The sequence below is a fragment of the Pinus tabuliformis genome, chromosome Q (assembly GCF_031772625.1).
Source record: "Pinus tabuliformis cultivar Carrire ecotype Pingquan chromosome Q, CPIR1, whole genome shotgun sequence".
In the NCBI taxonomy this organism is placed as follows: domain Eukaryota; kingdom Viridiplantae; phylum Streptophyta; class Pinopsida; order Pinales; family Pinaceae; genus Pinus; species Pinus tabuliformis.
Window position 1 is genome coordinate 747,673,738 of NC_142296.1, and position 72,089 is coordinate 747,745,826.

General features: G+C 40.1%; 2 protein-coding genes across 2 annotated transcripts; both read left to right on the forward strand.

The window, feature by feature from the left end:
* Positions 1-28,002: 28,002 nt before the first annotated feature.
* Positions 28,003-28,542, forward strand: LOC149221695 (uncharacterized). The gene has a single exon (XM_089387451.1). It carries the CDS (start codon positions 28,003-28,005, stop codon positions 28,540-28,542), a length of 540 nt encoding a protein of 179 aa, XP_089243577.1.
* Positions 28,543-30,027: 1,485 nt separating this feature from the next.
* On the forward strand, positions 30,028-30,743 carry LOC149221696 (uncharacterized). Its single transcript, XM_089387452.1, has 3 exons — positions 30,028-30,166; positions 30,341-30,474; positions 30,564-30,743. Exons 1-3 carry the CDS (start codon positions 30,028-30,030, stop codon positions 30,741-30,743), a joined length of 453 nt encoding a protein of 150 aa, XP_089243578.1.
* The last annotated feature ends 41,346 nt before the right edge of the window (positions 30,744-72,089 follow it).

The following is a 72,089-nucleotide window of genomic DNA, read 5'->3' on the forward strand; positions in this document are numbered from 1 at the left end:
CATGCATTCATTGATGAAACTACACCCATACAAGTTATAGATCCATCCCAGCAGCTGGCATATAGCAAACAAGGTAAGCAGTGTTGTTGATTACATGCAAGGGAATGCAACAACATGCATGTCATTATGCGCACGCATGCGATCCCACCCATTCGACACACTCACTGAGGCGAAGACAAGAAGAAATTCCGACTGGAGCTGAACATGTACCTCGACAAGTTGATGCGCTCGACCACTAGCACATGCTTGGAGAGTAGCGTAGACACTATACATCAGCATGTTGCCGGTCCAGTCGCACCAGGACGACCATGCGCATGCTATGAGACGAGTTAGACAGAGGAGGTTATCAATGCACCCGATGCAACAAAGGCAAGAGTTCGCTTCAGCAAGATGTCACCAATGAGCGCACAGACACCATCATGGATGACCAAGCTTGCCATCAGATCACCACCTTCACCATCACAAGCATGTCAAAGAGTTGGTCTCACTGCAATAGACCGAGTGTCAGTGATGTCTTGCATGGATTTCTCAAGCCATTTTGTCTCACATGGGCACATGTGCATTGTAATGTAATGTCTTGTCGAGTGGAAGTTCAAGTGTCGATAGTTGGATGTAACAGTCATAGAGTAGATGAAGAGTCATGAGGGTAAATGAACTGTCACAAAGGGGAATGTCAAGGGTCACCCCACCCTTTGCTATAAATAGAACCTCATAACTCATTGTAAAGGCTTTTGGTAAGCCAAGCTTCCGATAAGACTATCTTGGAGAGAGCTTGGACAATACTGTAATGAGCTGGCTTCTCCACTATGCAGAGCTAGTATATCTCTTTGGAGGAGTAGGCGGTTGTGGTTGTAACGTTCCGCTATCAGAATTAGTGGTTAAACATGGATGTATTGTATGATTGGAAATTACACTTCTTAACATAACAAAGCCAACACGTTTCATGCATATGTTGTATTATATTCCATGCTATTTGGTTTAATATAAATGATATATGTATTTGTTTGCTTATGCATGCATGTATGGACTATTCTGTATAAGTATGCATGAATCTTTCTGAAACGTGTTGTTGGTTCAACCATCACTTTGGATTGCTATCTAACTTTCCTTCCATGTTGTGGTGCATCTTTGCTCGTGTGTTCCCTTCTTAACTCCGTGGTATCACAGGTTTCCAAGGGGCGCACTCATCTCAACCCCTGTGTGTTAAAACCTCTCATGCACCTTCCTTGGCTTGCTGCAATTGTCACACCCTTGCTACCAACACAGAAATATTACTTGCCTCTGTGCGAAATCATGGTCAAGGCATTACCATACGACCCACTGTTGGGGCTCCTACACCAAACGGCCCGAGGTCTAATTGGGACTTCTTACTGGGGTGATCACCTTACATGTTGGCGGGTCCAGTACCGTCAACATTTTGGCACTAGAAGGAGGGCTAGATGACAAGCTGAGTCCTCACATCTGTTTTGAATCTCTACATATCTATCATGACTAACTACAGAGTTGCTCTTCCAGAGTGTATGTCTTATGGAAACGACTTCATAATCTCGGAAGAGCTCTCAGATAACTTGTCACATAAAACATACAATGGTGGAGGCCACATAGCCTTGGTTAGGCATGTGGTTGACATTGTAGGCTCATGCGATAGACATGGAATCTTTGAAGAATACATGACTTGTGTGCTGTTCATCTACCTTTTCAAAGGAATGGCACTATGAATTAAAAAACCCCCAAATCTGAAATGTGATATTACATTTGATAAGCCAGATATAAGCCTCATGTTAACCCTAAAACTCGTTATTTAGTCCTAGATATTGAGTAATTACATTTCTATTGTTATATTGTTATGTAAGCTAGAACCCCTCATGGCCTCATTTTATTATAATTGTACCCTTTGTCTCATAGATCATAAGGTTATCAAAATAGAAGGAGGATATTCATAATAATCATTTTTTATTGGGATTTTCCAAAACAATTTAATTTATTTTCAACAGGATGGTTATAAATAGTTGTTGAATTTTCATATTTAATATCATAAAATGAATAAAAAACATAATTATTCAAATATAGATGACCATAAAAAGATGACATATCCATAATATAGATGTTGAAGTAAAACATATACATATCATTTCCATTGCTATCACCTTGTGATCCGTAAACTGCAATAGATATTCCACTAGATAGTTCAATACAACATATTTGATAAATTATACTTAAAAAATTTGAAATCTAGACTATGAGGGTTTACTTCTATTTAGATTTAGGGATATGTAGTTTATTGTTTATTGTGTGTGCATGCAAACTAAAATTATGCAAAAAATATAGAACAACAAAATAAAAACTCACAAGCCATGATTTTACACAAGATATAATTTGGGAAGTCCTTTAAGGAGAAAACCCATATGGAAGGTGAGGCCTCTCCGCTCTCTTAGTTTGAATAAAAAATGGCCATGAGTACAAAGAAGTAAGACATGTAGATCGTGGGCTACTATAGTGCAAAAATCCTCTCTGTGTGGTATCTCCCTATGCCTCTCGACTAGCCTTCTTGTCTATGGAACAAATGCACTTGAAAAGAATGGAACACATTTTCCTCTTAGTGGCCAATTATAACATAGGACGATAACCTACTAGTGGTTAGGTTTGACTCCCTCAACTCTTAACCATAGTTACAATATGGACTATTCTAGATTCTTCTTCATCATGATGACATGGCTAGCTCCTTTTCAACAAACAATGGAGGTTGACGTGGCATCCTCTCGAATTATGGTGGTGAAAACAAGAAGGTCAACTTCTGAGTGGAATAACTTTTGCATGTTGACTCCGGTTGAGGTGATTCTTGCATTTTTGCAAATGTATTTCTGTGTAAACTACCAAAAAAAAGGTTATGTGTGGTGCTGTCCCAAAGTGGAAAAGTTTTACCCCCAGAAAATGTTGTCTGATGCCTCAAAATTCTCCCAGAAGGTTTCAGACCCCAATTAGCAAAGCTAGATCTTGTCGATAAAAATGGTCCTATGAGCTAATTCCTCCATTTATTCCACTCTAAAAGCATCGAGATGGATGAAAAAAAATATAATGATCCATTCCAAATCACACCTCCCCATTTTGGGAGGATTTTGGTCCCCAAAATATTCTACTGAATGAGGTGAGGAAAAATTTCCTCCACCTTCTCTCGGGTGTACAATTTAGGCTTGCTTGGAAGTTGTCCTTTCAACCCAATCTTCCAAAGGTCATACTGCCCCTGTCTTATAGTTATGGACCTGTTCTACAAAACTGTATCTTCTGTCAACTATGCCCACACATCTGTTCCCGAATCCTCCATAGGAGGTGGGCCTTGTTCCTCTTCTTGATCTAGAATGGAAGGCTCATAGAGTTTCATATTCTCTACATTCACAATTAAGTAAATGCAGATGTATGGGGGTAGATTGAGTTTGTGGTCACTAGCTCCCACCTCTTCCAATATCTTAAAGGGATATATCATAGAGCCTTTATTTTTTTACGAGGACCCTGTAGTGATTTGAAATGGGTACTAAATCAAGAAGAAAAGGTATTACATAATCATGTGCAGGAAAATGCCTATATTACTTAATGCAATGGATTGAAAAGATTGCAAATAATATAGACAATTTACAGTCAGAAAACACAACAATCACACATTAACACAACCAAAATAATAAAGGAGTTCACCAGACTTTCTGGCTACGTATCTTGGTCCAGCTATCAGTGTCGACCTCTATATTAAGTCTTCAGGAACAAATTATTACAAGAGTGAGCTAAAAAATAGAGTCTCAAACAACAGTGACATCAAAGAGGGATCTGCTCAAAAACCTCGAGTCTAAAAGAGTGCATAGACTCTCCCTCTGTCCTGTTCCTCTATCCAATTCGCCTCAATCTGACTGATTGACTGTATTCAACTGACTTCTCTGACCATCTCCCTCAACTGTCATGGGATGGCTCTTTTTAAACCTATTGACGTTGTCTGTTCATCTCCATTCTCGGGCTTTCTGGATCCCGGCTGCTGTCTGTTCAAATCCCTGTTGAGCATTAAACAATCATTGCAAAATGCTCTAAGGTATGGTGGCCACCTGTTTTCAAACGGAAAGGACCAGCGCGGTTGAAAATCCCAAAGAATCGCTTCTCTATTTACATAGAGAAATACACATGAAATACTCTAAAAATAGTGGAAAATCTGACCAACCTAGACTTCAAAAGATATAAAGTCCACCCTATAATCCTCTTAGGTCCGTCTTTTATCGCTGTCGCAAGTCGCATATCGCTTAGTCCCTTTGCATTGTGATTCTCCGATCTCCGATCCCCGTTTTCTTTGATCGGCCACATCCGCTATCGATGCATCAGCGATATCGCTGCTTCAATGGTCCCTTGCTCTATTGCGCTCTCGATCCCCGATCTCTGATCACCTTGATCGCCGATTTCAATCGCAACTGTCCATTCCTTTCCGGATCCAATGGTTGTCAATGAAGCGCTCATCGCACAATTTTAAGTCTACGGGTTTCGTCCTTGTCCCTTGGATCTTTACGATGTGATAATGCGGCCATCGCATATCGCTTAAGCCTGCAACCTATGTTAAGTCCTCCTCTTAGAGAATTGCGATGCAATATGTTTCCATTCATGTCCACCATTGATCTGCGCACTTGATAAATGGCTCATGTTGTATTGCTGATCGTAGTCGCATTTCCCTTAGGGCTGTCTCCAATATACTTCGCTGGCCTCTCCTGATGCAATATCCCGATTTAATCTGGGCCATTGATCTGTCCGATCTGACGGCTCTTGTGCAACGAGACTATACATTCCGCTTAGCTCTGTTTTCTGCCATTCTTAGTGTTTTTCTCTATGATAATGTTTTCTGATAGTTAATACATATGAAGACTTAGAATTAGAGGTTTTATACAAGATCCATTTTGGATCACGCCTTCCCACTAGAAAGCTTTTGGACCACCAAAAGTTGGTTTTAGGCATTGATCAAGTGAGGATACAGTTCCCTCACTTGTCCAATTTCTATCCATCGTGCCTTGCTTGGATTTGAACCTTTGAGTCCTACTCTGAGGTACTCAACATCCCCTTGACGCGTAGTTCTTACCTTCCTGTCCAGAACTGTGTCCTGCTGTAACTCATTGAGATACTTAGGCAACAAATCCCCAATAGAAGGCAATTGACCTTGCTCTTTAGGATCTTCAATCAATGAAGGTTCATACAATATCAAGTTTTCTACATTAACGATTGAATAGATTTGCATATAAGCTTCGTAATTTTATCAAGTATCTTGAAAGGTCCATACCTTATTGGTTTTAGCTTCTTACCTTCACCCTGCATTCTATCTTTGCTGATGTATAGCTAGACTTGATCACCAACTTGGAAACTATGCTCAACTCGATGCTTATCATGTCTTGCCTTGTACTTGGCTTGACTTCTTTCCAGCTGTTCCTATACTGCCTGGTGAATTTCCTGCATTTTTCAATGAACTTGGTTGCTTTTTCCACATCACTGTGTCCATCAACTGCTATGTCTTTAACAAAGACAAAATCCAAGGGAGACTTTGGTATAAAACCTGTTATCTCAAAATCAGGCCCTGGAAGGCTACAGACCAGGAAGACTTCAAGCAACTATTTTCAAACCTACTTTAGGCTAAGGCTTAGCCTCCTCAACCTGAGAGGGCTCTCTCACAAGATTAGAGATTTGGATAATGAATAAGATGGCTAACTCTATGGATTTAAATCAAATGAAAATGTATAAATGGTTGAAATTCCAATCAACAAGCATCTATTGGGCTATGGAGTCAGAGCATGTTTTAGTACAACAACTGATCAACTTACATGGAAGTCAGGGCATAAAGAGTTTTAATCTACTAGCAAAACAGAGACATCATATAGGAAACACAGTTTATGAACACATGAAGGAAGTTAGAGCATTATCAATGAATTCTAAGTAAAATGTGTTCATACCACTGCAAGTGAGCAAATGAAGAAATCCATGAGGAAATAAAACACATAAAACCCTCTCTGAATCCTGAGTAGTAAAGCCAAAGTTCTGCATTAACATAAAACATACAGTGTTCTGCAATAACATAATATGCACTGTTTCTCTTGAAATTTCCAACCCTTTGTACATCAGATGTTCTGCTATATATAGAGCTCTTTACATGCTTGGATTCCTTCCTCCATCATGAGGGGAATTCGAATTTTCCATCCTTGACACCTATTCTAACCATAAAACAAAACTTTAAATGCATTTGACAACTAACTAGTAGTCCTAGAGACCTAATACAACTAGGAGTGTAACTCCTTATTATGACTAAAACAACCTTATCTAAACATTTAAAGCATTCTTTGACACCTAACACTCCATAAAGTCGAATTTTATGAAGCCCATAACCTTCCATCTGGCCCTTGATGACTCATCCTTTTGCTGTTCCTAGAAACTAGGAGGTTGTCCCTTGCTCTGTTCTGGCTGAAAAATAGGTCTTGGGACAAAGCTCATAACTTCTCGTAAAAAATTTATTTGGAAAAACTGAAGGAGGTTTTTGTGAACCAATCCATTCTGAAAAAAAACCTCTTTTTGTTTTTTGAAATACTACTCCATATGCTCAGAGTGTGTCTTTGCAAAACAGGTGTAAAACAAAGATGAAAAATTGCACCTACAGCAATTTCGTAGCGCAACTTTAGTCACCCATTTCTCCCAGCTCATAATCAATTTGAAGAAAATGAAGGAGGTTTTTCTATTTTAGTATGTTAGGAATAAAAACCTCTTTCAATTTCCAAAAATATGCTTTCCGTTGCTCTAGATACCTCCTGGAAGTTAACTACCTAAAACAGTTTTTCTCCTGAAACAGGCTGCTACAGGGGTTTCGCAGCGCGCTGCGAAACTGCTGTGTAATTTCAAAAGCACAGATTAATGCAAAAATTTGACTATGTTGAGCTTCATTATCTTGAAATGTCTCTTTTCATGTGCCCTCTCTTCAATTGATCCCTCCTCATGTTTGTATATCAATAAAGAGATGTCTTTCATCAAATCACCAACTACAATAAAATCTCCACGAGATTGAACATATAGTGCAAGAATATGACCATAATGGCCACATTCAGACTGTAACTCTCTTTAACCATCATCACGGAGCCCCCCATTTGTATAACTGAATCTTTTGATTGATACCAGCAAGCAACTTTTCATTAAATGCATTCAGATTGTAAACAGAAACCTTTGTCTCCTTCTCAATCACAAGTTGCAGTTTACCATCTTCAACTGAGAATACTAAAATTCGGCCTTTGTTAGGTTTGTTCTCCTCGGGCAATACATATGCTGTCCCAACACAATAATAAGCATGGATATGAAGTTTCTGAATGTCATCAATTTACCCAATAGTAAGCAGGTTCTCTTTTGCAATTGCAAGGCTGTCTGGAAAGGAAAGTGAATTGAAAAGGCACGTGTGATTGACTTCCTTAAGATTCACATTGCTATACAGCAACTTCTGATTGCTACTGTAAATAACTGTCGGCCTGTCTGATGCTGTAAACACATGTGTTGTGTTCTTAGAGTGAAAAGTCCTCAAGGTGATAGCTTTTGTACCCAACAAAATCTTCTTCCATTCAGACAACTCTCCAATGCTCATATTCAATATGAAGTTGAATAGATGCCCATCCCCAAGACCACATAATAAGTATGCAATCCCTTCAAATCTTGTTTGGACCTTCAAAGAACTCTGATGTATGCTGACCCTGAGTTTGCCAAGTGCTTCTTATGCATGAAAGGAGCATGAGAATGACCTAGATCAATTCTTCTTTACCTTACCCTTTTCTTTTGAAATCTTTTTAGTGATAACAGTGGCTCCACTTGGGATAGTGTGCCCTTGTGGTTCACTAAGAACCTGCAGTTTCAGTGCCTTATCCACTTATGATAAACAAAAATTTATTTGACAAGCATCTCCTTTAAGTTTCTTGGGCCTTCACCTTGGGCTTAAACTTGATGATCATTGTGAGAGAAAGAAATCTACCACTATTGAAAAAAAATGCTCAGTCAACCTTGAGCTTATTTGCATTTTCCTACCTACCTACCCTATCAATTTCAAACTTCACTTGTAGCTCAAGCAACATGATATTTCCAATAAAGCCAATCAATTGTCTTCTCTGATATTGGAGGCTCTTGACTGCATTCAACCTCAAAATAACCATGGTAGTGAGATGACCAAATCAACTCATAATATACTTGATCTTCATAATGCAAATGAAAATGAAAGACCGGAGTGCAAAGCTTGTCCATATATTCACTTATAGGGTCAAAGAATACATGGTTATGTTGATGATCATCATAACATTCTACATCTTTAGACAACTGATTCTCAACCACACAAGATTCTTTCGATATGCTATCGAACTGCTTTTCTGAATGCTGCCTACAAACAATGTAATTTTTCTCTTTCTTATGATCATTTATTGTTGTAAGCTGCTGAGAAGTTTGACATAAAAAACCAACCTTTTCCTCTGCCTGAGGGTCGTAAAAGCTATCTTCCAGTACTTCTTCTTGCTGTTTGCAATCATTTTTATCTTCATTATGATTCATATCAAAGGATGAAACATGGTTTTCACAAGTAAACCCCTGCTGATTTTCATGCTGCATTTCATGAGATGTTATACTTTCTTCTTGGTGCTGAAATGCATTGTTATGAAGAGCCTCTAAAATTTCTTCATCCATAAATTCATTATCATCATAACAATCCTCCAAGTACTGAATAAGACTTAAAGAATTCCTACAGCAGTCTTTGACCAGCAATAAGGAGGGATGACACTCTTTATACATGTCATAGAACACATCATGGAAATCAGCAAGAGAATATAATGAACCATTTTCCAAACTTTTATACCAAGACCATGCTTTTCCTTCTAAAGTGGTCATAAACATACTCATGAGACAATCCTCAGGAAAGTGAACCTTAAGATTGCGTACATGCATATGAAACCTAACCAAATGAAGAGCAGCATTGTCTTTCTTTTCATCTTTGAATATCGGAAGATCCTCTAACCAATCAACCTTTGGCATAGGATTTGGAAAACCAGGGATATGAGACCGATTCATAGGAGCATACCTGGCATTCATTCTTGCAGTGGAATTCATCTTGAAACTTCATCAAGCTACTGATCTTCTAGTAGTGGAGTCACCTTCCAATTTCTTATTTGATGTGTGGAGTCGCCAAGGTAGTTTTGCAGCCTCAAAAACCTTCTGAGCTCCTGCTACCTTCAGAAGTTCAGCTTCATGATTTCGGGAATGAATAATCCTCAGGCTCCTGGCAGACGCACCAAAATGTTATCTCAAAATCAGGCCCTGGAAGGCTACAGACCAGGAAGACTTCAAGCAACTATTTCAAACCTACTTTAGGCTGAGGCTTAGCCTCCTCAACCTGAGAGGGCTCTCTCACAAGATTAGAGATTTGGATAATGAATAAGATGGCTAACTCTATGGATTGAAATCAAATGAAAATGTATAAATGGTTGAAATTCCAATCAACAAGCATCTATTGGGCTATGGAGTCAGAGCATGTTTTAGTACAACAACTGATCAGCTTACATGGAAGTCAGGGCATAAAGAGTTTTAATCTACTAGCAAAACAGAGACATCATATAGGAAACACAGTTTATGAACACATGAAGGAAGTTAGAGCATTATCAATGAATTCTAAGTAACATGTGTTCATACCACTGCAAGTGAGCAAATGAAGAAATCCATGAGGAAATAAAACACATAAAACCCTCTCTGAATCCTGAGTAGTAAAGCCAAAGTTCTGCATTAACATAAAACATACAGTGTTCTGCAATAACATAATATGCACTGTTTCTCTTGAAATTTCCAACCCTTTGTACATCAGATGTTCTGCTATATATAGAGCTCTTTACATGCTTGGATTCCTTCCTCCATCATGAGGGGAATTCGAATTTTCCATCCTTGACACCTATTCTAACCATAAAACAAAACTTTAAATGCATTTGACAACTAACTAGTAGTCCTAGAGACCTAATACAACTAGGAGTGTAACTCCTTATTATGACTAAAACAACCTTATCTAAACATTTAAAGCATTCTTTGACACCTAACACTCCATAAAGTCGAATTTGATGATCCCATAACCTTCCATCTGGCCCTTGATGACTCATCCTTTTGCTGTTCCTAGAAACTAGGAGGCTGTCCCTTGCTCTGTTTTGGCTGAAAAATAGGTCTTGGGACAGAGCTCATAACTTCTCGTACAAAATTTATTTGGAAAAACTGAAGGAGGTTTTTGTGAACCAATCCATGCTGAAAAAAAACTTCTTTTTTTTTTTGAAATACTACTCCAGCTGCTCAGAGTGTGTCTTTGAAAAACAGGTGTAAAACAGAAGATGAAAAATTGCACCTACAGCAGTTTCGTAGCGCAACTTTAGTCACCCATTTCTCCCAGCTCATAATCAATTTGAAGAAAATGAAGGAGGTTTTTCTATTTTAGTATGTTAGGAATAAAACCCTCTTTCAATTTCCAAAAATATGCTTTCCGTTGCTCTAGATACCTCCTGGAAGTTAACTACCTAAAACAGTTTTTCTCCTGAAACAGGCTGCTACAAGGGTTTCGCAGCGCGCTGCGAAACTGCTGTGTAATTTCAAAAGCACAACTTAATGCCAAAATTTGACTATATTGAGCTTCATTATCTTGAAATGTCTCTTTTCATGTGCCCTCTCTTCAATTGATCCCTCCTCATGTTTGTATATCAATAAAGAGATGTCTTTCATCAAATCACCAACTACAATAAAATCTCCACGAGATTGAACATATAGTGCAAGAATATGACCATAATGGCCACATTCAGACTGTAACTCTCTTGAACCATCATCACAGAGCCCCCATTTGTATAACTGAATCTTTTGATTGATACCAGCAAGCAACTTTTCATTAAATGCATTCAGATTGTAAACAGAAACCTTTGTCTCCTTCTCAATCACAAGTTGCAGTTTACCATCTTCAACTGAGAATACTAAAATTCGGCCTTTGTTAGGTTTGTTCTCCTCGGGCAATACATATGCTGTCCCAACACAATAATAAGCATGGATATGAAGTTTCTGAATGTCATCAATTTACCCAATAGTAAGCAGGTTCTCTTTTGCAATTGCAAGGCTGTCTGGAAAGGAAATTGAATTGAAAAGGCATGTGTGATTGACTTCCTTAAGATTCACATTGCTATACAGCAACTTTTGATTGCTACTGTAAATAACTGTCGGCCTGTCTGATGCTGTAAACACATGTGTTGTGTTCTTAGAGTGAAAAGTCCTCAAGGTGATAGCTTTTGTACCCAACAAAATCTTCTTCCATTCAGACAACTCTCCAATGCTCATATTCAATATGAAGTTGAATAGATGCCCATCCCCAAGACCACATAATAAGTATGCAATCCCTTCAAATCTTGTTTGGACCTTCAAAGAACTCTGATGTATGCTGACCCTGAGTTTGCCAAATTCTTCTTATGCATGAAAGGAGCATGAGAATGACCTAGATCAATTCTTCTTTACCTTACCCTTTTCTTTTGAAATCTTTTTAGTGATAACAAAACCAAAACAAGTCTCAAAAGGATATCTCTGAGTAGAAGAGTGCTTGGCACGGTTGTAAGCATGCTGCACATAACACAAATGCTCATCCCAAAGCTTGGTATGCTTGCTGCAATAACCTCTGAGCAACTGGATCACTGTCCTATTGACCACTTCTGTATGACCATCTGTTTGTGATGAAATGCCGTGCTTTTCTTCAACCTAGTGTCCATCAACTCCCATAAACTTGACCGAAACTTCCTAACAAATCGAGAATCTCAATCAGATACAATAGAAGTGGGTAAACCAAATTGAACCCATACATTATGAAAGAAAAACTTTGCTGTTTGTTCAGTTGTAACTTGCTTGTTACATGGTATTAGATACACATTTTACTGAACCTATCCACAACAAAATACAAATAATCATGACCTTTTCTAGAATTTGGTAATCCCCCAACAAAATCCATGGAAACACTTTCCCAAGGACGAGAAGGAATTGGAAGTGGAGTGTACAAGACTAATTTCCTATTATTGGGCTTGCTTGTAGCACACATAGTACACCCTCTGATATATCTAGAAACTGTCTCATGCATTCTTGGCCAATAACAGAACCTTTGCAATTGTGCAACTGTTTTACTTACACCAAAATGACCTGATATGTGAGAAGTATGTGCTTCTCAAATTATGTTAACTCTTTCAATTTGTGGAATGCATAACCTTCCCAAATGATATAAGAGTTGGTCCTTTACATAATAATCCAATTCTTCTACTTGATTGCCATGACTTAAAGTTGCATATACATCTTTAAAATCTACATCTTGAGCATATTATTCAATGTAACTTTCATGCATTACTGATTTATGCTTAAGTATAGTAGATGCATTTATGATTGGTCTTGACAACATGTCTGCAACCTTATTGTGTATGCCCTTCTTATATCTGATGACAAGATGAAATTGCTGTAGAAAACCCATCCATCTATAATGTCTTGATTGCTGCAATTTAGTTTGTGAGTGCAAATATTGAAGTGGTTGATGATCTGTATGTATGATTGTTTCTTTACCCATTAGGTAATGTTTCCACTTTTTCACACTTTGTACTAATGCATACAATTCTTTATCATATGTGGGATAATTAACTATTGCAGAAGAAAATGTCTTAGAATGATAACATATGGGTTTTCCGTGTTGCATCAACACTGCTCCCATGGCATAGTCACTGGCATCTGTCTCAATCTCAAATGGATGTTGAAGATCTGGTAGTGCTAGTACTAGTGCTGTACTGATTTTCTCTTTTAAGGTGTCGAAGGCTTTCTGTTGTTTGCCTCCCCACTTAAACACCTGTTTCAATCCTGTTAAAGCATGTAATGGAGCTGCAATCAAAGAAAAGTTAGCAATAAACTTTCTCCAGTATTGTGCTACCCCTAGGAAACTCCTAACCTCTGTAGCAGATTTGGGTTTAGGACAATTCACAATGACTTCAACCTTAGAGGGATCTATCTTCAATTCACCACCCCCTACAATATAACTCAAATAATTTAAAGATGTTCTGCCAAATTCACATTTTGACAGTTTAACATAGAGATTTTCCCTTTTTAAAACATCTAAAGTCTGCTTTACATGCTTTACATGGTCTTCCCATGTCTTACTAAAAACAAGAATGTCATCTAAATAAACAATTACAAAATCATCAATAAATGGTCTGAGTACATCATTCATGACTCTCATAATGTAGCAGGATCATTAGTTAAGCCAAAAGGCATAACCAACCATTCATAAAGTCCTTGCTTTGTCTTGAAAGCATTCTTCCATGCATCCTGTTCTGCAATTCTGACCTGATGATAACCACTTTGCAAGTCTAACTTATAAAAATAAACTACTTTCAATTGATCTAATAAATCATCAATACGAGGAAGAGGATAACGATTCTTGATTGTTATTTTATTTAGTGCTCTATAATCAATGCACATTCTCCACGAACCATCTTTCTTTCTCACCAGCACGACTGGAGATCCACATGGTGATGTGCTTGGTGTATAAACCCTTTATCTAGTAACTCCTGTACCTGCTTCTTTATCTCTGTATTCTCTAAAGCTCACAACCTGTACATTCCAATGTTAGGTAATGGAGCATCTTGCTACAAATAAATATCATGTACTATTTCTCGCTTGGGTGGCAGACCTTTTGGTTCTCGAAATAGAACATCATACTCTGAAACAAATTTAACTAAATCACCTTTCTGTTTAGAATCATAGCCTTCAAATGCATTGGATTTTTTAGGATCCTTTGCCTTTACAACCATTAGTAAAAACTTCTTACTTGAATTCACAATTCTTTTCATCTGTCTTGAGTTTATGAGAGAATAGTTACATTGAGTTTATGAGCTCTTACCATGTAGTCTATTCCATTTTTAGTGAGTTGATACTTATTCTCAGCTCTATAGAAAATAGCTTTCCTATCATACAAGTATGGACTTCCCAAAACAATACCACATATATCCAATGGAACTATATCTAACTCAACCTCATCTACAAATGTTGATCCAATAGAAAACCTAAGTTTACATTGTCTCGTTACTTGTAGCTTTGTTTTATCACACACCCAACCTAATGGATATGGCTTCTCATGAGGTTTTTTTTGTAACCCCAACTTCTTTACAATTGTTTTAGAAATCAAATTTACTTGTGACCCGCTATCAAATAAATTAGCAATCGTATTATGCTTGGAAATTACTCTAATACGAAAAAGCTCATTTCTTTCCCTCTCATTATCCTCATTATCAACAAATTGTGAAAAATTACTTGTGGATGCTTCAGAATATTTACCTTTAATACCTGTGGCTGTAACTATTGTTTCATCGCCCAAATATGATCCCAAGTCCTGCTAAATAGTAGAAACATTCTTTTTCTTCTTTCCACCAAACTTCTTAGGTTTCCGTTCTGGATGCAAAGACTAGCAGTGTGCCTCATCGTGTCCTTCTTTCTTGCAATGAGTGCATGAAGGTTTATCCTTCTTTACAGTGTTTGCTTTCCTCTCCTTCCATTTCAGTTTCTTCTTTTCCTTGCTCTTGCTTACAAAATATTTAGATGATCCCCCAACCTCTGGGTTTACATTCTTACCTCTAGCTTCTAGATGTGTAGCTTGAACTGATACATCATCTAAGCTAGTGGGATTAAACATGAGAATAGTATGCTTTAAATAGCTATGAAGACCACCTATATACTTCAATAAAGTCTCAGGTGAATCTAATGATATAGATAGAGTTAAAGCTCTCTTTTTGAATTCCTAAGTATAACTTTGTACACTTTGACCCTTCAACTGACGAAGAGTTTGCCAACTCATCATTGCCTACTGCATGTAAGCTAAAGGATATAATTTCTTTTGATAACAGAAACAAATTCATTCTAGGTAGAAATGATTTTACCATGTTTTTGCAAATGAACTTGTGTCTTGCCTTCCCACCATACTAGTGCAGTTCCTCCAAGTCGAAGGCTAGCCAGCTAAATCTTCTTCCTTTCTGAATCAATATTTTGTACCATGCAATATACATCAATTTGTCTTATCCCATTTTCTATCTTTTCTGCATTGAGTTCTCCATCATAAATTTGCAAATCAAACTTCACATCTGATTTGATTAAGGAAGTTTTCTTCTTCTTCTTAGAAGAGCTAGAAGATGATGAGGATGATGAAGGTGATGATGGAGGAGATGGTGGAGGAGCATTTCCCCTTTCCCTTTGCCTTCTAGAGGGGCAAATAGAAAAGGTTCCTCTGCTCCTTTTTCTGGTTTAGGTGTTGAAGTGCTTTCACCTCGACTCTTCTTAAATTCCAGATACATCTCTTCCACCATGGCTTGGAGTGTCTTAAAACTTTCTATAAATTGAGATTCTGATCCCAATGGAGCTTCTTTTGCCATTCTCCTATGAGAATAGACTCTTCCAATCTTTGGATTAGCCTCAACAAGTTCTCCTTCTCCTAGTCTGAGCTTTAATATAGTTAGCATTCAAAATCCAGCAAAAGCTTGTCTAACCTTAACAAAACCAAATGCTCTGATACCACTTGATCCAAAATGGATACTAAATCAAGAAGAAAAGGTGTTACCGACTCATGTGTAGGAAAATGCCTATATTACTTAGTTCAACGAATCGAAAATATTGCAAATAATATAGACAATTAACAATTAGAAAACACAACAATCACACATTAACACAACCAAAATAATAAAGGAGTTCACCAAACTTCCTGGCTACGTCTCCTGGTCCAGTTATCAATGTCAACTTCTATATTAAGTCTTCAGGAACAGATTATTACAAGAGTGAGCTAAAAAACAGAGTCTCAACCAACAGTGACATCAAAGAGGGATCTGCTCAGAAACCTCGAGTCTAAAAGAGTGCACAGACTCTCCCTCTGTCCTGTTCCTCTATCCAATCTACCTCAATCTGACTGACTGACTGTCTTTCTGTGACTGTCTTCAATTGACTTCTCTGACCATCTCCCTCAACTGTCATGGGATGGCTCTTTTTAAACCTATCGGCGTTGTCTGTTCAACTCCATTCTCAGGCTTTCTGGCTCCCGGCCGCTATCCATTCAAATCCCTATTGAGCGTTAAACAATCATTGCAAAACGCTCTAAGGTATGGTGGCCACCTGTTTTCAAACAGAAAGGACCAGCGCGGGTGAAAATCCCAAAGAATCGCTTCTCTGTTTACATAGAGAAATACACAGGAAATACTCTAAAAACAGTGGAAAATCCGACCAAGCCGGACTTCAAAAGATATAAAGTCCGCCCTATAATCCTCTCGGGTCTGTCTTTTATCGTTGTTGCAAGTCGCATATTGCTTAGTCCCTTTGCATTGCGATTCTCTGATCTCCGATCCCCGATTGCTCCGATCGGCCTCATCGGCTATCGACGCATTGGCGGTATCACTGCTTCAATGGTCCTTTGCTCTGTTGCGCTCTCGATCCCCGATCTCCAATCACCCCGATCATTCCGATCACCGATTTCAATCGCAACTGTCCATTCCTTTCCAGATCCAACGACTGTCAATGAAGCGCTCATCACATAGTCTTAAGTCTACGGGTTCCGTCCTTGTCCCTTGGTTCTTTGCGATGTGATAATGCGGCCATCGCATATCGCTTAAGCCTACAACCTGTGTTAAGTCCTCCTCTTAGAGAATTGCGATGCGATATGTTTCCGTTCATGTCCACCGTTGATCTGCGCGCTTGATCAACGACTCACGTTGTATCATTGATCGCAGTTGCATTTCCCTTAGGGTTGCCTCTGATATACTCCGCTGGCCTCTCCAGATGCGATATCCCGATTTAATCTGGGCTGTTGATCTGTCCAATCCGATGGCTCCAGTGCAATGAGGCTTTACGTTCCGCTTAGCTCTATTTTCTGCCATTCCTAGTGTTTTTCTCTGCAATAATGTTTTCTGATAGTTAATACATATGAAGACTTAGACTTAGATGTTTTATACAAGATCTATTTTGGATAATGTAGCCTGGCCTTGTTCAATTGTAACCATACTCTGTCTCTTACCTTGAACTATTCTCTATTCTATGGTGATCATGTATCACCTTTTATTTTTCTTGTGACCTTTGCAGTGTCTCTTGTACCTATATATGAATTTTCCTAGTATTTCCTATAATTTTATCAACCGTCAAGGCATCCCCTGTAAGATCTTCCCTTAATCCTCCTTGTTGCCCATATGCAATATCCAAAGGTGAAGGTAGAAAATATCCAAAACAAAGTTTCACATGGGGACTTACCAGTAGAAGTGTGGACGACTCTATTATAGGAGTGTTATACATATATATATACCATATTTTTGTCCCAAGTCTTCATATGATTATGATTGTAACCCCTCAAAAGTTGCACCAAAGTCTAATTGACTACTTCTATCAGCCCATCTGTCTATGGATGGAAAGCTATAGACCTCTTCAACTTTATGTCCATCTTCTCCCACAATTTAGTCCAAAATGCAATGAGTAATCTTGTATCCTGTTGTACTGTTCAACAACCCCCATTTTTATATATTATAATTTTCCTATGAAATTTATTATATTAAAATAGGGACCCTTTAGTTTTAAAAAGCCTTTGATTTTATTTCTTAAAAAAACAAAGAATTAAAAAATAGAAAATCGACATAAAAAACTGTTAATAAAATCCCATAACCAAAGTTTAATAATTAGGCTTTTTAATTAAAACCCAAGTATTAACCTTTATTATCAAAATCATTTCCAAATAGCCCCTGAGACCAAGACTCATACTTGGGCTTTTTAAGCCCTAAGTATTAAACATGGGTTATTTAATAATAATAATAATAATCGGAACTAAAACTCCAACTTATCCAAAATCCTGCTCCCACGCATTGCAAATAAACATAAGGCAAGACCCCTTCGCCATAAATCCATTGTGATTTGATTTTAATAACGGACCCGACGATAGAGTCAATACAATTGTATAAATCCCTTGTGTCCGCAGATCACAATAACCACAAAACTTAAATCTTAACCTTAACTGATTTTGATATGCGATATTCAATGCGGACCCGATCACAGATTTAAATCCGCAGAATAAAAAATTAGCACCTGGGACATCGTAAGATCCAAAGGCTTAAGTCCATACCCTGCTTTGCACCATCGATTGCGATATAAGCTGGACCCGACGAGATTATACATGCTAGTCCATAAATTCCCCTCGTCCACGACGATCGCAAATACCAAAGGGTCATGCCTCCTGGCGCATGCCAATTGCGATTGCGATCATTTCGAACCCGATGAGATTATACACTTCATTTAATACATTCCTCGCATCCGCGGGCCTCATGTCGATTGCGATTGCGATATGATGCCCCATGCCGATTGTGATTGCGATATGATGCCCCATGCCGATTACGATTGCGATATGATGCCCCATACCGATTGTGATTGTGATATGATGTCATCAGTGACGTCAGATGCATGTCACCTATGAAATCATCCACCATGTCATTCTCCACGTCATCCCGCAGATCGCAAATCGCAAATCTTTCGGGACTGTTAGCGTTGTGCCACTCCGTTGATGCGATTACGTTCACCCTATCCCCGGTCTTTCATGATTGCGATATCACAATCGCAAAATCCACATGCCTCACATTATTCCTGCCTCGGTTTAAAGTGGCATTGCGATAAGGATAGGTTCTACTCCTTGGTTAATCACAATTGCGATTCAACCTTTTCCATTGTTATTAGGATTTGATCTCAATAAGGAATGCTCCCTATTTTAATGAAATTGTTTTAATATAGTCCCTGTTTGAGATTCGATTGCGATACGGTTCATATCCGCTCCAATGTATTGCAATTATGCTGGACTCTATCCCCGATTCCAATGCGATTGCGATTTAAACAAATGACCCATATATTTTTATTCGATCTTATTTTTTTCTTCTAAAAGCATAGTTTTGATTTATGATTGCTTATCCATGGTTTATCGTTTTCCAGGTATAAACGAAGAATTCGACAACGAAGAAAATGAAGAGGAGAAAATTGTGCAGAGAAAGAAGCAGATCATACCGACAAAATCTGCAAATGTGAGGATCCTATGATCAAAATACGAGGCCAATAAGTTAGAATGGCATTTTCAAAAGATTATCTTTGAAAACTATTTTTTATTTTTTTCAAGATTTGAGGGATTCTGTTAATTTCCTCAGTGTTATGTGCAGTCCTATTATTAAAAAATTGTATTGATATTTAAATCCATTGAATGGATCGAATAAGGGGTCCAAAATATGAGAAATAAAGCCTTGGGGGCTTGCATTTTTGTATCTCCAACTCTGTCCTAATAGATTGGCCAGTGTCCAGAATTCGAAAAAGAAAGAATTTGAGGCTTCCATTATTGTACCTCTTAGTCTTTTTAATAGAATGATAGGATCTCGATTCTTTTTCTTTTACTCAAAGAAGCTTCAGCTAGTTGCATTTCTATACTTTTGGAGAGCTTTGAGATGAATAAAAGGGATCGAGACTGTGAATTTTACAAAATGAGCGTGCTACATCGGGTATTTTTGTCAATGTTTTAATGTTCATTCCATCTTTCAATTTGTCTGTTATATGTACATTATTAACACAGTTCAACATCATCTCATTTCTGAATATGCCAGTGCTGTAATTTTTTAATACATCTAGCAACAACTTATTATTTTATTTAGATGGCGATATATGCTTTAACAATTCTTTTAATTAATTATTTAATTAAAATAATTAATCTTTAATGTTTTCATTTCCTTTAGTATATGATTAATTTTATTACCATGTACTAAAGACAACCATTTAAGATCACATTCAAATAACAAGTAAACTCGAGAAATAAATATATTTTATATCCATATACCTTAGGAATTGGTTATGCTTAAATCAAAAACTTATGTAACTACTTACTAAGTGTTTGATTGTTAGTATTTAGATCAATAAGGAATTAGATCTCGAGAGCTATCTCCTTGATCTAATTCCTTCATTTTTATTTCAATTCCTTAATGTTTTCTTTTAATAAATCAACTCTTGATTGGGAGAAGGATTCTTCTTTCCTTCAATCAAGATAGGATAGATTAATTGCATACTAGTTAAATCATGCATGTGTTATCTTAAAATTCCTCTCTTCGAGGCAAAGCTTTAGATTGGTTTGGTTGTTCCACAAAAACAACTTAAGGGTCATTCTTCTTGCCTGATCAGCTAGAATAATTGATCCGATGTCCCTAGCTATTAGCAATTAAAGACATATTTAAAACCGATAGTGATTGGGAAAAGGTAACTCGACCTAGTTAAACCAGTTGGAGCCACCATTCCAAAAGGAAAAGGAATTGCTTTAAGGTCTAGACCGGGTGGTTTTCCCCCATGTTGGTGCAACGAATTTTGAGGCATCAACATTTTGGCACTAGAAGGAGGGCCTTGAATTAGTTATTTGTTTAATTTTGTTTATATCATTTTTTAACTAATCATGGCTCCCATATGCATTCCTACACTTGGTCATGCATTTAATTCACCCAAGCCTACATGAGGCATGCCCAAGAAGTAGATTGAGTCCTTATCAAAGTTAAAGTACGACGGTGAGAGTAATATTTCTGCATTAAATCATATTTCTGATTTTATTAATAAATGTAAGTCATTTAATATAATCGTTGATAATGAGATTTGCAGGCTTTTTGATCTTATGTTTAGAGGACGAATCTGCAAATGGTTCCTGGTGCTTCCTCCAAAGTCAATTCATTCATGGAAACATTTCTGCCTGGTATTTCTAAAATCACATCATAATTACAGTTATGATAGTTTGTGTTTAGAGTTAGACAATCTTTACATGTATGATAATGAATCTTTAGATGATTTTTATAATAGATTTTGGTCATTTTGTTATAGATTTCATTTAGATGATTTTCCTTCAATTGAAGATTTAATTGAACGTTTCACTTCTCTTGTTTCTTGCCATCTTGAAAATAATAAATCGACTAATGAAGAACAAGACACGTCTAACTCATTAACTAGTCTTGAACCATTAAAAGATTTTATGGAACCCGAACCTGTAATTGAATCACAACCTTTATTCTTAGAAAATTGTAATTTTCATTTTCTCAGTTCTGAAACAAATGTTTCCATTATAAATACAGAATCTGAAAATGTTATTGCAACAATTTTTAATGATACATGTGATCAATCAATAGTTCCAATAAAATTTAATTTACAACAAGATTTGGATAATGAACATATTGTTTTATCTTCTTTAAAGGAAAATTCAGAAAATTTAGAACATGTAATTACATTTGAAAAAACTTTTTTAAAACAAGAATCTAATACGAAAATTTGTATAAATGAATCATTTCAGCCATCATTATATTCTAGCATGCATTATTTTCTTTATCTTGATTTGTTTTCATATCGGGAATATAGTCAATGGTGATCATCTTAATCTTTCAAGTGATAATTTTCCTAATCCTTGTTCTGAAAATTTTGCATCTATTACTCATTTGGATGATAAATCTTTAATTGCAAAACCTTCTTTTGTATTTTCTGATTTTGTTAATTCAGATTAGCCATTTAATTTTCATAAGAAGAAGGTAATTTATGACGATTATCATGACAATGAAGATAAAAAATCACATCTTGTACAAAGTGCACCAATTTTGAAAACTAATCTATCTTGTGAAGATTCACACGCTTTAATTTTGTTTCCTTTTTCTTAACACAAACTTAATTTTGAGAATTTTGATGATTTAGCTTTGCAAGTTTCTAACGTATTTCATTCTGATTCTCTTTTAGAAACTTGCGTTTATAAGTTTTTCAGGGAATGTCCTTTTAGTGGCAATTCATTGACTGAAATCCAAGATGAGTTCCAGAATTGCCTTGTAAAATTATTTTGTAATTTTAGTTTTCATAACAATTTATTTCTTTTTCCATCCTTCCATTTTGTTTTCTTTCCCTTTTGCAAGCATGTTCAATCTTGCCATATTGAATATCCTCAATATTTATTAAATGAAAATGATGAAATGGTTGCTCATAATCCTGAATATAAAAATATTTTCGTTTCCAATTTAATTCGATATTCAGAAATTCATTCCAATCATTTCATCATTAGTGAAATCGAAATCTTGAGAATGTTCTTTCACAACATGACTTGTCATCATCTCCTTTGGAAAGTTTTCACTCTCTAACAAATATTCATCAATTCTTTGATGATCCCATTGATATTTTCTTAGAGAATACTTTCCAAAAGAGATGGTTTACTAACAAGTTAATTTTAAATAAATCTATTTTTGTACATAATTTTACACTAAATGTGAATAATAAATTTTGTTTCATTTTGATTGTTTTCATCATATTGTTACTAATGTTTGACTTGTATATACAGGTAGGTAATGAAACGAGAGAATGGTTACATTGGAAGTATGACTATACCTAGTCATTTTCCCTCCATTTAGTTAGTAATTAGGAGTAGATTAATTTAGATTAGATTATTTTATGTTTTCATTGCAGATTTCATTAAGCAAGCAATGAATTTAATATTTTCAACATCTATTTCTCATTTTATGATAAAGTGATTTAAAACATATCAGATACTTTTAAATCACATGATTGTCTTTATTTTGCAAAACTCCATCACATTGACAATAACGCTTTTAGAAAAACATGTGTGGAGAATTGCTATGTTTTGGCAATCTTTGATTCACAAGTACTTCTGAGAAAGTTATAGTCATTACTATTGTCATCCTATGTGAAATCGAGGTGAATGTAATCCTAAAATTCATTACTTAACATTTTAGATTTAATAAATAATGATTTTGAGTTAGTTACCTTGCATTGGAGAAAGTCATATCTCTCAGGTAAGATTAAATGAACTTCTTCAATGGTAAGTCTCACATACTCACTTTCATTCATTTCTTTACTTTTTAGATTCAGTTTTGTTTTTAGTTTTTACTAATATATAACTCTCTTTTGCAGATCTTCACAAGCATTTTTACATTTGTTGCCGTTATGTATTTTTGAGGTTGAGGGAGTAAACACATAGGACAACATCAAAACCACTTTGGAAGCTGGGATCTAGCCCTGCCAGCTTCAGAGAGGTATCTCTCTGTTTAATTTAGCTTTGTTTTATGTGAATTTTAGGCTAGTTATGAGTGTACTATTTATTTTGTTTGAAATGGTTTTGGTTGATTTGAGTGTTATAATTCCATTGAGCTATGGAGTCTATAGATTAAACTAGACTTTACATCAATTTTTAGAGGAGTTCTCACAGGGCAAGCTAGGTTGGACTATTTGGATCTTTTCGGAAATTAAATGGATGGTGAAATGACATAAGTGTAAGGTTCAGTAGAAATCAAGGAGAAATTAAGAATTCCTTGATTTTAATTCAATAGAAAACATTAAAATTACCAACAACCAAAATAGGGTGCTCTAAGTGACAAATCCTATTTATCACAGTTTCTGTTGAATAGTTCAGATATTTAGAATAATAGAGAAATAAAGACATTGTTTAAACACATAAACAGAAGGAATACATCATCATTTAGCACACCACATGAATCCTATGAAAGGTCCTTGTATTATTGATGCTCCAACACTTTCAAAGTTACAATATGCAAAAGGAATCTACATTCGGAAATCAACCCTTAATACTTCAAATAGTGAAGTATTTACACTGAAAATTACAAAAATCCTTTACAAAATAGCTGTCAAACCGATAATATATTATTAGTGTAATTACAAACAATATGATCTAATCTCGGTAGACAAATAGGTCACGTAGACAACTGAAAGGAAAGGTGGCCCTGTTTTGATGGTTTCAGTTGCTGAGTCAAACCGAAACTGTGCTACGTTGCTGAAATGACTGTCGTGCTTGCTGATGTGCAGGCTGCTGTCTTACTACTCCCAAATTACTGTTTTAATCCAGTAAATCAACCAGTTCTTCCCATATCTTTTCATCTGGTATTGTCAATTTTGTTAACCTGCCGTAAATATCATCTACCTCTATGTATTTGGAAAAAGTCAGCTTCATAGTAAAAATGTGTTTTACCTCATTCTGTATGTAGAAACCATTTCACATGGTTTCCAAAAACGCCCATTTCTTTCTGTTGGGCGCTAAATCTGCCTACCTTTTCCTTGCATTTCCACTCATCTTTTCATCCTTTTTACACCCATTAACATGTATCTATTGTGCTAAATCTATGAGGTGACCCTCCTTTCTCTATCTCTTGGAATATTTAATTAATGAAGTAACAAAAGGGTTTTACCTATGTGAGCCACTAAAATGTGTTATGTCCGCAGATTACAGAGAATAGGTGTTGATCTTCCAGCATATAGTGGCAATTTTGCGATTCACAACAGTCGTCCAGTAGCGCTAAAACAACATAACCAACTTGTAGCTGTTCCCAATCCATTTTGGATCATTTCTGTTCTCTCTCTCTCGGCACTAATGCTGTTTTGAACTGACGTATATTTTTGGGCATGCAGTTGCCGGGTTTCAGGGAAATATGTTATCACCCCCTGTATTGTATAAAATATGGATCATTCCTGTGTGGGGGGTTGGCCATACCAAGGGATGCATTGTAAAAATTTTCTTCAGATTAATAAAATATGACGCTTTGTTGTTCGATCTTCGGTTGTGAGTAAACGCAGCCATGATCAAAGAGCTGGGCCCACTCTTCTGATCAGGTGCTACGTGTTTCCTTTTTGTGTGTTGTTTTACTTGCTGCATTTATTTCTTTATTGTTGTTGCATATTACAGAGATGGTTGTGAATGCCTTTTTAATTTCCGCAATTATTTCTGTTACTGTTACAATGATGTTTTTATTTCTTAACCACGAACCCTTGGTTGATGTAGAGTGTAATCTTTCCCTTGCATATACCTTGCGCGTTACCTTGAAAAGAGTACGCACCCGGATTGATGAATTAATGTAGGAAAAGGGTTGACGAATTTGTTCATACCTAGACACCAACATTTTGGCGCCGTTGTCGGGGAAGGCTAACAAGGTGCAAGACACGATTTGTATCGACTAGAGGGTCAATCTCTCATCCTGGGGAGAGAACGAGTTTTCTCACTCTGCTCCAGGTCTTGAGAGTAGTTATTTCTTTGTTTTTGTTTTTCTATATCCATTTTTAGGCCCAATCTCTTGTCCTAGGGAGGGAGTGGTCTTTTAACACCTTGCTCTAGGCCCTGAGTTTAAATTATTTTTGAATTCTTGTTTGTTTCGATTTTGGGAAAACCCAATCTCTTGTCCTGGGAGGGAGTGGTCCCTTGACACCTTGCTTTAGGTTCCGAATGTTGGATTCCCTTGTATGTATTCTTTTATTTTGTTTGGGTTCTTGTCCTGGGAAGGGAATGGTCTTTTGATGCCCTGCTCCAAGCCCTGAATTTAAATTATTTTTGCATTCTTGTTTGTTTTGATTTTGGGAAAACCCAATCTCTTGTCCTGGGGAGGGAGTGGTCCTTTGACGTCCTGCTTTAGGTTTTGAGTGTTGGATTCCCTTGTGTGTACTCTTTTCTTTTGTTTGGGTTCTTGTCCTAGGGAGGGAAGGGTCCTTTGACACCCTGCTCTAGGCCCTGAACCCTAGGTTTCTTTTTTCTTTAAGCTGTTTTCCTTTCCGCTGATCTCTTGTCCTGGGGAGGGAATGGTCTTTTGACGCCCTGCTCCAGGTCTTAAGCATTGTGATGATATCGATATTTTCATCACATCAACTTGTATGAACAAATATTCAAATAAAAGGGGTAGAGGAAGAGCCCCAAAGAAGGGAGGACAGGATTTGGGAAGGAACACTTATATCCAACAAATCATCGCGAAAGCTGAATCAGAGGCATCTTCTCATGCTGCTGTAAGGCCAGGTATATAGACAAGATTGGAAGGACAATTTGTAGATCAACCAATGCTGTTCTCAACACCCCCTACTGATTTGATACAGAAGACCCTTCCAACAGCTGAAGAGATAAGCAACAATACACTTGATAAAGGGGTACCATTGCTCGTAGCAAAAGAAGAAGAAGTTGCAAGTAGAACATCCGAGGAACCAACCCATTCTAGTAGGGAAGAAGAGGTTGCAGAGAAGAGGTCTGAAGGGTCAAGCCACTATGACAGAAGGGAAGAAATTGTAGGGACATTTTTATCACCAAAGGATAGGGGGAGTGCTGTTAAGGCAACTCAAGCTCCTGTGATAAGATCCCTTCTATCATTCCCTGCGGAGCCTGCCAAAATCCCCAGTGAGTATTGGAGGATATTCATGGCACCTACAACCTCCACTATTGACTTCCCAATTGGGGATCTTGGGACTGGTGCACCAACAAAGCCCATTCCTTTAACAACTTTACCTAGCTTCCATGGGCTTACTTTAGAAGATCTCGACACATTTTTGTTTGAATTTGACATTGTGTGACGGGGATATGATTATATAACGGATTCTTATAAATTGAAAATATTCCATGCTACTCTAAAAGGGACAACATTGCGATTGTTTATGGGTCTTGGGGGAAGGACTATCACACCATGGGAGGATATGAAAACTGATTTCCTAGAGAAGTACCAGGATTATTGTAAATCACAGGACATTAAGGAAGAACTTTTCAAGTTTACACAGAAAGAGGACGAAAATATGGAAAAATGTGTGGAACGCTTTAAATACAGATTGCAAAGATCAGGTCACTCTGACCTGGCTAATGACATTTTGAAAATTATCCTTCTCTGGGCCTTTCGAGAGGACTCTCTGGAATTGTTAAATATAGTCAGAAAGGGAGATATATCGAAGGAGAACTTTGGCACCATCTGCGAATTGTGCATCCAGTGCTCAAGGGGAGTAGCAAGGAATAAACAAGGGATTCGATCAAAAAAATTATCTGGTGGAGGTGTCACAAAAGTAGAAATTGGAAATCTGCTGGACAGCCTGAGGACTGATATCCTGAGTACCTTGTCTGAACAAATAGACACACTGCAGGTAAAACAGAGACAACTAGAATTGGAAAGAACTATGGCTATATTTTTCCCAAAGTGCAGGAAGAAACACCTAGAGAGGGAATGCCCATTAATCTTTGTAGAGGTGTGTACAATCTATGAGTTGAATCATGCGACAAGTTCATGCCCATCCTTGCCAGGATTGAAAGCAGTTTTTCAAGGGACAGGCGAAGAGATGGAGTAGCTGTACTTTATGGGACCTAAAAAGCCATGGCAACCTCGGCCATCAATGGGAAATCAATGTATGTTTCCAGATCCATCCCAATATTTTAGTAATTTTGATATGGGTCCCCAGTCCATGCCTTATCCACCTATGTGACGCCAATACCAGTTTCTGCCTTGGCAGCAATGGGCTCCTCAAGCTAGTTCGAGTTCCTTGTGGACTTCTAACTGGCGAGGACCTTGTCCTCTTGGGCAGTTTCCCCAGTCAATGCCACAAAAACAACTCCAATTTCCCTCTAATGTAGCCCCTGGCAATCAACCTGTTCATCCTCAACTTCCCATCCAACCCAATCCAAATCCTAACAATAAAGGGGCTCAGCAAGTTGAGACCCTCAACCTACCTTCATACAACATCTCCGCTGCAGAATTGTATGAGATGAATTTAAGATCTGGGTGGGTAGTAGATGCTCAACCCTCACTTGATATCACTGAACAAGTTGGTGATGAGGTAAAGGAACCAGAAATGGTCGAAGAGGAATCAAACCAAGTTAACAAAAATCATACACCTCCTCAACCACTAGTTACTCAAAAACACCAAGTTGAACCGCCCTATCCAGAAAGGTTGGCTTTGAGTAAACAGATCCCTCAAGCTGAGTTCGATTTGTTAGGGGAGCTGCAAAATTTGTTTTTTAATATTCCCCTGCTACAAGCTATGAGGGACGTACCTATATATGCAAAAACTCTCAGGGAATATTGTGCTAAGAAGCCTAAAAAGAAATCAAGGGACCCACTCACCATTCATGTGGTGGGGAAGCTATCTGATTTTATGATGGGGAAGATCATGCCTGTGAAATATGGGGATCTAGGGAACCCAATTTTAACCGTGCAAATTAATGGAATAGAAATTCCAAACGTGCTGGTAGATTTGGGCGCTGCCATAAATGTCATTACTGCTGAGACTATGCAGGCATTGGGTCTTCAGAACTTGAAACCTACACCTACTGTGTTAGAGCTGGCAGATCGATCCATGGTTAAACCAGTAGGGAAGTTAGAAGATATTACAATCTCAGTTGATTCATGGCACTACCTTGTGGATTTCCTAGTGCTGCAAACGCAATCCCCAGCTAGTGGCCATCCCCTGATTCTGGGAAGACCGTGGCTGGCAACGACAGATGCTTATATTGGGTGTCGATCTGGACATATGGTTATCTCGAATGGACAAAGTACTAATAATTTAATGTTATATCCTCTTGCAAAACCCAGTCCATCAGCAAAACCATCAGGCCACAAGAAACCTTTACTAGAGGCAGAATTCGAATCTGAAAATGAGGAATTAAGGCTAGTCCTTACTATTGGACAAGCCCTTTAGTTGAAAACAGAAACAAAAGATGATACAATTACTACCTTTATTAGTGATCCTTGTTCTGTTTCAGACTCAAATCAACAAATTCTAGAGTTTGTCTTGAGCTGTGAAATGCAAGAGAGTATCAGAACATCCAATGGATTTGATGAGCTACTTATAGCTGCGTCCCCTGCCAGCATTTTGGTGGAAATAGAGCCAAGGAAGACCCTGAATATCAATCTAGATCTGTCAAAATCCCAGACGAAATAGCTCTTGGATGTTCTTCGAGAACACAAGGAAGCGTTTGCTTGGGATTATATAGACATGAAAGGGATCCCTGCCAATTTATGCACCCATCATATATACATCAAAGAGGACTATCATCCTGTGAGACAGCCTCATAGAAGGATGAACCCTGCTCTGAAAAACCTTGTCAAGGAAGAACTTCAAAAGATATTGGATGTGGAATTTATCTACCCCATTTCGGACAGTCAATGGGTTTCCCTATTAGTGATGGTTCCTAAGAAAAATGGTAAATGGCGGATATGCGTGGATTACAGAGAATTAAATAAGGCAACACAGAAAGACCATTTTTCATTACCATTCATTGACCAAGTCTTGGATACTTTGGTTGGGAAGAAGTTCTTCTCCTTCCTGGATGGATTTAGCGGGTATAACCAGATCCAGATAGCCCCCGAAGATTAGGATAAAACCACTTTTACATGTCCTTGGGGAACTTTCGCATATCGGGTCCTCCCATTTGGTCTCTGTAATGCACCTGCAACATTCCAAAGGGAAATTTTGGGGATTTTCTCTGATCTGGTAGATGACAGTGTTGAGATTTATATGGACGATTTCACTCCATACGGGGATTCATTCAAGGAGGGGTTGGAAAATCTAAGAAAAGTACTTGAAATATGTAAAGATGCACGTGTCTCTTTGAGTATGATAAAATGCCACATGATGATGGAGGAAGGAATAGTTTTGGGACATTTACTTTCAACTGCTGGAATTCAAATGGATCCAGCTAAGATAAAGGTAATATTGCACTTCCCGATACCTAAAACACCCACACAGGTACGTAGCTTTATTGGTTGTGCTGGTTATTACAGGTGCTTTATAGAAAACTTTGCTAAAGTAGCCCATCCACTTTTTCAATTGCTGACAAAAGATGCAGATTTTGTGTGGATAGATGATTGTGATGCAGCCTTTGTGAAGATCAAGGAACTTGTCTGTAGCGCTCCGATCCTTCGAGGGTTGGATTGGACATTACCATTCCATATCCATGCGGATGCTTCTTAGACAACAGTTGGGGCAGTTTTGGGACAACAAGTGGATAAGGTACCATATGCAGTCTACTATGTTAGTAAGAACTTGGCTCCAACTGAGTTGAACTACACAGTGACTGAAAAAGAATTCCTTGCTGTCATCTACGCCATCAACAAGTTCCGGCATTATATTACCGGGTACCCCACCTTTGTACATACTGATCATGTAGCAATCAGGTATCTGATGAATAAATCCATTACTCCTAGTCGTATTACAAGATGGATTTTGTTACTTCAAGAGTTTGACATTACCATAGTAGATAAACCAGGTAAGGATAATGTGGTTGCTGATTTTCTGTCTAGACTAGAAAATAATGCTGAAGGTACACCCATCGAAGATAGTTTTCCAGATGAACATATTTTTGCAATTTCCGCTAACACTCTGTGGTATGCAGATATTGCTAACTATCTTGCTACAGGGAAGTTACCTCGTCATTTGTCAAACAGGGATCAATAGAAAATTATTCATCAAAGTACCTGATATTCGTGGATGGCAGGGTACCTCTTTCATACAGGGGTTGATCAACAGATTTGGCGCTATGTATCAGAGGATGACATCTATGAAATACTGAAGGCTGCCCATGATGGCCCTTGTGGAGGAAATTTTGCAGATAAAAGAACAGGCCACAGGGTGCTGCAAGTGGGATACTACTAGCCTTCTATCTTCGTGATGCCCAAGATTATGTCCGAAGATGTGACAATTGTCAACGGATGGGACAGCCTGGGAAATTGGATGAGATGCCACTACAACCTCAGATAATCCTCAAACCTTTTGAAAAATGGGCCATTGACTTCGTTGGACCTTTCAACCCACCGTCTCACAAGAAGGTTTACATTCTGGTCTGCACCGATTATGTAGCTAAGTGGGTGGAAGCTAGAGTTGTGGCGAAAGCAACATAACAGGTGGTTGCAGATTTTATTTTTGAAGATATTTTTTCTTGATATGGTACTCCAATGATCCAAAATGGATCTAACATAGACTTCTATGTCTAAAAATCTTCCTTACAGAGGAAAATGAAAGTCCAAGGATGCTCTTGGGAATAGTCTCATTGCATAGATCTTTTCAATCTAAATCTACTGCAATTTGAATGGACCAGAATGGACTTAGAAAGAAGGAGTTATTGCAAAAATAAGATTGCCCATTATCCTTAGAAAAGGAGATAATTTCTTATAAAAATGGAATTAAGGGCTCTTAAAGAAAATTGCATCAAAAAAGGTTCAAAGGGAGGACTTAAGCAAAGGCAGAAGGACTCCTCGATAGCGATCTTCGATATATCACATTAGAGGAATGCCTTCATGTGATATTGGAACTCGGGCAAAGTGACTCGCGATAGCGATAAATTGGGATCGACGATCGACATCGGCAATATATATATATATATCACATCGGAACCATACAACTAACGTCGCACAGACCTCGGGCCGTTGGACATTGCGATATGCGATATGCAATGCACCGATAGCGCGATCGGAGATCGAGATCGAAACCATATAAAGGGCTGTTGACATATGCCTGTTGCAATTGTGATATGCGATTGAGGCACGAACCCGATGAGGTTTATAAATGCGACTGCATATAATTTGAAACCTGGATTTGCAGATTTTCTTTGTATTTCTGTGTGTTTGGGTTTCTTGGCCTTACGCCTGTGTAATTGCGATATTGCAACCAAAGGCGTACCTGATGGGATTATAAGTGCGATTTCATATAATTTGAGATCCGGATAAAAGATTCATGATGTGTTTCCATGAGTTTTCCTGTGTATTGCCATTATGTGTTCGAATTCGGGATTCCTGTAGGAGGAAGGCAAAACGATTGGGTTACCCTGTGTTGCCGTTCCTTTCAATTGGAAAACGGATTCTTTGATCAAATGACCGGTCTTCCATGATTTTGGGAGGCGAAAACAAATGTGTTATAAAAAAATAGAGAACACAATTAGCATAGATTCGTAGAGGCCGAGAGATAATAGAGAGAGCACAATTGAGAAGTGGTCGCTTGGAGGTCAAGCGAAACCAGAAGCTGGTGAAAGCCGAGAAGCCACCAAAGATTGGGGCGATGGAAAAGGGGTGATTTCCTAGAGAGTTGAGCGTAGCAGAGTGCATAATTCTAGAGAGCCGCAGATTCGTAGAGTGCCACCAGAGGTTGGGAGGATAGCGAAAGAGCCACTAGAGTTTGGAGGTTTGACAGAGCTAGAGCTAAGAGACAGAGCCGAGAGCAAGAGTCAAGAGCTAGAGCCGAGAGCCAGAGCCAAGAGCTAAGAGCCGAGAGTCAAAACCGAGAGCCAAGAGTCGAGAGCCAGAGTCGAGAGCCAAGAGCCGAGAGCCAGAGTCGAGAGCCAGAGCCGAGAGCCAAGAGCCAAGAGCTGAGAGCCGAGAGCCGAGAGCTAGAAAGCCAAACAACCAGGGATAAAGATGGCATTCTAAGCCCATTTGTTCATTTGTAAACCAATGGAGTTAAGTGTAGCACTTGTAAAAGAATTGAAGCCATAATCCCAAAGAGCCTAATCTAGTTGATTAGAGCTCAAGGAGACGTAGCCCAAGATATCATGGTGAACTCCATATTATATTGTTGTCTCATGTGTTTGCTTATTTGTTGCATTGTATTTACTGTTATGTGTGTTTTACATCAACATAAGCAAATGTTCATAAGCACTTGAACAGTCTAAGAACAAACACAAGCATACACCTCTTTCAAGCACTTTTAATTCCACAAATTATCAATCATAAGCTAGATCTTGGGAATATACAAGCTTTGGAGTGGGAGAGGTTCTTGTAAGTTTGACAAGAAGCCTTTAGTGCCCCATTTCAGATCAGGTGGTATCGGAGCCCAAGTTATATCAGAGCATTAGGTTGATTAACCCCACCTTCAAAGAAGGTTATATCAGAGCTCAAGTTATACCAGAGCAGGTGGTATCATGAAGCAGGTGGTATCATGATGCTTGATTGATCAAAGCAGGATCCTTGATTGACAGAGCCATTTATTTTCTTGCTTAACTTGAAAGGTGTTTAAATAGTCAAGGATTGATTGTTTGATTGTTTGTAAACTGACTATTGTTTGAGTTTGTAAAGGTGAAGGGAAAGATATTGATAGCTAAGTCTAGGAGAGGACAAGAAGGAAGAAGGGCTGAAGGCATTCTTCTTATCCCAAAGGACCTCAAAGTAATCCTTGAAGCAAAAGAGGTTTGTTGCAAAAGGTTGCTTGAATAAGCTCTTTGTTTAACTTGTTTGAAGTTCTTTTGTTCATTTTGATAATGACAACTTCTACAAGTGAGTCCTCAAATTCTTCTTTCTTCACAAGATTCTTTGATGAAGACATGAAGCAAGACTTGTTCATCATGATGGATATGGTGAGAGAAATGTATGAGGATGGAAGGAAGAGCATCATACTTCGAGAGCACTTGAATTCCATGAAGGAAGAGAATCAGTTGCTTTCTGACAAATTACAAGAAATGAAGAGACAACTTCATATTGCAAATATGAACCTGGAAAGGATGCATGAGTTGGAGACACAACTCTTTGTTGCCAAAGAAGCCTTAGTCAAGTATCAGCTTGAAGAAGAGGTAAATAATTCCAGTTTGTCTTCAATTTCCTATAAGAATGTTTATATTGTTTCTTTTGAAAAACATACCAGAGGCATAGGTTCCAAGTTAACGTCCAAGATGGGTTATGAAGGAAAAGGCTTGGGCAAACATGCACAGGGTATTGTTGAGACAATAATAGTTGAGGAAAGGCCTAAGTATTTGGGTATTGGCTATGGACAAGCTTATGGAGAGAGTTCCAAAGCTACCATGAAGACAATTGAAACAACTCCAAGAGGGAGTTTCATTGCAGGTCTTCTACCTCAAGATTGTATTCTTGGGGAATGCAATAGTGTGAAGCATACTTTGCAGAAAGAAGGTGTATATCATCATACACTTGAACCAGAGAGTTGTGGAAACTCTGAAACCATTGAAGAGGTTGATGGTGTTCCAAAGGGAGCTACTTCTTCATTCAATTCACCTCCTTATGAAGGTAATAAAGGTGAAAGAGAAAGGTATAAATCTGGTTCTAATCATGTTCCTTTTGATTATGTACAGCATGATAAATTTCCATATAAGCATGGGAAAAGAATTGCATGTTCCTTTTGTGGTTTGGATAACCATAGTGTTTCTAGATGTTGGAAGAGAATGGCCACATACAGGAAACTTTTGAAGGAAAGGAAGCAAAAAGCCAAAGGTCCATTGGACAAGGCAAATCATCCTGTTAAGAAGATGCAATGTGTTGCACTTACTGCCATAAGCAAGGACATATTGCTGTAAAATCTTGGACTCTGAATCCAACAATGCTTCCATGAAACTTGAAGAAGGTGGAAAGAAAGAATGGCAGGAATGGAAAGAAAGATTCCATAAATGATGTGTTTTAGGATGATTCACATGTGGATGCTGATGTGCAAACAAAGGTAGCACCTCTAAAATGGATTGGTAAGAAATAGTTAGAGTTATTATCCAATTAAGATTGCATGTCTATTGATATAATGCATCTATTTGCATTTCTTTGTTAATGAGATGCAAGTTGCAGGTCTTTACCAAGAAGGTGAATGGAAAAGTTGAGTAGGAGACTGTTGTGGGGAAAAATGCCTATGCAGGACGATCCTATCCACCTAAGGTGTGACAGTGCCTTAGCAACAAACAGAGATAGCTATTCTAGTATTCTTCCTTTATGAATTAAGAATGAAGAGAGATGGATGGACTAACCAGTGTCTTCCGTTTGTCCCTCGATCCGGTTCCTCTTCTCTTTGGGAGTTCCCAGCTACTTGCCTTCTCGCTCGCCCAGCTTCAAGAGGTTTCTGCAAGATCACAAGAAGAGAACACTACACAAAGACATAGATTCATATTCATAACCAATTCAGGATTAGAAATAAACTAAATACACTAATGCAATCATACATCAAAGACACATCAGCATATAAGAGAAACCAAGATAGCTTTATTGATGAATAATAAGGTTCAGGAAGAGATACAACCCAGAGGGCTCCAATCCAGCATCTCCTTCCCAGCAAATGGAATTCCTATCTTCACCCCCTTCAAAGCATTAAGCACCCAATGATTCCAATCTCAAACCAACAACAATTCTTTGCAATAACAAAATTCCAGCCCCTAGATCTCATGGAGGAGAGATCCATATATAGATGTTTGGAGAGAGGATGAGTCAGCTTGAGATCTGACTAGTGTCCTCTCCCTCTGTCAGTTCTTGATTCCACTTGGAGGTTCTTGCTTCCACTTGGAGATTGGGAACCTCTTACTCATCATAGTCGAATTCACTGAGGCAAGTGTCATTGAGGAAGATTCTGGGAGCTTCCTGGGTCTTGACACCTTGCTGAATGAACTTGCCATTTGTCAACTCTCGCTCAGCGCACCCTGGTAGTGCTTCTACTTGCGTTGCAGTGCAGGTAGCCAGTGTTGACTTTGCATTTCAGCGCAGACAGCTAGTGGAGCCACTGAATTGATCCTGAATTGACTTGTTTTTGAGCAGTTTCTGGTGGAGAACTTCTGTGAATTGCTGTGGTTTGTTGGCCTTGTTCCTCTAGGGGTAGGAACAACATGTTTAGGGACTTTGGATCCCTTAGATTATGGACATTTCATGCTTATAGCTGTAAGGCACAAAAATGTCTATAACAGTTGCCCCCTAAAGTATGAGGCGTTTATCGGGTGAAATGCTTTATCAGGAGGATCCGAAGTTCATCCAATGCTGGGAGGAGACCTGTAATAAGATACAATACAATACATTATTTTTCATACTACTTTCATGATCTAGCTGAGGCGGGTATTCCCATGCTCAGCTTTATAAATTCATTTTCCTGTACATAGAACAGACAATCGTTTGATGGTAGACTGATAATTTTGATGCAATTATCATCCTTTGGATAGGATGATTATCTGCTGCAATGATGTACATGTCAATGTCTTTATCTTTCCTGAATATATATCGCAGCCTGGATGGATGAAACTAGATCCGGGGTCTTCAAACTCATTCGATCTTCACTCTAAGTACAAGTCGATCCATGTGAGAAATGTTCTGAAGTCGAACATGGAAAGACATCGCTTGATTACCGGTCAATGAGGTAAACCGTTAACAAGCGCGAGAGGAATCACCGATAATGATAATGACCCTCAAGGTACTGCAGTACAATTCACGTGGTGTGAATAAAGGACTTGGTGTCGAACACCACGCAGAATCTTTCGGTCGAAGGTCATTGATGTATACCTGTCGCCGGAAGTGAGAAACTTGCCATTGAGGCATGCAAGCTTCAAAGTACTGAAGGGGTTGTTCCTAGATCAACTTCTTGGATAATGAGCTGATGTCGACAAGAAGCGATCCGTCAAAGGAGGGCCTTAATGAATCCCACATCAATGACACGGAACGGAGCTAATGATTTTGATGGAGGTGAAAACGATCTGTGACATATGATTCAGGGTGGCGGTCATGAAAGGATGAAGGATAATGTACGGCAGTGGATGGGACACGGTTGACTTTTCTGAACGACTTCTCTTGAACATATGGCGACACTGATGCGATGGATCGGTAGCATTACCCCAAATATGGATGGTATGGTGAGACCATGGTGATGTGACCGGTGAATGGAACCACCCAACCCGATTGTGGTACGGAGGAAAATTGTCATGTTCAAGAGCGACTTGCTACCATCAAAGTTTTCTTGAGTTTCTCCCAATTTTTCCCCAGTCATTGCTGACCAGTACCTCTTTATTTTTGTCAAGCTTGAGGAGGATAACATATGCTTGTTCTATAACTTGCCCTTCGGGCAAGCCCATCGCTATGTTTTAACGAGCTTAGCGATAGTGAAACTCGTTCTCGTCTAAAGACAAGTTTGTCGCTATTTAATTATTTTAACGAGTCTAACGACAAAGATAACTCGGTCCTTTTCATTTTTGGAGAGTCTGAAAAGGTACATAAAGTTAACTCCAAAAGTCCTTTTTCGTCATCTAATCCCTTAGGTCCGAAAAAGTATAAAACAATACAGAAGGGATGAGTTTTCGATAGTTTTAACGAGCCGAATAAAACAAGCGCTCGATCTTTTTGTGCAATAATCCCTCAGGTCCAAAAAGATTAAAATCTAGAGGAGGGATAGCACTTCCTGTCCCTTTAACGATCTGGAAGGCCAAGGACTCGACAATCTTTTCATATTTTACGATTCAGATGAAAAGAGCTTAAAGAAGACTCGTCTTTTGAGGAACGAGTGATGAAATAGGTTAGCAGCTGATTCCAGGTATAGGTTGGAATTTTCCAATCATGGCAGTGTCACAAGGATGGCTAGTGAAATCACTCTTCGCAGCTGTTCCTCAAAATGGGTAAACAAACATATGGAGGTGAACGATCGCCCAATGGAAAAGTGGAGGTGACGGTGCAAACACGACCAAGGCTTTAATGGCTGATAATGTTACATTCACAGTGGTTATTTACCGGGATAGTTCATTTTTTAACGAGCTTAAACGCGGGAAAACACTTGCTCGATCTTATGTTTATTTTTTAACGAGCATGAACTATGTGCTAAAACTGCTCGGATCTTGCGTTTATTTTTTAACGAGCATGAACTGTGTGCTAAAACTGCTCGAATTATATGGTCAAATTTTTGATTTTTTACCATAACTAGCTTTGCCCTTTTCAAAGATAGTACTGTATCCTCAATTGCTGCATCAAACTAGTTAGAAATGAATAACATTTGCTTGAAAACGAGATTAAAACCCCAATATTTCGCTTTGAACTACGTAAAAAGCAATTAAAAAGTGTTTTTACCTCTCATTTTACCATTTCATTTGAACTTGATTTGTTGGAGCTTTGGAGGTGCCTCTTCCCCCTTGATTTTCACCAGCTGATTCCGAGAGATTCTGCGGACGATTTTCGGCGCCGTCTGGACCAGGTAGGAGCTAAACCCTAGCTCTTTCTTTTCATGGTTTCCTTTTTCCATTCTGTGCCTGTTTTCTTGTTTCCCTGAGCCCCTGGGGTTTTGTTAGGGTGCTCTGCCATCAGCGCACCTGGTTCACTCGAAACCTGCGCTGAATGTCAAGCTGCATGAAGGCAGTTTGACCTTCAACGCAGGTGGAACACTGGCTAGTTGCGCTGGGCACAGAAAAATAGTTTTGTTGCACAGTTTTTGATGAAAATTTTGCCAGTTTCTCATCAAATCCAGGATCTAACTCCTCTCATGTTTGTTTTTCAGAGATTATTGGAGCAAAATGACCCTTACATGGCGAGAACGAGAACACGAAGAAGAGGACATGATTGCCCTCCATGATCCTGTCACGGTGAACGCGCTGCGGAACTGTGGTCTGCTGAAGTTCTTCCGTATCTCTAGTATGAGAGCACAGATCTCCCTACTGCAATATATGCTTGATGCTTGGGATCCTATCAACCAAGTATTTCAGATTAGGGGCAAATCTATCCCCTTGACCGTGGTAGACATTTACTTCTTGACTGGCTTGTCGAGGCGGGGTGCCCCCATTTCTTTGTCAGGTTCGGCCCGAGGGAATGACTCTGTGAGAGATTATGTCCGCCAGTATTGCAGGGAAGGATCTCAGCCGAGTAGAGACGACAAGGTCGTTATCCGTGAGATTACTGACAGGTCTCTCAGGTCCATTCTGTATACTATTGGTAGGATGGCCGGTAGTGCATCTCTTCATGTTGCCAACAGATCCTATGTGCAACATGCCTTGGAGTGCCTCCAACCGAAAATATTCAACTGGTGTGATGCAGTACTTCTTCATATGAAAAGTCAGTTGACCAAGGTAAAGGACGGGAAGCTGAAGAACTTTGGATTTGGTTCTATTTTGACTGCCTTTGCCTTGGAGAAGATACCACTGATGCAGCGTCAGTATATCGCACTCGACTTGCCTTCTCCTACCGAGCCACGCATGCAGAGATGGGTTGATCAAATGTCTAGGCATGCTGGTCAATCTCAGATTTATTTCACTGATACCTTCTTCAGGTGGTTCGAGCATCAGGAGATGGTCTATTTCGAGTATCCATATGTTGGCATGGATTTCCGAGGTGATCCAGACTTGGTACTGCCGGATGGCGAACAGTGGGGCGCTATTGGTAAAATCTTCGACCATATCACTGTTTACTGTTTTTATTTATAATGTCCTTGTGCTTTATTCTATCAAGACTTTAATCAAGCTCATGTGTGCATGCAGATGTTGGTCCTGTTCGTCCAGCAGTTCGCCCAAGAGCGCCAGTTGCTGCCCCAGCAGGGGAGACTGCTGGGAGGGTTATTCTTCGTGACCTTGATGTGGCCGAGACCCTCACAGCTGTGCAGGAGCAGGTTGAGAGCCTTACTCTTGGCATTCCGGATGTGAGGATCGACGAGTTACCTCTACAGTTGCAGCGGCATACTACTGGTGTACCTAGACGATGGACTCGTCTCTTATGCATGATTGCACAGGCCGTGACGTGCTATCATGAGCATCACTAGGCTAGGGTGCCCCTTAGCATTTTTGAGCTTTTGGGTCATGCGACCGATTTTTGTCTTGGTTACAGAACATCATGTATAAATGATAAACAACTTATATATATATTTTGATTTTCGGGGTTTATTCTGGTTGAGTTATACGATCCATATGTACAACATTGATGATGTGTCTCTTTTTATAAATGTCGTAAATGTCTATCTAACACATAGTTTGCTAATGAGTCGGTTAATGTGTTTAAGTTTCTGGAAATATGTTGGTATTGAATTAAATCAAATTGTCTTTCCAAAATCTTAACCCTTAGGAACATGCGATAAATAGCTGGGTTGCGGACGGAATATATACCATTGAGTTGTAGTATTATGAGTTGTGAGTCTAGCCTGACGATTAGTCGGCGTATACCATGGGTGATGGAATCAGAGAGTAGTTCTATCAACGCGCTATACTCAGCGATGTTATTCGTTGATTGCCCGATACATACACCTCTGAAACTTACTAACTCGCCGCTTGGATCAAAAATGGCCCAGGCTGCGGAGGACAGGTTCCGCGAACTACGACTTGCTTCGTCGGCATATCCAACACATGTCTCCAGAAGGTTTGACATCTGCAATAAATGTAAAAAGGTGGATTACTCGACCAAAAAAAACACTTTAGCGAAAACAAAATACAACAAAAGCATACAGGTTACTATTTAAGCATAGTAACGCTTGAGGTACAACCCATTACGGGGTTGCGCCAGTGGAATTCCGTCATAGTCCATTAACTCGTAGGATCCTTTTGCTAACACTCGTTTAACAATATAGGGGCCCATCCATAAAGAATTAAACTTACCTGCTCCCAATTTATCGGATTCTTGGTCATAAAGCAAGACCAAGTCACCTTCTGAGAAGACACGGGGTTTGACATTTTTGTCGAACTGCACCTTGACTCGTTTCTTATGGGCTTCGTTAGCCAAAGCGGCATCACGACGGGTTTCATCCAATTGGATTAATTCCAAGAAACGGGTCTCTTCTTTTGAAGTTCCGGGGAGGAGATCAATTGCGAGTTTAAGAGACGAGATTTCACACTGGATTGGCAAGACTGCTTCCAGGCCATACACCAGTTGGAAAGGTGTGAACCCGGTCGCATTCCTTACCGATGTTCGGTAAGCCCACAAGGCTGAGTACAGGATTAGGTGCCACCTTCTTTTGTGAACTCCGATCATCCTTTGCAACATACGCTTCAGGACCTTGTTGATCGCTTCAACTTGTCCGTTGGCTTGTGGATAATACGGGGTAGAGCTGTCGTGAGATAGCCCTAGCGTGGCAGCTAATTCAACCATCATGTGATTGCGAAAATGCGATCCATGATCTGTAACTATAGCCTGTGGTACGCCGAACCTGGCGACTACATGATTGAAAAAGAAAAGGGCAGCTGTTTCACCAGTGTTATCTAATGTAGGCATCGCCTCGGCCCATTTGGTAAAATAGTCAACGGCGACTATAATATACCCATGCCACCCGGTCGAGGTGGGGTTACATGTCATGAAATCGATGCCCCATTTGGCGAAAGGCCCAACAACAACTATTGGCTGTAAAGGTGCGGGTGGTCTTCTGGTTTTGCTATCAAAAATTTGACAAGCATGGCAACTTCTGACTGCGGTTATGCAATCTTTGAACATGGTTGGCCAGAAGTATCCTGCTCGTAAGATTTTCTGTGCTGTAGCATATCCAGATTGATGCCCCCCACACGCGCCTGAATGACACTCATTCAGGGCTTTTTCGGCCTCCTCATGGGTGAGGCACCTTCTCAGAACTGTATCGATACCACGATGGTAAAGCGTATCACCGACGATCATGTAGTCTTTCGCTTGGTATCGTATACGTTTCTGTTCTGAGTGAGAGGTGTTAGGCCTGAATTTTTGGGTTTGGAGATAAATTATTATATCTCCATACCACTCATTGCTTGCAGATATCAGAAACAAATTCTCGTCCACGATTGATTCTTCGGATGTTTCATCGTTGGACGACGATGGGAGATCGCACAATAATTCTGCGAAAACTAAAGCTTTCTTTGATTTGGATTTTACAAATTCCAGATCAAACTCTTGAAGGATCGCTATCCATTTTGAATACTTGCCCCCCAGCAACTGTCGCGACAATATATAAGTCATGGGGTTGCAATCTGATAGAATGGTAGTTTTCCGAAAGAGGACATAATGTCGAAATCTTTGTATCGCTTGAACAGCAGCGAGTGCTAGCTTTTCAACGTAAGAATATTTTCTTTCTGTATCATTCAAGTTTTTACTTAAATAATATATAGGATGTTCAATTCCATCGACTTCTTGAATTAAAACCATCGCAATGGTCGTATCTGCTGCAGCTAGATACAGGTTAAAATCTCTTTGATAGTCCGGGGCATACATTAATAGTGCTTTTACTAGAAAATTTTTCAGAGCGTCAAAAGAAGCTTGCGCCACCTGATCCTAGACAAAAGGTACATCCTTTTTCAAAAGACGAGTATAACCTTTAGCAAGTTCTGCGTAATTTGGAATGAACCTCCTCAGAAAGTTTGCTTTCCCTTGGAGTTTCTGAATCTGAAGCAAATTTGAAGGTGGAGGCAAATTAATGATTGCCTGAACCTTGCAAGGGTCGAGACGAATCCCATCCTTAGAGACTACAAAGCCAAGTAAACGACCAGAACCAACGCAAAATACACATTTGTGCGGATTGAGTCTTATCTTGTAGTGTCGGTAACGTAGAAATATCGCTCTTAAATGCTGCGGATGATCAGTCCGCTTTCGCGAATGAGCCGGAAGGTCGTCGAGGTATGGTTGACCGATGTTCTTGATGTCATGGAAGGCATAATTCATTGCCCTCTGAAACGTCACCCCTGCGTTCTTTAAACCAAAGGGTAATTTTCGATAAGCGAATGTGCCCCACGGACAAATGAATGCAATCTTTGACTAGTCCTGTGGGCGGATATTTATTTGATTATACCCGGAAAATCCATCCATGAATGAAAAGATTTCACATCCGGCGCATTCATCAATTATCTGGTCGATGAAGGGTGTAGGGTAGTTGTCTTTCGGAAAAGCTTGGTTTACATCCCTATAATCGACACACACTCTAATTGTCCCTTGTTTCTTCATAACAGGGACAATATTCGATACCCAATCGGTTAGAGGAACCGGGTAGATGAAACCAGCATGGAGAAGCTTTTCAACTTCTGCCTTAATGGCAGCGGCTTTCTTGGGGTGTACCTGCCTGAGCCGTTGTCTTACCGGTTTGACATCTGGATACATCTTAATTTCGTGTTCAACGATACTCGAGTCAATGCCTGGCATTTCATCATATGACCAAGCAAAGACATCTCTGAACTCGCGAAAAAGAGCGTTATATATTTCCAGTTCTGAAGGAGAACAACCTTTGCCGACATAAATATTCTCTACAACATTTGTTTTGGTCGAGATATTTATGGCTATAGTCTCTTCAATATTGGATAAGTTTCGCTCGGAATCCACCGTATTTACAATGTTTGATAGGAATTCAAAAACTGAAGGGTGGTAAAGGTCATGTTGAGTATCTTCTTCATAATCCAGAAGAAGGGAACGATGGTGGCAATCATTCCATGGTGCCCCCTCAATCAACATTGATTGAAGGATTCCTTCGTCGGTTCCATGCACTCTCGACCAAGGATCTAATGGGGTACCATATTCTCTAGACCTATCTACCCAAACGCTTGATGAGCGTTGATTTGGGTTCGCCTCCCATGCCCGAAACATTGATTGCTACAATATTTCTATAGGGCTTGGGGGAAAAACCATTTCATGATCCATGTTGATACCGTCTTCTGAGATCTTCGTGGAAGATATCATGTTGCAGGCTCTTACCAACGCTACTTCTCCTATATAGATTGGAGGTGGAAGTGCGAAAGTTCCCATTAATGTGGGGTCTTTCAGTAGGCCTACTCCAATATCTTGAAGCGAATGGTTGCTCCCATGGATCATTGGAATGCTTCCCGTAACTTGAGAACCATTAGGGAGGAAGTTTTGTTGGTCGACGATCGTAATCCCTCCTTGAAAGGGGAATGCGATCTTTCTAAAATAGGTCGACACAACAGCTGCCATGGCATAGATCCATGGTCTTCCTAGTAGGATGTTGTAATCAAGATTCCCATCGATGACTTCAACATCTATTTCTACCGTTTTTCCCCCTAGTTCAACCTTCAAGTTGTTTAGGATACCATACGGGGTATATGTCCTTCCGTCGAATGCTTTTAATGTTGTCGAAGATCGCGACAAGGTTGGAGATCCTAAAGTTTTCCAGCAACTCATCCACATAATACATGTAGATGCCCCCTCATCAATAATTGTTCGGTGAACAGTTTTGTTGAGGGCTTTCACTTGGATAAGGAAAGCTAGTTGAGCTGGTAACTGAGGATCGTATCCTTTGTGGTCAAAGGATACAATATTGGAATCCTTAGGATCAACCCCACCAATGGCTGATAACAAAACCTTCCTTTGGGATGGACAATTTTGTAGTACTTCAAGAGTCGACATAGCGGATGGCGATTGGGCCAAATCTTCCACTATGTTATAATGCTGCGCTGCTCTGGCGTGAGGATTAAATGTCGACTTGTGTACTACTCCCTTCGGCGGTTTTATTGTTAATTCAGGAATGATGGGTGGTATAACTTCTGTCGAAGTTGTCGTCGAACTGCTTGGTTGATCTTTTTCCTTGCCGTTCGACAGCTGTGGATTCCCGTAATCTTTGTTCCTTGTCGAAATCAAAGCATCATTTTGTTGCTTGGAGATCGACAACATTAGCACTTGCGACGGAGAAGCGTTTCCACTATCAACCAGATTTTGACCTGGATTTGGGAACAGATCAGTTAACACAACTGAGGTTTGCGAACTTTTGAAGAACCTTTTAAGCTCAGCTTTGTATGGACAATTGCTTGTCCAATGATCCTCATCACATATAAAACATGGATTTTTTGGTTTCCCTTTCCCAGGAGGGTTTGAAGAAGTTTTTTCAGGGGATGACTCACCCTGTTTCTTCTTCTTCCCTTTGTTTTGCTTCTTCTTGCTTCCTGGTTGATTGGTTTCTTTGCCTTTATCTGCTGATACGGCATTTACTTCCGAAGCAAGAATTTCTTCTTTTGCATTTTGATCTGAAGTCTTACGGGCTTTCTTAGACGAAGCCCTTGTCGATTTTGCATTTGTCGTGCCAATCACACCATCGCCGGCATGAGAGTCACTATTTGATTTAGGAGGAGGGGGAATTGAGAATTCCGGTCTAGGGGCGTCAGGTATTTTGTCGTAGAGCATGCCAGACTGAGTGTAGACTAAGTCTAGATATTGTGCACGAGCAATAACTTGCTCCTCCGTTACGACTCCCCCCTTGGCCACATCTTCTGTTATGGCAGGAAGTAACGACTTGATAAACCATTCAGCTAATAGCTGATCGGGAACGTACGTTTTCACCATCCTACGACTACGTCGCCACTCATGTATATGATCAGATATGTGAGTGGCTGTTGTCTGTTTGAAGTTGGTTAAGATTTCCGTTCCCGTTTCATACCTTATCGGTAATTGAAAATGGGTTAAGAAAGTCGTGGCTAGGGAGATGAAATTGTCGAACGAGGCTCTAGGTAATTCAATATACCATTTTGCCGCTAGACCCGTTAACGTCCTCTGGAAAAGGCGAAGCCTTATCGAATCATCGTTTAGGGTGTTTGATGAACACCACAGATGAAAAGTCATCACGTGATTCGATGGGTCTTCACCTGGATTTCCATTAAATTTAGGAATGTCCAATGGAAGTTTGTGAGGAATCGCTGGCCACCAAGGGGCGTAAGCAATTGGATCGTTTGTTAACCGGTGTAAATCGGGTAACTCTAAAGTTGCCATGAATGGTAACTGTTGATTCAGGTTAGGTGAAGCATACCCAGGGTACGATGGAATTGCCTGAGCAGTGGGCCTTTGCATACCAGCATAATGTAATTGATGTTGGTATGACTGATACGGTTGGTGGACATGACCACCGTAAAGTGGTTGATTTTGACCGTTTTGAATGTACGGTTGTCCACTGTTCGCAAAGATCTGCTGCTCAGAACCTTGGTATACTTGTTGGAATTGTGGTTGTTGATATTGCACCAGCCACGGTTGTGAAGCCATGTTCTGTTGTGCTATACTAACTGTTGGACCAAGGTGTGGGGTAATTGTACCCGTTTGGACCTGTTTCGCCTCACCAGTAGGCGATTGTGGTTGAGTCACAGGATCAAGGGGCTGTTGCATTACAACCTGAGAAATCTGAGGTTGACATACAACAGGCAACGTTTGAACTTGTGACACTGTCACAATAGCAGGTGTGGTCGGGATGTTCGACATAGGTACACATTGTTGCATAGAATACACAACCCTTGGTTGTTGAGGTAGCATAGGTACCCAACCACTTGATGTAACTCCAGTATAACCTGAATACTGTTGTGAACTCCCGTATGGATACCCTCCCGGAGGGGGTAATGAAAGGGCATACTTCCCCCCATACGGTGGCAATCCGGAACTCAAGGGGATTGTTTGTCCTTGGGGACTGGATTGCCCAAATTGACCTCCAAATGGATCAATCTGGCGAGTTTCAACATAAGAGTTGCCGGATATTATTCCGGAGGAACAAACTGGAACGGACCACACTGTCGAAATAGTCCCTGGGTGGACTCCTTCTAGCGGTTGTGAGCTAGTCGGGACAGATGGTATGCCGGCAAACATTGTCGGAGTAACGGCAGGGGGTTCTGCTGTGGCTGTGTCATTCGACACAGTCCTAGATGTTGATGGTTGTTCAGACATTTTGAGTCTATCCAAGAGATTACCTAGCGATTCTACAGGAACTTCCACTGGTGGTAGACTAACTTCTGATGTCGAAGGAAATAGAGTGAACCCCACTCCAAAATGTGTTGGAGTGCTTGCTTGCGGATCTTCTACAATTTCCTCTATCGCAATCAAACCAGGTGGAAGGGGAAGACCATCAGGTCCGTAAAATATTTCTGGTGCCGAAGAAGGGGTTGAATCGACAGCGACAGTTGTTTGAGGAGCAAGACTCTCTGAACCGGTCACAGATGGAACTGGTTCAGTAACGCAAGTATTTGCTCTCAGACTAGGATCAGTGTTACTGTCCCTCTGTGGCTGTTGAACTTCTTCTATAGAGGCAGGGTTTCCAGAAACGTTTGGAGTAACCGGAATCTCAGATGTCGTTGGAACACTTGTTCTAACTTTGATAGGAGATTTCGAACCGGTTAAACGAGTTCGCTTTGTCCGTACTGTTTTCGATTCCGGAGACAAAGACGGTTGACTCGTAAGCCTCCGCGAACGACGGGGTTTCAATTGAATTTCTTCCACAATTGCGGATTACTCGATCAACCAAAATACGAAAGGGGAAAGTGTGTTTCCGAATTAAATGAATTTTTTGGACGCTTTTAGACACAACTTGCTTTTTCAATTTTAAAGAGTCGAGAAAAAGCTAAAGATGACTCTAGTCTCCTTCGATGTTTTAACGAGCCCGAAGTGACAAATGCTCAGATGGACTTTTTCCGTTATAGAGTCTGAAAAAGGCCAAAAGGAACTGCTCTGGAGTTCTAGGTAGAGGGTGTGCCAAACTTTTCGCAAAACCGCAGAATACTTTTTAAGGTACGGGCGGTCGATCTTCCTGAATGCTGTGTTCAGTGCATTGCGATCAGTAGGGTGGCCGACACGGCTTCCTAAGGATAAAGGTTTTATGCCTATAGGGGTCTCCCAATATATACGCGACGGTACGTGGGAGCACAATCCGTACTGGCGCTATCGTCCCTCAGGAGGAATCACCCACCATCAACGAGATCGACAGTCACCAGGCTTTACGACGCCGGAACACGTCTCTAGCCTAGACCTCTATGTTGTGCGTTATGTTGCAAAGCGTTGTTAAGTTCATTCAATTTATTTTAGGTTGATCTTTTTAGAAGTTTGCCTTTTGAGGTTCACCACGAGATGTATGATACAATTCCTAAATACAGCCTAAAGATGATAAGCAAGCTTTTTATATCTTTTCAACCATGAAAATCCTAGCTACAAAGGGAAAAGAAAGACACCATCTTTTCTCAGAGAGCAATCAGCACACTTTAATGCACTTTCCCTAAATCAAACATGCAAACTATCAAGATGCAAATGCACAATGCAGGTGTTTGTTTTCCACTTTCTTAGTATTGATGCCTACAAAGAAAGCTTTTTTGTACAACTTTGAATTTGCTTTTAAATGACAAATACAAACAAGTTTACTTTTTCGAAATCAGAGAGGGTAGAAGAGATTACAACACTTAACGATTTCCGAAATGAATACTTGTTTCGACACTTAAAAGAGACAAACTCAAACCAAAAGCAAAAGTAAATGTATAATCAACTGTAAACAGCCAATGAACTCTCTCCTAAGATCACAATCAACAGATCTGAATCAAGGGCTACAGGATGACTATTTCACTCTTGCAAAGGAAAACTGTAAATGACGCCACAAACACATAAAAACACTCACAGTATTTTTGTACAAAAGGAGGCGGAATTTAAGCAGAGAAAAGGAGTTATCAGACAGGTACCTATGCTGGTTACAGGCTGCAAAAATCAGAGATCAAAACAAGGCAAAAAAGAGAAGAGAACCCCAGCTGCACAAGGCCTAACTGGATCAGTGCACCCTCAACACAGGGGTTTTGACATTCAGTGCATGTAGCCTTCACGGGACCTGCGTTGAAATGTAGAACCTCTTCACAGGGTCTGCGCTGAAGGAGAAACGAGAGTTTCTCACTGGGTTCTGGGTCACAGTTTGCTATTTAATCTACAGTTTCAGGCCAAATCAAAGCAACAAGCAAGGTACAATCAAAGGGATGCTTTGAGGAAGGGCTAAGATCTATCACAAAGGACCATCAAATCATTTGTGAATCCATTGTTCAGATCATAGACAAATCCAGTGATTGGATCAAAGCAGCAACTGTCTACTTTGCATCTGAGAATAGCAGATGCAGTTCGATTGTTGCTGTTGAGTCTATGAAACAAACAATGATAGAGACACAAATAAAATGACTAAACAGATCTCCCCAGCGGAGTCGCCAATTTGTTGTGGGGAAAAATGCCTATGCAGGACGATCCTATCCACCTAAGGTGTGACAGTGCCTTAGCAACAAACAGAGACAGTTATTCTAGTATTCTTCCTTTATGAATTAAGAATGAAGAGAGATGGATGGACTAACCGGTGTCTTCCGTTTGTCCCTCGATCCGGTTCCTCTTCTCTTTGGGAGTTCCCAGCTACTTGCCTTCTCGCTCACCCAGCTTCAAGAGGTTTCTGCAAGATCACAAGAAGAGAACACTACACAAAGACATAGATTCATATTCATAACCAGTTCAGGATTAGAAATAAACTAAATACACTAATGCAATCATACATCAAAGACACATCAACATATAGGAGAAACCAAGATAGCTTTATTGATGAATAACAAGGTTCAGGAAGAGAGACAACCCAGAGGGCTCCAATCCAGCATCTCCTTCCCAGCAAATGGAATTCCTATCTTCACCCCCTTCAAAGCATTAAGCACCCAATGATTCCAATCTCAAACCAACAACAATTCTTTGCAATAACAAAATTCCAGCCCCTAGATCTCATGGAGGAGAGATCCATATATAGATGTTTGGAGAGAGGATGAGTCAGCTTGAGATCTGACTAGTGTCCTCTCCCTCTGTCAGTTCTTGATTCCACTTGGAGGTTCTTGCTTCCACTTGGAGATTGGGAACCTCTTACTCATCATAGTCGAATTCACTGAGGCAAGTGTCATTGAGGAAGATTCTGGGAGCTTCCTGGGTCTTGACACCTTACTGAATGAACTTGCCATTTGTCAACTCTCGCTCAGCGCACCCTGGTAGTGCTTCTACCTGCGTTGCAGTGCAGGTAGCCAGTGTTGACTTTGCATTTCAGCGCAGACAGCTAGTGGAGCCACTAAATTGATCCTGAATTGACTTGTTTTTGAGCAGTTTCTGGTGGAGAAATTTTGTGAATTGCTGTGGTTTGTTGGCCTTGTTCCTCTAGGGGTAGGAACAACATGTTTAGGGACTTTGGATCCCTTAGATTATGGACATTTCATGCTTATAGCTGTAAGGCACAAAAATGTCTATAATAGAGACTCACTTTATTGCTGCAACATTATGTTCATTTCAGCTTCGAAAGTATAGTGTACTTAAGCGAAAGTTGAAGGATGAAATGCATGCATGAACACAGAGATGTTGATGATTTCCTTGTATTTGAACATGTATGTGTGATTAACATGAAGGGTTGATTGCTTTGTTGTAAACATGCATGTAATGTAATGTTGACTTGGAAAAAGTTGATTTGGTCTCCAAGATGGAGATAGTGATGAAGTGTTTCATCTTTGAAAAAGAATCCTAAATTTCTTTTTCTACATTCTTGACTTGAAGGGTCAATTGTTTTAAAGGCATGTTTTGTTGGCTTGTTATCTAGTCAATCATTTGTAAAGACATGGAGGTGTTCACAAGATGTGAAATCCGTTTCTTTTGTTGAAGCAGGAGTTTAGGCCATCTAGTTGTTGTTAACAGTTGTTGTTGATAGTATGTCAAACAGGTACAAATGAAAATTTTGTGAAGCAGATGTAACTTCACATTGGTTTGAGCCACCTTGGATCAATGATCAAGGCAGAGAAGTTCAAACTACCTTCTGTGACCTTCTCAACAGAAGTTCTACAAGAATTCAAGGAGGAAGACAGTTCTTCCCAGGCGGACAAGCACATCCAGGAAGGGAGTGTTCAAAGGCTTTGGTTCAGAGGCATTATGCAAGGCAAGTGTATGGAGGTTGAAAGAAGAGGGTGATGTACTCCCATTTACTGTTCAGATCAATATATCAGTCTTTTGGAGTCCAAAATCTTTTTAGTGGGAAGGTGTGATCCAAAATGGATCTAACATAGACTTCTATGTCTAAAAATATTCCTCATAGAGGAAAATTAAAGTCAAAGGATGCTCTTAGGAATAGTCTCATTGAGTAGATATTTTCAATCTGAATCTACTACAATTTTAATGGACCAGAATGGACTCCGAACGAAGGAGTTATTGCAAAAAGAAGATTGCCCATTATCCTTAGAAAAGGAGGAAATTTCTTATAAAAATGGACTTAAGGGCTCTTAAAGAAAATCGCATCAGAAAAGGTTCAAAGGGAGGACTTAAGCAAAGGTGGAAGGACTCCCCGATAGTGATCTCCAATATGTCGCATCAGAGGAAGGCCTTCATGTGATATCGGAACCCAGGCAGAGCGACTCGTGATAGCGATAAAGCGGGATTGGCGATCGGCATCGACGATATATATATATCGCATTAGAACCATACAGCGAACGTCACACAGACCTCGGGCCGTTGGACATTGCGATATGTGATATGCGATGCACCGATAGCGCGATCGACGATCGACGATCAGGATCGCAACCATATAAAGGGCCGTAGACATATGCCTGTTGCGATTGTGATATGCAATCGAGGCATGGACCCGATGAGGTTTATAAACGTGACTACATATAATTTGAAATCCGAATTTGCAGATTTTCTTTGTATTTTTGTGTATTTTGGTTTCTTGGCCTTACGCCTGTGCGATTGCAATATTGCGACCAAAGGCGGACTCGATGGGATTATAAGCGCGATTTCATATAATTTGAGATCCGGCTTAAAGAATCATGATGTGTTTTCATGAGTTTTCCTGTGTATTTCCGTTACGTGTTCGAATTTGGGATTTCTGCAGGAGGAAGGCAAAACAATTGGGTTACCACGTGTTTTCATTCCTTTCAATTGGAAAACAGATTCCATGCTTTTGGGAGGCGAAAACAAATGTGTTATAAAAACATAAATAACACAATTAGCATAGATTCGCAGAGGCCGAGAGATAACATAGAGAGCACAATCGAGAAGGGGTCGCTTGGAGGTCGAGCGACAAGTGAATATAGAAATAAAGACGATTTTTGCCAAATTGAATCTTTTCGATAAAAAATTTCCCATATAGAATTTTATCCTAGTAAGTTGCTAACTATGATTGTTGGTATATAAATTGGTCGATCAAATGGCTTGTATATCATTTATCCTTTTTCAAATTTGAGAGTCTGTATATCACTGGCCTTAGCATTGAATGTTACGTAGTTATTACCAGAAGCTTGTGAAAGCCGAGAAGCCACCAAAGATTGGGGCGACGACAAAGGGGTGATTTCCCAGAGAGCTGAGCATAGCAGAGTTGAAAAGCGCAGAAGGCCAAAGAGCCGTAGATTCGCAGAGTGCCACCAGAGGTTGGGAAGACAGCGAAAGAGCCACCAGAGGTTGGAGGCTTGACAGAGCCAGTGCCAAGAGCCAGAGCCGAGAGCAAGAGCTGAGAGCCAGAGCCGAGAGCCAGAGCTGAGAGTTAGAGCTGAGAGCCAAGATTCGAGAGCCAGAGCCAAGAGCCAAGAGCTGAGAGCCAGAGCCGAGAGCCAGAGCTGAGAGCCAAGAGCCGAGAGCCGAGAGCTAGAAAACCAAACAACCAAACAGCCAGGGATAAAGATGGCATTCTAAACCCATTGGTTCATTTGTAAACCAATGGAGTTAAGTGTAGCACTTGTAAAAGAATTGAAGCCATAATCCCAAAGAGCCTAATCAAGTTGATTAGAGCTCAAGGAGACATAGCCCAAGATATCAAGGTGAACTCCATATTATATTGTTGTCTCATGTGTTTGCTTATTTGCTGCATTGTATTTACTGTTATGTGTGTTTTACATCGGCATAGGCAAATGTTCATAAGCACTTGAAAAATCTAAAAACAAACACAAGAATACACCTCTTTCAAGCACTTTTAATTCCACAAATTATCAATCATAAGCTAGATCTTAGGAATATATAAGCTTTGGAGTGGGAGAGGTTCTTGTAAGTTTGACAAGAAGCCTTTAGTGCCCCATTTCAGATCATCCAAGGGAGATTGTTTTAGATGGAGGAGCACAGTTCACATCCCACATGATAGGAAGGCTTATGCAGAAATACAGAGTTAAACACATAGTGACAACTCCATACCATCCTCAGGCGAATGGAAAAGTAGAGAGTACAAAAAAGGTATTGGAAAATATCTTGACAAAAACTGTAGCAAGTCATCGCTGGGATTAGTCTCAGAAACTTCTGGAAGCTCTTTGGGCATATAGGACAACATGGAGGAATACAACCAAGTTTTCACCATTTGAATTAGCCTATGGGAAATCCCCCTTGTTCCTAGTAGAATTTGAGATTAGCACGCCCATAGTAGCCTTGGAAGTGGGATTAGACTTATCAAAAGCCCAGGAACACCGGTTGGAAAAACTCAATGAGTTAGATGAGATCCATTCAGTAGCTGTCCAAAAAACCACTGCTATTCAGCAGCAGAGAATGAAGTGGCACGATAAATTCATCAAGAACAAGGTGTTTCATACAGGAGATTGGGCATTGATCTATGACTCCCGATTCAAAGGTTTTAAAGGGAAGCTTCACACTCATTGGATGGGATCCTATGAAGTGGATGCTTCATTTGACAATGGAACAATCAGACTATTTACAATAGATGGAACTTGTATTTCTTTCCTAGTGAATGGAAATCATATGAAATTATACCATCATCCATCTTCTAAGGATGACTTCATCAAACATCTCTTTGATAACTCTAGTTTGATGGTTGTTGGTGCAGAGAATGCTCTCTGTGCCTATTAAAAAGGGCCGTTGACATATGCCTGTTGCGATTGTGATATGCAATCGAGGCACGGACGCGATGAGGTTTATAAACGCGACTGCATATAATTTGAAATCCGAATTTGCAGATTTTCTTTGTATTTCTGTGTATTTTGGTTTCTTGGCCTTATGCCTGTGCGATTGCAATATTGCGACCAAAGGCGGACTTGATGGGATTATAAGCGCGATTTCATATAATTTGAGATCCGGCTTAAAGAATCATGATGTGTTTTCATGAGTTTTCCTGTGTATTTTCGTTACGTGTTCGAATTTGGGATTTCTGCAGGAGGAAGGCAAAACAATTGGGTTACCACGTGTTTCCGTTCCTTTCAATTGGAAAACAGATTCCATGCTTTTGGGAGGCGAAAACAAATGTGTTATAAAAACATAAAGAACACAATTAGCGTAGATTCGCAGAGGCCGAGAGATAACACAGAGAGCACAATTGAGAAGGGGTCGCTTGGAGGTCGAGCGACAAGTGAATATAGAAATAAAGACGATTTTTGCCAAATTGAATCTTTTCGATAAAAAATTTCCCATATAGAATTTTATCCTAGTAAGTTGCTAACTATGATTGTTGGTATATAAATTGGTCGATCAAATGGCTTGTATATCATTTATCCTTTTTCAAATTTGAGAGTTTGTATATCACTAGCCTTAGCATTGAATGTTACGTAGTTATTACCAAAAGCTTGTGAAAGTCGAGAAGCCACCAAATATTGGGGTGACGGCAAAGGGGTGATTGCCCAGAGAGCTGAGCATAGCAGAGTTGCAAAGCGCAGAAGGCCAAAGAGCCATAGATTCGCAGAGTGCCACCAGAGGTTGGGAAGACAACAAAAGAGCCACCAAAGGTTGGAGGCTTGACAGAGCTAGAGCCAAGAGCAAGAGCTGAGATCCAGAGCCGAGAGCCAGAGCTGAGAGCTAGAGCCGAGAGCCAAGATTCGAGAGCCAGAGCCAAGAGCCAAGAGCTGAGAGCCAGAGCCGAGAGCCAGAGTCGAAAGCCAAGAGCAGCCAGAGCCGAGAGCCAGAGCCGAGAGCCAGAGCCGAGAGCCAAGAGCCAAGAGCCGAGAGCCGAGAGCTAGAAAGCCAAACAGCCAAACAACTAGGGATAAAGATGGCATTCTAAGCCCATTGGTTCATTTGTAAACCAATGGAGTTAAGTGTAGCGCTTGTAAAAGAATTGAAGCCATAATCCCAAAGAGCCTAATCGAGTTGATTAGAGCTCAAGGAGACATAGCCCAAGATATCAGGGTGAACTCCATATTATATTGTTGTCTCATGTGTTTGCTTATTTGCTGCATTGTATTTACTGTTATGTGTGTTTTACATCGGCATAAGCAAATGTTCATAAGCACTTGAACAATCTAAAAACAAACACAAGAATACACCTCTTTCAAGCACTTTTAATTCAACAAATTATCAATCATAAGCTAGATCTTGGGAATATATAAGCTTTGGAGTGGGAGAGGTTCTTGTAAGTTTGACAAGAAGCCTTTAGTGCCCCATTTCAGATCATCCAAGGGAGATTGTTTTTGATGGAGGAGCACAGTTCACATTCCACATGATAGGAAGGCTTATGCAGAAATATAGAGTTAAACACAGAGTGACAATCCATACCATCCTCAGGCGAATGGAAAAGTAGAGAGTACAAAAAAGGTATTGGAAAATATCTTGACAAAAACTGTAGCAAGTCATCGCCGGGATTAGTCTCAGAAACTTCCGGAAGCTCTTTGGGCGTATAGGACAACATGGAGGAATACAACCGGGTCTTCACCGTTTGAATTAGTCTATGGGAAATCCCCCTTGTTCCTAGTAGAATTTGAGATTAGCACGCTCAGAGTAGCCTTGGAAGTGGGATTAGACTTATCAAAAGCCCAGGAACACCGGTTGGAAAAACTCAATGAGTTAGATGAGATCCATTCAGTAGCTGTCCAAAAAACCACTGCTATTCAGCAGCAGAGAATGAAGTGGCATGATAAATTCATCAAGAACAAGGTGTTTCATACAGGATATTGGGCATTGATCTATGACTCCCGATTCAAAGATTTTAAAGGGAAGCTTCACACTCGTTGGATGGGACCCTATGAAGTGGATGCTGCATTTGACAATGGAACAATCAGACTATTTACAATAGATGGAACTTGTATTTCTTTCCTAGTGAATGGAAATCATCTAAAATTATACCATCATCCATATTCTAAGGATGACTTCATCAAACATCTCTCTGATAACTCTGGTTTGATGGTTGTTGGTGCAGAGAATGCTCTCTCTGCCTATTAAAATATCTATATATATATATATATATATATATATATACACACACACACACACACACACACACACAATATGTTGTTACTACTTACTTATTTGTCTTTTGCAGGGATAATGATCAAATTATGACAAGAAGGAGTTGAAAGAAAATTTTCCAAGGAATATTTCATGTTGTTACTCCATCGGTGCACCCCGCCGTTGCTATTACTCCGTCAGTGCTGTTACTCCGCCATTTTTGTTACTCTGTCGGTGCTGTTACTCCGCCGTTGCTGTTACTTCGTTGGTGCTATTACTCCGCCATTGCTGTTACTCCATCGTTGCTGTTACTCTGCCATTGCTATTACTCCATCGGTGTTGTTACTCTGTCGTTGCTGTTACTTTGTCGGTGCTATTACTCCACCGTTGCTGCTACTCCGTCAGTGCTGTTACTCCGCCATTGCTGTTACTCCATCGGTGTTGTTACTCTACCATTGCTGTTACTCCGTCGGTGCTGTTACTTTGCCATTGCTGTTACTCCATTGGTGCTGTTACTCGCCATTGTTGTTACTCCGTTGGTGCTGTTACTCCACCATTGCTGTTACTCTGCTGGTCATTTTTGCTGTTACTCCACCGCCAGGTACGCCCTGCTGACTCTTACGAATTTAATTAAAATATTCCATTAAAGAGATTATTACGTGCTGTAGATGACCACGTTTAAGTTTGGGGGGGTTCCGTCATAAGAAAACGATGACGTACTATTAATTATATTCATACCACATCATTACCAAATGCAATGTGAACGAGAATAAAAAAATATATTATGATTTTATAATTATGATTCTGGCGCATTGGGATTTGAAGTCGTACGCCACAAACCTCATCGATCATTTCTCTAGTATAATGCATTTAATTATTGTAATCATTCAATTACACTACAATAACTCACCATCATTGCTGCGCTTTCCAAGAATTCACCCATCACTTTCACCACCTTTTTATCTCACGGCCATTTGCTGTTATCATCTCCACTGTAGTGTGGATTGCGGCCACTCTTCCCCTGCCTGCTGACTGTGTCCACCGTGCTGTTACCGTTCTACAACGATGGGTGGGTTGGCTATGCGCCATGAGCCGAAGGATACAACAATGGCCCGAAACAATAGGGAAGTATGGAAGATTTTTGTAAATGCAGGTTGGGACGTCTACCTTGATAGGTTGCAGGGGTTCAACGAAGCAGTTGCAATTGAATTTGCACTCAATTTAGGTGAGGAGAGCTCTCAGGTTCGAGGAATAGAAATCCCTGTCACAGAGGAAGCCATCATGGAGGTCAGTGGGCTACCACAACAAGGAGAAAGATGGTTTTCACGAAGAACCTCCCTCCCGGAGTTCCCAAAATCATTTCTACAAGCTGGTGAGAATGTTATCCAAAAAGGGAGAGGATATGACCGGAATTCATTGCCACACCCGTGGGGTGATGTAGCAGGTTTTGTAATGAAGTACATAACCTGAGAAGGGAGGTATACCACTGTATTCAAGTGCCATTTCAGAGTTTTGGTTCACCTCTGGTTTCCGCAGTCGGAAGCCTTTTCATTAAACATGCCTTTTTTCCTGCTAAAAAGCCTCCAACTGGTGGTGCAATCTGCTTGGCATTCACAACAAGTTGCGGCAGTTATCACTATCCAAGGGTTGGTTCGGCTATTGGTCATGCATGCAATTACTCGGCTTCAAATCCCGTGGGAAACATTCCGGGAATCTACAGAGGAAGAAATAACAACTATTATAGTCGCTAGAGAGGAAGATCCAGAAGCAATGGGGGAAGAGCCGAAATCCATGGAGGAAGGGACTGTAGCAGAAGATGAGTACATAGATCAAGAATAACTAAAGGAAATGGAGATGGAGATCGAGGAGTTAGAACAAAACAGAGAACTTGAAGCGGAAAGGATAGTTGAGGCTGTTACACAAGAACCAGCCTCAACTGTGGAACTAATGGAAGAGGAAGGGTTGCAACAAGAGAGGGTTGATATAGAAGAAGCCGTTAGCATCATGGCTGAGGTTGTCCCACAAGAACCAACCTCGACTTTGGAGCCAAGGGAGAAAATCGGAAACACCATAATGGGAGAAGAGGTACCGTGACAGGCTGAGGTATAAGAAATTGTTGACATTACAGCCGAGGCTGTCCCACAAGAACCAACCTCAATCGTAGAGCTAATGGAGGAAGATGGACCAGGACAAGAGGAGCCAGAGGCTGAATGAACCATGGGACAGGAAGAAGTCTCGACCCAGAGTGGAGCTGTTTCAGATCAAGGAAAAGAGCTCGAGGTCACAGTCAGGGCCCGGATAGACCAGGCATAGAACTTATTTCAATTCCCCTCTTATTTCTCCATTCCGAGAGGGGCGAGGGTGTCTCACTGTCCTCGACGTGCAAAGGAGGATGTTACCGTTCTGTCTATTTTGAAGTTTGATGGGTCGGTCAAGGGACTAGTTGCCACAGGTCTGTTGGCCACAGAATCCCAAAGAGACCTTTCCCAGGAACCCAGAAGAGAGGAAGAGACAGGTGTTTTTGAAACAAGGGAACCAGGAGGGGAGATGTTGGTTGAAACACCGATGGATACCCATCCAGTGAGTCCACCACCTACCGAGATAGCTTCACAGCGGGTCGAGGTAGTGGTCAAGAAGGAAGCAGCTACTTCCGAGGAAGAGGGACCAAGCAGGGTAGCCCTTCGATTGAACCTATGGATACTCCCTCGAGTAATCCACCACTTGCTCAACCAACTATAGTACCGGATGAGGTGGTGGTCAAGCAAGAATGGATAGAGTTATGTGAACAACGGAGGCTGCCCATTAAGTAGAAATATCAGCTGCAATTCAAGGATGCGATGTGGCTAAAAACAAAGGTTAGGAGGCTGAGAAGATGGGTGCATCAGCTAAAGAAACAAGTGAAGAAATATAGGTGGCGGGCTAAGAATCCCAAAGACACGGTGATTGAAGCAGAAAACATAGGTGGAAAAAGTGGCAACAACCTCTGTTGCCACTCAGACAGACCCTATCGAGTATTTGTTCGAAGGCCGTGAGTTTTCCTTGACGGCCGAAGTTCAAACCTGGAAATCCACGATGCCTGGATATCATAATGAAGTAAGGAGAACCCAAGAACAAGCATCCAAGGCTATCTTCGAATATGTGGAGTGCATAGACATATTGCGATTGAGGCACGCAAAGCAGCAACTCAAGGTGGAGTAGCTGGAGGGTCAAGTGACAAAATTGAAGGCTGACAAAGAACAAATGTTCAACCTAGCACAAGAGGTAATGGCATGTCACCCTCCTGCTTCTAGCTATGATTTGTTCTTGCATGAGTGATTTATTTTCTTCTATTTGGAGAGCATTAAGAAGGAAATTAGTCATGAGATCGAGGATGGTGTACAATTCCTTCGGATATTAAAAGCTCATGATTTGGAAACTCAACATTTGATGTGTGAGCTTTATATGCATGGATACCTTCTGCATGTAGACAAAGATTTTAATCCAGTAGCATATGTGGGGGACATTCATTTAAGGGTTCTCACCTCTTATACTCTAAACCAGATAAGCTGGCAGAAGGCTTCTAATACGTTTGAATCAAATCATACCACGAAGCCTTTTATGATGAGAGGGGAGCACGAGCAATCAGTGACTATGTACAATAAGCACAACACATTTTTAGAAATTGGGGGAAACAGAGAACGAATGTCGAGGACACAAAAGTGGTGCATTGATATTTGTGTCAGACAAATAGTCACGTTTCAAGATGAGACCCTTGACAGTTGCCAGAAAAGTTGGATGATGTCACCCACATCTGTCTGAAATAGGGAACCTTTTGGAGCACCAAATTTTGCACGAGCACTAAGCAGGGTGCCAAGATACGTGGCATGTATCCAAACATGTGGGGTCCGGTGGATGGGAATCCAGTTCTAGTTCCCTGTCATTTGGTTGCCGGTAGAACACTACACCCCAACATATAATGTACCAAATGATTGGTGGAAGGACGTTCTTCTTTCGGAAGGGTATAAGGTTCCGGGAATAGACATGGCAGAGGAATATGATCTTGCCCGGCTTCATGAGGCCCATAGTCAATCCAATCCAGACCTACAAAGGTGGTGAGATGCATGAGGGCATGCAGAAGATTAGTTGGGGGGAGATGTTGGGCGCTAAATCTGCCTACCTTTTCCTTGCATTTCCACTCATCTTTTCATCCTTTTTACACCCATTAACATGTATCTATTGTGCTAAATCTATGAGGTGACCCTCCTTTCTCTATCTCTTGGAATATTTAATTAATGAAGTAAAGTCACGAGGGTTTTACCTATGCGAGCCACTAAAATGTGTTATGTCCGCAAATTCTGGAGAACATGTGTTGATCTTCCAGCATATAGCGGCAGTTCTACAATTCGCAGTAGCCGTTTAGTAGCGCTAAAACAACATAACCGACTTGCAGCTGGTCCCAATCCATTTTGGATCATTTCTGTTCTCGCTCTCTTGACACTAGTGCTGTTTTGAACTGATGTATATTTTTGGGCATGTAGTTGCCAGGTTTCAGGGGAAGATGTTATCACCCCCATATTGTATAAAAGATGGATCATTCCTGTGTGGGGGGTTAGCCATACCAGGGGATGCATTGTAACAATTTTCTTCAGATTAATAAAATATAACGCTTTGTTGTTCGATCTTTGGTTGTGAGTAAACACAACCCCAATCAGAGAGTTGGGCCCACTTTTCTGATCAGGTGCTGCGTGTTTCCTTTTGTGTGTTGTTTTACTTGCTGCATTTATTTCTTTATTGTTGTTGCATATTACATAGATTGTTATGAATGCCTTTTTAAGTTTTGCAATTATTTCTGTTACTGTTACAACGATGTTTTGATTTCTTAACCACAAATCCTTGGTTGATGTAGAGTGTAATCTTGCCCCTGCATATACCTTGCGTGTTACCTTGAAAAGAGTACGCACTCGGATTGATGAATTAATGTAGGAAAAGGGTTGACGAATTTGTTCATACCTGGACACCAACACTTTCATCTTCAGGACATAGTCTTCTTGAGTGATTAATTTTTCATTTATTACATAAATGCTGGGCAATCCCTTCTGGATCAATGCTTCAATTCTATTAGTGAACCTGTTTACTTGCAGCTCCAAGGTTTCACATCTTTCTTCCAACTGATCAATAAGGTTCCTCTTTGTCAAGACTTTCTTGACTTCCAAAATAGTGGCAGTTCTATCACTGATCCCTACTTCTTCAAGCTCATATTTGGACTTAGAGTTCAAGAACCTGATAATGTTGGAGGCTTCTGTGGGCATCTCTCCAAGCTTCTCTCTTCCCTACAAAATATTTTTTGTATCCTTTTCTATCAGTTCTTTTTGCTCAAATATGATTTGGATAGAAGGCCAAATCTCATTCATAGAGTCTAGTATATTCATCCAAATGGTTTCCTTGGCTTGGGCCAAGGTCTGACCAATTGAAGTGTCCCTTTCCACCTTCTGCAACTTCTCCAACAATCTCTGGGATTTCTACATTTTAGTAACTCGAGCAACTTCAAATTTGGCCTTTTGCACTTCTAAAGCTTTGAGTTGGCCCTGCAAAGTCCTCTAACCAACAATATAATTCAAGAAAATCACAGTCACATTGGGATTCAATAAGCCTGTAATCCCTATCGGCCAGAGGGGTATGATCTAAGTATATAGAAGGGGGAATCAAAGGATTAACAAGGTTGTATTGGGTTTTTGTCTTCAGAGGCATGACTGTAACACTGTGAAAAACACGAAGAATTGTTAGAAGAGCTTACCGGGGAAAGTATTTGAGTAACGAACTGTCAGGTAAAATAAACAGGGGATTGTCAATTTTCTGTCTTGGTCTGGTTGTGGAAGATCTTTGAGAGTGATCGCTGTGCAAAGCTATCAATAATAGAAAATAAACAGTGAAAAGAAGGAGAGCGATAGGATGAGCAGTAAAGAAAGGAGAATGATGGGTTCAAACATTTTTAAACGCTAGGAAGGTTTCGTTGAAAATGGCATGGGACTTTTAGTTTCCGAATGGTTACCCGAGAAAATGACTTTAATATTGAACGGTTATTAGCCGGGAGAGAATTCAATAGGCTAACGGTTATGCAACGTGGCGGGAGGAGAGTGGTAGAGGAGTTGTGGTGGGGTGCGGTAAAGTGGGCGAGGGGACAACGATTTTAGAAGGGGTAGGAAGCGATAAGCGGGAATAGCCAAGGGGGGTGCGAAATCATGAGGCATTGCCACGTTAGGGATGGGGCCCAGTGGGAGAAACAACTTTTCATACCCCCCCTAGCGGTAAGGAAGGATGGAGAGGTGGGGATGAAGATGGATGAAGATTGTGGATTCTGAGCAGGAATAGATCGTGAGGCCTTAGATTGTGCGGTTGATTAACTGAACAGACAAACAAGATTTATCCGTATGCATTTTTTATAATTTACCTCCAAACTTAGGATAAGAGGAAGTATGAAGTATATGAAATACTTTATCCCATCGTGCCCCTTTTGCCTATTTACCCTATCATTGAAAATTAGGATAAAAATAACATAGGGATATAATTTTGAAACCATCTAATCTACCTACCCATGACTAAACTAGCATTTTTATTCTTCAAAAGGGTGCACTTAGAGTAGCAAACCCACTTTATTTTCTTTTATACAGAATGAAAAATTATCTAGCCTATCCCTTATTTCTCCTATTGATTCATATTAAATAGTTGAATCAATGTCATTTTCTACCTAACTACTGATTTACCCAGATTAAACTGTTGGGCAAATCTTTATTCGCTAACCTAATTTACAGAAATTGAAAGGAGTTTAATCATGATTACACTGTATGATTAAACCAAAAGCTAGTGATTGTGGCATTTTGAACAAGCTGCACACAACCTTTATTTTTCAGTGATGAAGCAAAACTATCTATGAGTAGTGGCATTTAGACTTGCAACACTTTCAATATTATTCCTTTTTTTGATTTTTCTTTCTTTTGGTGGGGTTCAATCTTTTCTTCTTTTTCTATATTTTTGTTTTTTCTCTTTTTTCCTATTGATACCCTCTTTTCCTTTTTTATTCTATTCTTCCTATTACTTGGAAATCATTCGCAGATTGACAAGTATTTACAAAATAAGATTCCTGAGATACAATACTCAATTACCTTGAGATCCTATAAATTATAAGACACTAACAATGGCTCTAGCTAGGGATGGCACTCTCCCTATGAGGTGCCAAGTACATTTGATCAGTAGCCTTGAGTGTTCTATTTCAACAATATCCACATCTGATTTCTTTGTTGCAGTACTTATGATAAAATATCAATAGAAGCTTAGGGCCTTCTCCGCGGGCTTCAACTTCTGTTAATAGGTCACCCAATCCAAATAATAAAGACAATGCTATTTACAACGATAAATGATAGAAAAATCTCTGTTTCTCAGAGAAGTAGTGTTTGAGCATCCTGCCATTGACAGGTCCATCGGGAAATTCTTTAATATCCAAATTTCTGAGAAAAAATGCATTATTCCTTTTGAAAGCATAAATGACATAAGGTTCCATTCATAAATTGTCAAAATTTCCATGCTTCCCTTTGTCTTCTCTTCTGGAACCCCACTTGAAATCATATGCTTTTGTTCTTCTATCAAAAACCTTCTTGATATTGTCATGGATGACTTGAGCCTTATTATAATCTTCTTCCCTAGATTGTTGCAACTGGATTGTTTGATCAATTCTCCTTTGAATTTCATTTGGCTCAACCTGCAATTCCTGAATTAAATTCATGTCTGGAACTCCAAAAGAGGATGGAAAAACAACATCCATTCCATAGACCAATTGGTATGGTGACATGCCAATTGATTGCTTAGTTGTGAACCTATCAACCCAAAGTGCATTTATCAGCTTGTTGTGCCATGACTTTTTGTTATCTGCTAACACTTATTAATAATATTTACCAGACTTTTATTTCAAGATTTAGCCAACATTACCCGGTGGGTAATAAGCAGTTGAATGTCCCAATGTGATGTGGTATTTGTTGCAGAAATCTATCATTTTCTTAGATCTAAAAGATGGAACATTGTCTGTGTTAGTGTCAGTCTTTGAAACCTTCCTCCAGTGATAAAACATGCTCTTACAAAGTGATTTTAAGGTGTCAAGGTCAAATTTTGTCATTTCAGTGAGTGTTCAAGCAAAATTTGGTCACTAGGTATTAGGTCTAGGGTTTATTTTCACTCCTTTCAAAGTTGTCCAAATGTCGGTCCATGTCACCATTCAGCTAAGTGTACCATCATTCAGAGGGTTGTCATCATCATGCCAGGTTCCAATGGGTCATTTTACACCTTGTTCATGCTTCAGTTGTGCCTAGATAAGGTTCATTTACCTCTCCTAGGGTTTTGAAGGTAATTTCTCTTGGATGGTAAAATCACAGCAAAACTTGTATCCTGATGTTCATACACCTTCCCCTATCCTTAATGTAACTTATTAAACACTTCCCATCACTGATATGCCTCAAATTCCTCATTTCGCACAAACCCTAGTTTCTTGCTACAATTTGAAAATTTTCCCCTACTTCTTGACATCCCTCCTTACTTCCCAAAATTTTCTCAAGAATTTAGAAGCCCCTTATCCGCTTCATTTCACTTCATTTCAACAAATCCCTTGTTCCACACATAGGGATAAGTTTTACTCCAATGATGTTTCTGAGCAAGAAAATATGAATTTGGGAAAAATGAGAGAGGTTTTTATCCACAATAGGCCAAGGAAGAAAAAAATCCTTCACTTTTTACACAGGTGTAATGGTTTTAGAGAAATGTCAAAAATACAGTGGCCTCAGGAGAACTGATGCACCTCTAAAGTGACCTTCAGAAAATCAAGATTTTGCCTAGCCTAGTTGGCCAAATGATTTGCTTGATGAGTCAAATGATAACTATATACAAAGAGCTTTCCAATGAGCTATCATGAGCTCAATTTGGGGTTGATGAAGACCTTCAAAAGTTGATTGCAACAACGCTATGCCTTTAGGCAGCCTCATTTTGCACATTTTGAACAGTCTTGGGAGATTTGCCTTTTTACAAGGAAAATGAACTCTAAATTGAAAAATTCAAGTTGGGTTAGAAATTAGACTCAATAAGCTTTCCAACAAGCTATCCCATGCCGAATTTTGACATCAGGAAGGCCTCCAAAACTGGTCTACACAAAGGCGCTATGCACTTGTTCCTTGGCGCGGCGCACTTGGGTAGTGGCGCGGTGCACCTGCCTGCTTAGCCCAAATTTCACTCAAATAATCTTGCAGAGCTCCCAAATATTAAAAAATTTATTCCACAAGTAAATGAAGCATTCTACTTTGCCATTTCAAAATATTTACTCATCCTTCATGGCGTTTTAAAAGGTGAAAAAACAAACCCTACTTGCTGCACAGTTACACTATAAAAATTGCCTAGGGTTTGCAAAATTGTCATTTTTGCTGTCTTATTCCCCTATATCATTTTCACGTCCCCTTCACTACATTTCACTAATTCATTTCCCATTACCCCTCTCATTTCCACTCATCCTACTCCCCTATCCCCAAAACCCTAAAACCCTATCAAATTCCCACTATTTCCCAAACCCTAATTTGCATTCCCAAAACCCTGCCACTCCCCAAAAAACCCTACAACCAGCATCACAATCCCTCATTCACTGTCCCCCTCATCAATCCCCTTTGTCAAATAGCAAACACCTATTCTTCATTTAAAATCTCTTCATACTCATCATTGAAACACCATACGGAGGCAAACATGCACTTGGAGAAGCTGCTTGAGAAAGCAAATAAGGAGAAAAAGATGTTGAGGCACATGGCTTTTCATTATTTGGCAAGAAAAAAAATTTGCAAAGCGAGGATAAGGACCTTAAAGGCCAAGTTGAGGAAAACTTTGAGGAGGAAGAAAGAGCAAGATAAGCTCAAGATCTTGGCTGAAGCTTCGTTAGCCCAACATAGTACTTGATGCAGGTCACTCAACCCAAATTTCAAGAAATTTGGCACACTTTTTGACAATTTTGATTTTTAGGAGGAAAAAACAGGTTTTTCTGCGTGGTACGTAGCGCCACCTGGCGCTCTCTTTTGCTAGGGACATCCTCTGTAGGAAAACTCAACATTTTTGGATTCCTCATGCAAAATTATGAATGCCCAGAAATGGCTAGAAAGTTTTGTCAAGTTTTGAGGTTCCAAAAGGGTCAAAAACACCTCAAAAATGCCCTTTCTGCCCCTTTTTGGCCACATAGGAAGCAGTGTTGGGAGAACTCACTTTTGGAGGGGAAAATGGACACCAAATTCAGAAATTCCACATGTTCTGGAAAGTAGACACATAGCTCTTTCCAACAAGCCAACGTGGAGCAAATTTGGTGCATGGAAAGGCCTCCAAAATCAGCTACAAAAAGGTGATATGCAGAGGGACAGTGGCGCCGCGCACAGGATGAAAAATTGTCATTTTTGCTAAAAAACTCTATTTTTCCCCTAGTTTTTTCTCACTTTGACTTTTTTCTCTCTCATAGTCAAACTCATGATGTAATTTGATGTAACTTGATGTAAAAATGTTAAAAATTCACTCATAGAGGTAGATACATCATGAAAAGGTAGCTTTGAACTGAATGAATTAGTTTCCTAGGTTTTAGAGGCAAGCTGTTCCACTGCTTACTTTTCAGTTCTTAGTTTAGATATTGTTGAAACAACTAATAAACTCATGAATTCGACCCCTAAAGCCTAGCATGAGTTGTTTGTTGCCTATATCTAGTACTTTTTCAGTCATTTGTAAAGGTTGGACTCTTGTGAATGCTTTGAGTATTATTGTACATTCATCTCTGCAGTTTGGCAAAGGAATATACCAGGGTTTGCAACATTTTGTGGGATTCTTGAGGAAACTTGATTTGGTATTTTTTTTCCTTCTGTAATTCAAGTTTACATGTGTTTATGTATGCCATCATCTTTCTCTGTTCAGCTTAACTAAATGAATCAAGGATAAAGGTAGAATTCATTGATGTTGCAGGGCTCTACCTAAGGTTTGTTTAGTTATTTATGTTTTCAACAGTTTGAAGAGGATCCCTGAGACTTTCATGCCCTCTCCAACTCCTCACCAGTCTTAAGACTCTCCATCTCACTTATTGCAAAGTACTAAACCATTTTCTTACCTCGCCCCACAGAAACCTCTGCAAGACTGTGTCCATTCCCCGGACCCAAATTTGCCTTTCACATTTGAGCCAGCAAACCAAAATTAAATTCAATCAAACTCCCCTGAGCATATACCTAGCCTAAAATTAGTCTTCATATCAGTCATCTCAAGACTTACTTGCCATATTTTCTTTGAGATTGACAAGGAGAGAGCCCTCTCCTGACTTGGTAGGGCTAGCTACCAGGTTAAGCGTGGTTTGATGTTACCTTAGACCTGCCTTTCTCAGCTTGAGGTAGATTTAAGCCCTAACATATTGGCGACTCCGCTGGGGAAGAAAAGTTTTTTTGTTATTGTTGTTTGCTTTATAGACTACACACGGAGCCTAGTTATCCAGGTAGCCTTCGAATTGCTCTTGCTCTACAAGTGCATAGTAGATGAACGCTGCTTTAGTCAATCTCCGGTTTAGTTTATGAACTGAACATCTGGTTTCCTCAACAAATGTAATCAAGTTCAGATCTGATTGTTGATGGTGAACAATGATCAAACATAGCAAGGCTGAAATCATTCACCTGGCGACTTCAAATCAGTTTCGAGATCAGATCCAAGGTGTTATAGACATATTTGGGCACTGCAACCCCAATCACATATGTCCATAAACCAAGGGCTTTTAAGTCCCTAAAAGTGTTGTTTCATACCGTAAAGGAGCAAGGTCAGCTGATTACATCATCTCCCAGAAGTTCTCCATGAAAATCTACTCAGAACTGGTCAAAGCAGGACCATACAGACTGCCTAGTGCTAAAGGTGCGATGCATCTCACCTGCCACATGCAAAAAGTGCGATGCATACTGGAAAGCCCTTCTATAGGGTGCGATGAGCGAGAGCAGACAAATGGAACAAGCAGTTTGCTAGGTGGAAACCCAGAGAATCTTCTAGAAACTACTCATTTGACACTTGCCTCTCTAAGTTCACCCAGGGATGAGTAAGAGATCTAAAATCTCCATGTGGAACCAGGAACTATTAGAGAGATGACACTAATCAAAATCCCAGAAGCTGACTCACCCCCCTGCAAATATCTATAAATGGATCCCTCATCCAAGAGATCCAAAGGTTGGAATTGGGTAATTTGCAAAGAGGTGTTGCTGGTTTCTCTTTGAAGACATTGTTGGGTGATCTTGCTTTGTGTGAGGTGAAGAGGGCTTTCAAGCTGGGAGGATGGCGCTGGGTCAGACCAAGTGGTTGTAATCCTCTCTTCTATGACTTTTACTAATAAAGCTATTTGAGTTTTCCTCCATATTCTTGTGTATCTCCAAATACTGTGTTTGTTATATGTATTTGTATGGTCAATATATATCTGATCCTATATTGTTTACAGTGAAAGATATCTATGCTTTGATGGTATTATGCTGCTGTGAATCTACAGGTGCTCTTTGAAGCTGGACAAGTAAGGAAGCAGTGGCGAGATTTTGTTAAAGGGGAAAGAAAACAAACAAGGAGCCAAGCGGAAGACTGAGATTGGTACTCGCTGCTTCTTTCTCATCCCTCTCTCGTAAAGGAAAAACAAGTGACTTTAATCTGTTTGTTTCTAAGATAGCTACCCGTCTTAGTGGGACTAGCAGCTCTGAATAGACACTAGATTTCCCGATAACAAAATGGCGACTCTGCTAGGGAACGATTAGTTTGATTGCTTGTCTCTATTTGTTTGATCCATAAACCACAGACGGAGCCTGAAGTCAAGCCAGCTAGCCTTCGAACTGCATTTGCTATGCAAGTGCAAAGTAGATCAACGCTGCTTTAGTCAATCTCCGGGTTTGTTTATGAACTGAACAATTGAATTGCAAACATCCTAAGTGTTATAGACATTTTTGTGCCTTACAACATTGAGCATGAAATGTCCATAATCTAAGGGATCCAAAGTCCCTAAACATGTTGTTCCTACCCCTAGAGGAACAAGGCTAACAAACCACAGCAATTCACAGAAGTTCTCCACCAGAAACTGCTCAAAAACAAGTCAATTCAGGATCATTTCAGTGGCTCCACTAGCTGTCTGCGCTGAATGTCAAAGCCAACACTGGCTACCTGCGCTGAATGTCAAAGCCAACACTGGCTACCTGCGCTGAGCGAGATTTGACATGTGGCAAGTTCATTCCACAAGGTGTCAAAACCCAGGAAGCTTCCAAAATCTTCCTCAATGACACTTGCCTCAGGGAATTCGACTGGTGATGAGTAAGAGGTTCCAAATCTCCAAGTGGAAGCAAGAACCTCCAAGTGGAATCAAGAACTGACAGAGGGAGAGGACACTAGTCAGATCTCAAGCTGACTCATCCTCTCTCCAAACATCTATATATGGATCTCTCCTCCATGAGATCTAGAGGCTGGAATTTTGTTATTGCAAAGAATTGCTGTTGGTTTGAGATTGGAATCATTGGATGCTTAATGCTTTGAAGGGGGTGAAGATAGGAATTCCATTTGCTGGGAAGGAGATGCTGGATTGGAGCCCTCTGGGTTGTATCTCTTCCTGAACCTTGTTATTCATCAATAAAGCTATCTTGGTTTCTCCTATATACTGATGTATTTTTGATGTATGATTGCATTAGTATGTTTAGTTTATTTCTAATTCTGAACTAGTTATGAATATGAATCCATGTCTTGTGTAGCGTTCTCTTCTTGTGATCTTGCAGAAACCTCTTGAAGCTGGGCGAGCGAGAAGGCAAGTAGCTGGGAACTCTCAAAGAGAAGAGAGACCGGATCGAGGGACAAACGAAAGACACCGGTTAGTCCATCTATCTCTCTTCATTCTTAATTCATAAAGGAAGAATACTAGAATAGCTGTCTCTGTTTGTTGCTAAGGCACTGTCACACCTTAGGTGGATAGGATCGTCTTGCATAGGCATTTTTCCCCACAACAAATTGGCGACTCCGCTGGGGAGATTTGTTTAGTCATTTTATTTGTGTTTCTATGATTGTTTGTTTCATAGACTCAACAGCAACAATCAAACCGCATCTGCTATTCCCAGATGAAAAGTAGACAGTTGCTGCTTTGATCCAATCACTGGACTTGTCTATGATCTGAACAATGGACTCACAAATTATTTGATGATCCTTTGTGATAGATCTTAGTACCCCCTTAAAGCATCCCTTTGATTACACCTTGCTTGTTGCTTTGATTTGGCCTGAAATAGTAGATTAAATAGCAATCTGTGACCCAGAACCAGTGAGAAACGAGCGTTTCTCCTTCAGCGCAGACCCTGTGAAGGGATTCTGCATTTCACCGCAGGTCCCGTGAAGGCTACCTGCGCTGAATGTCAAAACCTGTGTTGAGGTTGCGCTGAACCAGTTTGGCCTTGTGCAGCTGGGGTTCTCTGCTCTGTTTTGCCTTGTTTTGATCTCTGATTTTTGCAGCCTGTAACCAGCATAGGTACCAGTCTGATAACTCCTTTTCTCTACTTAAATTCCGCCTCCTTTTGTACAAAAAGACTGTGAGTGTTTTTATGTGTTTGTGGCATCATTTACAATTTTCCTTTGCATGAGAGAAATAGTCATCCTGTAGCCCTTGATTCAGATCTGTTGATTGTGATCTTAGGAGAGAGTTCATTGGCTGTTTGCAGTTGATTATACATTTACTCTTGCTTATTGGTTTGAGTTTGTCTCTTTTAAGTGTCGAAACAAGTATTCATTTCGAAAATTGTTAAGTGTTGTAATCTCTTCTACCCTCTCTGATTTCGAAAAAGTAAACTTGTTTGTACTTGTCATTTAAAAGCAAATTCAAAGTTGTACAAGAAGCTTTCTTTGTAGGCATCGATACTAAGAAAGCGGAAAACAAACACCTGCATTGTGCATTTGCATTTTTGATAGTTTGCATGTTTGATTTAGGAAAAGTGCATTAGAGTGTGCTGATTGCTCTTTGAGAAAAGATGGTGTCTTTCTTTTCCCTTAGTAGCTAGGATTTTCAAAGTTGAAAATATATAAAGCTTGCTTATCATCTTTAGACTGCATTTAGGAATTGTATCATACATCTCGTGGTGAACCTTGAAAGGCAAAATTCTAAAAAAGATCAACTTAAAATAAATTGAATGAACTTAACAACGCTTTGCAACATAACGCACAACATAGAGGTCTAGGCTAGAGACGTGTTCCGGCGTCGTAAAGCCTAGTGACTGTCGATCTCGTGGATGGTGGGTGATTCCTCCTGAGGGACGATAGCGCCAGTACGGATTGTGCTCCCACGTACCGTCGCGTATATATTGGGAGACCCCTATAGGCATAAAACCTTTATCCTTAGGAAGCCGTGTCGGCCGCCCTACTGATCGCAATGCACTGAACACAGCATTCAGGAAGATCGACCGCCCGTACCCTAAAAAGTATTCTGCGGTTTTGCGAAAAGTTTGGCACACCCTCTGCCTAGAACTCCAGAGCAGTTCCTTTTGGCCTTTTTCAGACTCTATAACGGAAAAAGTCCATCCGAGCATTTGTCACTTCGGGCTCGTTAAAACGTCGAAGGAGACTAGAGTCATCTTTAGCTTTTTCTCGACTCTTTAAAAGTGAAAAAGCAAGTTGTGTCTAAAAGCGTCTAAAAAATTCATTTAATTGGGAAACACACTTTCCCCTTTTGTATTTTGGTTGATCGAGTAATCCGCAATCGTGGAAGAAAGTCAATTGAAACCCCGTCGTTCGCGGAGGCTTACGAGTCAACCGTCTTTGTCTCCGGAATCGAAAACAGTACGGACAAAGCGAACTCGTTTAACCGGTTCGAAATCTCCTATCAAAGTTAGAACAAGTGCTCCAACGACATCTGAGATTCCGGTTACTCCAAACATTTCTGGAAACCCTGCCTCTATAGAAGAAGTTCAACAGCCACAGAGGGACAGTAACACTGATCCTAGTCTGGGAGCAAATACTTGCGTTACTGAACCAGTTCCATCTGTAACCGGTTCAGAGAGTCTTGCTCCTCAAACAACTGTCGCTGTCGATTCAACCCCTTCTTCGGCACCAGAAATATTTTACGGACCTGACGGTCTTCCTCTTCCACCTGGTTTGATTGCGATAAAGGAAATTGTAGAGGATCCGCAAGCAAGTACTCCAACACATTTTGGATTAGGGGTCACTCTATTTCCTTCTACATCAGAAGTTAGTCTATCACCAGTGGAAGTTCCTGTAGAATTGCTAGGCAATCTATTGGATAGACTCAAAATGTCTGAACAACCGTCAACATCTAGGACTGTGTCGAACGACACGGCGACAACAGAACCCCCTGCCGTCACTCCGACAATGTTTGCCGGCATACCATCTGTCCCAACTAGCTCACAACCGCTAGAAGGAGTCCACCCAGGGACTATTTCGACAGTGTGGTCTGTTCTAGTTTGTTCCTCCGGAATAATATCCGGCAACTCTTATGTTGAAACTCGCCAGATCGATCCATTTGGAGGTCAATTTGGGCAATCCAGTCCCCAAGGACAAACAATCCCCTTGAGTTCCGGATTGCTACCGTATGGGGGGCAGTATGCCCTTTCATTACCCCCTCCGGGAGGGTATCCATACGGGAGTTCACAACAGTATTCAGGTTATACTGGAGTTACATCAAGTGGTTGGGTACCTATGCTACCTCAACAACCAAGGGTTGTATATTCA

Coding starts and splice junctions, on each gene's coding strand:
- LOC149221695 (XM_089387451.1), top strand. CDS start 28,003: ATGGGGAAGATCATGCCTGTGAAATATGGGGATCTAGGGAACCCAATT.
- LOC149221696 (XM_089387452.1), top strand. CDS start 30,028: ATGAATAAATCCATTACTCCTAGTCGTATTACAAGATGGATTTTGTTA. Junction 30,167..30,340: donor ACTAGAAAATAATGCTGAAG/GTACACCCATCG, acceptor CGTGGATGGCAG/GGTACCTCTTTCATACAGGG. Junction 30,475..30,563: donor ATAAAAGAACAGGCCACAGG/GTGCTGCAAGTG, acceptor CGGATGGGACAG/CCTGGGAAATTGGATGAGAT.